Raw genomic sequence first — 67,472 nt, forward strand, 5'->3', positions numbered from 1 at the left:
TCAACATTGGATATACCACTGTTACAAACGAGATATTTGTTGGAAGGATCTGAAAATAGGGATAAGCTTCTCACTCTCCAGCTTCAGGAAGGAGAGTACAGTGCCTTAGTACAGAGGACACCAAGGATGGAGACAGTGGTCCAGGTGTTTTGGGGAGGAGACATGGTCAAGCATGGAGCAAGCTCTTATTTTCAAGAGAGTTCTCAAAGCAGATTATTTTGTGGGTATTTCTGAAGCCTACAGTCAGGACGCAAAGTGTGAATACTCTTTCTGTCAAGATTTATTTCCTTCTAGAGATTGGATCTTGTTGGGAAAAATTGTTAACTAAAGACTATTGTTTGTCTAGATGTGGTCAATGGATAAAGGACCTATTGAGGTTTGTCAGGAAGCATCAGTACGAGAGAGATACTATATCGAGTTACAGCTGCCTAGATCAGAATAAGGCTTAGTATTTTATTTCAGAAAATGGCTAGTTGAATTTCTGAATTGGTTTTTTGGTATGTGTTAGCCTTAAGGAAATGTGCAACAGTCCATACAGGTTTAATTGGACATACAAACTGAGCTCCAGTGAAAAGCTCACAGATGATTACATTTCTACACACAGGAATTAATCGTCTTGTGGTTCTAGTTGACATCGGGGGAAAATTGTATTATACTTTGTCTCCCTTCCTAGGTTTCTAAGTTGTGAAAATGTAGACTCTTATTTCATTCTTTTACTGGTGATCTAGTTGTCTGGAATACAAAATTGAGAATGCAGACATGGCTATTGAATGTATGCAAAATAAACGTATGTACATCACACACACACACACACACACACACACACACACGGATACATATCTGTGCCCGTTTTTATGTAAAAATCTCTGCAGCAATAATGTGATTAGGGAATTTCTTCTAATAGTATTTCAACAGGAGGAAGGAGATACAAATCTGAATGTAAAATTTTAATCACATATAACCCATAGGGTAAGACATACGAACCTAGAGATTATGTCTTTATTTTTTTGTGACCTGATCCCTGAACTTTAAGTATGCTTGTAAGTTTTTCATGGTACAATTTAATTTATCTGTGTGGCACAGTCTTGTGTGGAAACGTTCTGTGGCATCTTTACTTCCTGATAATATTTGTGTGTGTGTGATTTCAGTGGGCTTAAATTGAAGTAATAAATATCAACCCAAGCATCTCTGAGAAGTCATTCAAAATTCAGAGTTTTGTAATGGGTCGTGCAATTTCTAAAATGGTTTCTGATACTGGATTTTGGTCATACTAGAAGCCAGTTGTTGGGGTAAAGCTTCACGGTGTCATGCTTCTCTGATCTATATGTATGCACCTTGAAAATCCAAGGGAGTGTGTGTGTGATGTGTGTGTGTGTGTGTGTGAGAGAGAGAATGTGTGTATTCAGTCAAAGGATGGCTCAGAGGCCTCAGGAATGGAACAGTTGCTTACTCCCGCCCCAGCGCAAAGGGGTGGCCTGTGGTGTGAAACTGCCACTTGGCTGAAGAATATGAATACGGACAGGGTGGACGTTTCTAGGAGAGAGAGAAAAGATCAGAAGAGAAATTGCACGCAGTAAGCAAGTGCACAACCACACTACTCAGTGACAACATGCAGGAGGAGAACATAGGCTCAGATCGTGGTTCACTTTGAAGAGAGTTGTGCATTCTCTCTGCCTGAGCTCTTCTCCCCTTGCAGACCTTCCTGTCTGAAGTTCTTGCCTGGGTCTGTGCTCTCATGTTCTTTCCCCATGTCTGGCCCATTTCCATCTGTCAGCTCTCCCCAGGAAGCTATTCTCTGAAAGCTGAATCTACCTTGATCCCCTCTAACCTTCTTCCCAAACACACATCCAGTTACCCCATCAATTAGACCACTGGATCCCTTCTTGTCACTGTCATTCTTGTCTAGAGCCAAGGCAGCTTCTTAGCTACCAGTGACTCCTGAATCCATTCCTCCAGCCTAAACATCTCTGGTGAACTCCAGAATCAGGCATCCAAACTGCCCACTGGACATCTCTGCTTGGATGTATAGTAAGCATCTCAAATTCAACATGCTAAAATGAGCGATTCCTGCCACTCTGTTTTCCAACCTTTTCCTTACTTAGTCTTGTTGCCCAAAGTTTTTGAAACCAAAAAGTCTCAGGTCATCCTTGGCTTCCCTCCCCTTCTCTCCTCCCGTATCCTGTCCACTGGGTAGTTCTTTGTTGAAAACAAGGATGGCTGGTCTTAGCCCCCATTGAGATTCTAAGTATGATGTATAGATTTTAGATCTCTTTTTAATGGAAATTTGACAAGTCCTATCATTTGCAACTCAGTTCTCCAAAACTGTTTAATGTGATAAAATTTGAGGACCAGCCTGTTACTGGTTAGCACGTGAGTTAGACATTGTTTTTAGCGTTTAAAATATTCCACATGGCAGGCTTATGTTGAATTAGGTTTTAAACACTCAGAGGGAATTACGTACTTTAGATCTCTATATATTTTGACAATATGTATGATTTTAAAATGATATAGCCTTCAGAAATTGTGAGGGCAAACACTGTTACTATATGAATGAAATTACCCAGGATATGTAAAGTGAGTATGTAGTATGCGTTATAGATGCTATAATCTCTCCATTGCAATGACGTCTTGCTTTGACATTATTTCTGTTAGAGCCAAATTGAGAATTGGAATTTCTATCATGTATCTTTTTCAAAGTTTTGGGTTACTAAAATATTCCATGATTCTATTTTCCATCCCTAAAACAGTAATAAGACAAGTGGTCATTTGGGAAGATATTTGTCTAAAAAGATATAACTAACAGAACTGTGGAATTTGTCTGGATACTACATTCACTTGTTTAAGGTAAAATGTACATCCTTTTCCAATGGCAGTGTAAGTCTGTCTTTCTTTAATAAATCTATATGCAGACATTAACCACTTGTTAATATAATTTATACCTTTAAAGGGTAGCACTCACTTGCAGCTCTGTGAGTGTTCTTTGTTGGTAGTTTAAGGAATTACTATGGATGATGCTCATAAAACACCCCAAATGAGGCCAAGGCCTTAGTTTCCCTATAAAGTGTGAGTTTGTTTCACGTGGAAACGGATTAGCGATGTACGACAGTTGTCCTTGAACCCAGGATTTCAAAGTGTCCTCACCTTTTCCATGGTTCTACTGCGGGAGGGTAAGGAACAACCAACCCCAAGATTAAAGTGCCTTCACTGGGGCTCCTATCTGCTTACCCTCTTGGGTATTATAGATAGTTTAGGAACTGGTTCCTTATTTCAAGGGAAGACTGAATAGTAACACTAACACCAATAACAAATATGTACAGTGTAGTCTTCCAAAGGCTTATATACATGTACATATACATCTAAAGCCTTCTTCTAAAGGTTTTTGACCCATGAACCCATTTAATCTTTGCATCAACACTTTGAGGTAGGCAATATCATTTTTACCCACTCTACAGATGAAGAAACTGAGTCCAAAGAAGTTTGTGACACCTCACAGATCCACTCATTTACCAACAGACAGATCTGGGTTTCCAAGGCAAATTGACTGGTTTTTACCATTTTCCCAAGTTTCCGTTGGGCAAGGTAAGTTCTGGAGAAATATGACGTTAGTTCACAATGCTGTCTTGTATGCTTAAAATTTGCTAAGACAAGTGTGGTTTTCTGATTATTTAACTTGATAGAAGGATATAGTTAGAAATTCTAGAGAAATGCATATTCCTCAAGCAACTGTTTTGAAACCTAATCATTTTGTTGTCTAACGGATACGCAGTGACTCATTGTTGAGTTTAAGTCACAATTTGATAGCAGACAATTTGAGATTAAAGTTGCTACCAAGTTGCCCTTAGAAAAGTGACTCCCATGAGAAATTTATGGTTTAGATTTCAGTCCTGTAAAAAATTGGATTTCTACCTGTTTTTAGAATAACTGACATGGCCAGTATTCATCAGCTGCCTGTAGAACCATACACATCTGAGCTCAGGTCAACCTGGGCCTGGGGAAATCACTCCAGACTCTTGAGAAATATTTTTGTTTGTGGGTTCCTTTCATTCACATTTGATTCACAGAACATACATGTTTTCTTCTTCCTGAGGGAGGTAAACTATTTATCCCCTCTCAGGGAAAAATAGTGGCTGAGAAATCTTAATTCATCAAATATTTGCATCCTTAACAAATGCAAGCATGGAAAGGCTTGCAAATAGCAACTGGCCAGAAATAATACACAGTCTTCACACTTGAGAACTTAGTCTAGAGATTCTTTGTTGTAAAGGCATTTATAGATGCACAATGAGGATTTTATTTACCCTGTATGAACCTTGGAAATTATTTAGGCAATGTTATATGTTCACTTTTGTCAGAAAACATCTTCCCTCTACAGATCGATCAATCGATCTAATTATATATAAATATATATAATTATATGAGATCGATCGATCTAATTATATATAAATATATATAATTATATGTCATACTGTGTGTGATACATAGTATATTTTATATAATATCCAGAGTTCTCTTATAGAAATATTTCTACAATTCCTTTTTTCCCTTTCTTGGCTAAAAAAGATTTTAAATGCTTTTAAAAATAGACAACCTACCAATATTTTTAAAGAGATTTAAACATCACAGACTGGAATAATATGATATTGCCCACGGAGCAGTTTAAGGTGCTTGATTTATAAAGAAATAAGTATTGAAAAGGCACCAAGCCAGAGACTTTCCAGAGCAGACCGTCCCCCACTCCTGCTTCTTTTGTAAAGAGGGAGAAAATGAGGTCGATTGGTACCTTTTGATAAATTGCCTACAGTGAATCATGGTGAGGGATAAAGTGTTTCCGTTTTTGTTTTTCCTTGAAAGAGGTGGCATTTTAACTAATAGGCGTAACTTCAAAGCATTTAAATATAAATAAAAGTGAATTACACATAGAAAGAGAGAAGAAAGGAAGAAGACACAAGCACCAAGGGAGTTTTTACATTAAAAAGAAAAATTCGCCTGGGTAAAATGATGGAAGACTGAAGTGTGGCTACAGTTCCTTAATGGGAAAAGCAGGTTTGAAGGAAAGTGGAAACAGGAGTCCAGAAATGGTCTCATCAGTGAAGTGAGGTGATCGCTGCTGAGAAATGAATCGGCAGGTGGATTTTAGCACTAAGGGGAAAACTTCCCATAAGCAGAAAATAAAACAAATTTGCCAGAAGTAAGCTTTTTAGAAATGTTTACCAAATGTACATTTAATAATACAAGCTGCATTGATTTTATTTTGTTCATTTGTATGGAAGAAAGGCTTTCACAGTGTGTTTGCTAATACAGAGCAATAACATAAAAGCTGATACGCTTTTAAACATGATCAGACTTGGGGGACCTGGGGGGGGGTGAGCCAGTTGAACTTCAGACTCTTGATTTAGGCTCAGGTCATGATCCCAGGGTCATGAGATCCAGCCCCATGTTGGGCTCTGCGCTAAGCATGGATCCTTTGAGATTCTCTCTTTCTGTCTCTCTGTCTCTCTCTCCTTCTCCCTCCCTACATCCCTCCCTCTGCCCCTCTCCCCAGCTCATGCATGGTCTCTCTTTCTCTCTAAAAATAAATAAATAAAAATAAATATAATCAAACTTGCTCTCCTCAAAGACTATATGCTCAAATCTATGGCAGATCATGGACCTTCAGTATACAGATATTAAATTATTGTTTTTGGCAAAATAAGAGGAAAACAAGTTTCAGAAGATAATCATATGACAAAACATAATTTGGCCACTTGTAAATAAGCAGATCCTTATGTAATTTGAAGTATGAAATTAATTCCCATCCTAGACATGATAGCAATATCCTTTTCAGTGGCTATGTCTTATTTTATTTAAAAAAAAAACTATATATATATATATATATATATATATATATATATATATATTCTACCTTAGGAATCTTTGTCTCTCTTACCCTGGTCTGTTCTCAGTTGTGTTGGGGAAAATGAGTTAATTGGACCCCGTTACCCAAAAATCCACTGAAAAGGTTTTCTGAAGATGAAAGAGATACACTTTTTTTCTTCTGTAAATAAATATAAATATATAGAAATCCTCAACATTTCTGGAATGGTCCTTGAGAGTACAAAAGACTGAGCAAGACTTTGGTGAAAACATTCCTGAATGTTAAATACTGAGGAGCTGGTGTACCAGTAGTCAGTTACCAAGTCGAATACTTTGCATTGACCCATGTCATAGGCATTTCACTTCTGTCCCTTCAGAACCTCAGAGAGGCAGCAGGTACACAGTTTATCCTCTTCCAAGTATTATTCCCAGGACTCTGGCCCCAGGGAGAGTGAGTTAAATGAGGTCCTGCCCTGGTGAGGCCAGCATTCCCTCAGGATAAAGAGACCACAAGCAATACAATGAATCCAAGACACCTAAAATACATGTCAAAGTGATTTAATATTTAAATTAAAGATTAGGATAATTTTAAGGAATTTTGTTCCATTCCTATTTTAAATAATACAAACCATGTTGTTGTCAACTCCCTCCCCACAAAAAAACAAAACAAAACAAAAAAACCCAAAACAGGAGGTAACAAATCAAGGTGTTTGTAGTGTTTATAATGACTCCCTTGAATATCAATCAATCTTCTTTAAATTGATGAAAATCACATCACACTCCTACTTGGTTCAAACCATGAAGAATCGATAGGAGTGCCATGTTTTTGTAATTTATGTTCATATCTAATATTCTATCCTTAAGGAAAGAAATAACCTTTCCTAGCATTCTCTGCTTAAATCTTAAAATAAAACTTCCAATGGAATTAGCACAATTTGCACCCTGTAAGTTGGACACTTGCTAAGACTCAAGAAGCGGGACCAATTAGTTTAAATATCCCTGGTGCTAGTTTAACTTCCTCAAACTGAATGCAGGACCTGACAGGAGATTGAGACAATTGGTGAATAAAAACTGGCTAAAATAGTACTATTGGAAAAAAAAAAAATCTTGTAAGAAAAATTGAAGATAAATGATACCTTTGTTTTTATTTTTCTATTTTAGAAAGAGGGTTGAGAATGAGCAGGGGAAGGGCAGAGGGATAGAAAGAGAATCTTAAGCAGGGGCCACACTCTGCATGGAGCAGACGGGGCTCAAATTCACAAACCGTGAGATGGTGACCTGAGCTGAGGTCAAGAGTTGGACACTTAACCAACTGAGCCCCCCAGGCGCCCCATTTTCTTTTAATTTTTAAAAAGTGTTTATTTAAATTCCTGTTAGTTAACATACAGTATAATATTAGTTTCAGGCGTACAATACATGATTTGTTTTTAATGTTTATTTTTCAGAGAGAGAGAGTAAGCAGGGTACAGGCACAGAGAGAAGGGACAGAGGGTCCCAATCAGGCTCTGTGCTGACAATATGGAGCCTAATATGGGGCTCAAACTCACAAACCTTGAGCTCCTGACCTGAGCTGAAATCGAGAGCCCGATGCTTAACACACTGGGCCACCCAAGCGTCCCTGAATGGTACTTTTTTTAAATCGAGAGAAACGTAGGCTCCACTCAACTACAGACTTTTTCTATTGTTATTCCTTAAGATTAATTCCTCCTAATAGTAAGATTTCAAAAGCTGATGAAATTAACAAAGATTTAAAGTCCAAGTGTGTGGATTAAAAGCTCCAGGACCAATTTCCGTTCTAGCCCATGATTGAACTCCGTTCATTATGAACACCTATCTTCACTACTCTTAATAGGGAACATGAGTTCTCTTCCCTTTGATGGCTTTTTTTTTTTTTAAACTTTTATAGCAAGCCTGAAAGCTTGGATATAAAGCTCTGAAAAGGTTGGATATAATACTTGATGGATTTTTGGGACACTATGCTCTGTCTCAGTTTTTACTGAGAATTAAATCAGGCCAGAAATAGTTGTCTTTCATATTTTTCAGATGGCAAGAAAGCAGGATCTAAATAACGTGTGTGGGTGATTTTTCTCAGCATATTCAACGTCCGTGTATTGTGAAATATCTGTCCTATGCAATTTTAATTATCTTGCAACTAATTATATATATGAAATAATTTCTATTTAAAGCACAGTGCCTTACCAGGTCCTGTTAAACAGAGCGTAGGTCTCTTTCTTGCCTCCTTATGATACACATAATACTCAAGCCACAACTTCACCTCATGACACAATTTTGTAACCAGTTAATGCCTGTGGAGATCACTTATCTACCCCTTCATTTATGGTTTTCAGGAGTGAAACCTGGAGAACATAAATGTCTGTCTTTGTTACTCTTCTATTATTACCTGTCTTGTGAACCCTGCGAAGATCCTTCAAGTGTTCATCGTTACCAAGCTCTTGCCCAGGTCTTTGAAGGGCAGTATTTGGTGACAAGGGCCCGTCGGGGATCATGGATGGCAGGGGAGTAATGAAAATGTTCATGTTTTCATTCGGGTTCATAATGTATGTTTGGAAAGTGAGAAATGAAATTGTTTCCATACAAAATAACAATATTAACATCTTCTTGGTAGGTTGAGATACTGGCAAGATAGGCTTTAAGGGCTGCAAATCAATGATTTCCAGCTAGGGGTGCCGGGGTGGCTCAGTCAGTTGAGCATCTGACATCAGCTCAGGTCATGATCTCTTGATCCGTGGGTTTGAGCCCCACCTTGGGCTCCGTGCTGACAGCTCAGAGCCTGCAGCCTGCTTCCGATTCTGTGTCTCCCTCTCTCTCTGCCCCTCCCCTGCTCATGCTCTCTCTCTCTCCCAAAAACAAATAAACATAAATATTTTTAAAAATTATTTCCAGCTGGGAGGGGGAAAATATTTGATTTTTGTATTACCTGAAGGTGGTCTGGGTTACAAATAGCAGAGAAACGCTGATCTGGATGGTCTGTGCTTGGATATCATGATAAGGACTCTTCAATATTATGTTCAAATGAAGAAAAATGATTTACTCCAGAACTTTTTAATTTCTACTAGTGATACCATATATCATATTTTTTTTTGCTTTGTTTTTCCTTCCATGGTAAATTTTCCTGAATATCTCCTGGTCCATTTTAAAAGCATGAATGTTCTCATTCTGTTTGCTCATATTCTTCCCCTTCCTCCTCCTCCCCATCCTCCTCCTCCTTCTTTTTCTTCCTCTTCTTCTACTAATGGAAGGGGTGTGTTTGGGATTAAGTAATGAATTCTTCTCTAATTTACCAAATGTATTTAATGTTTTAAATTGCACGTCTGTGTTTAATTCTGAGATATGATACAGAGAACAATTATATGTTGTTTCTGCCCTATAAGGGCTTTAATAATGTGGTGGGGTGACAGACAAGTAGTCACAGTAAAGGATGTGTAGTTTCGAGCTGAGTTCCGGTTCTCCGAGAGCGTAACGCAAACCCCACCCAGCCCTTGACCATGAGGCGCTGGGTGGTGGGGCGCTGCCTGGGATATCCCCTCTGAAAAGCCTTTCCTCTACCTGTGACATTTGACCTGGAAGCGGAAAATAGCCAAACCTCTTAGCACAGAAACTTTGTTTGTAAATATAATGTGTAACTAAAGTATATATTCTTTCATTTCTAAACCAGAAATCATCACCAACTTACCATAGATACTCAGGTTTTGAAGTTTCAATTTAAATGAAGAGCCTGGAAATAATGCCCTAATTTCAGAACGGCAACAAGTGTAAACATTTGGAAATATCTAGACAGTAATATGAAAATACTTTTGATGTCAACGAGGAGTACCAAGTTATCGCTTCTTTGGTTTGCTGTCTACCTAACTGAAAGGAATACTGAATTTTAGGTAAAGCTTAGTGAAAATAAGTGCGTAATAATCCCCCCCCTTCAAGTTCACATGCCTCTTGAATTCTATCCACAGGCCTCTTCAGGTAAACAATCTGACACAGAAAACTTAATGATTCCTTTTAGCTGAGTTTACTTGCCTGTGGGACTTCCACAATTTCGATTCAGTATCTAGACGGTTACCTTGTATGCAGCACTGGGATATTCTGAATAGTTTTATTCATCTTTATGTTTGTACTTGGAAGACTGATATCCAATATAGAGGTCCAATACCCATGCCATTAAAATTCCTACACAAAATATTTTTGTCCTGGGTGCCTGGATGGCTCAGTCAGTTAAGCATCTGACTCTTGATTTCGGCTCAGGCCATGATCTCACAGTTCCTGGTTTCAAGCCCTGTGTCAGGCTCTACACTGACAGTGCGGAGCCTGCTTGGGATTGTCTCTCTCCCCCCCTCTCTCTGTACCACCCCGTTGTGCTCTCTCTCGCTCACTCACTCACTCTTTCTCAAAAGAAATACGTAGACTTAAAAAAAAACGTTTCCCCTAGACAGATTACAGAAACTTACTTGCCACGATGATCAAATTGTAGGGGAGACATCCAGACTATATTTTATTGTAAACTTGGTGTAGTCAATTGAAAAATAACCTCATTTCAAGAGTATTATAAGACATCAGGTCCTCTGATAAAGAGAAGTCCTGTTTTATTACTGAAGACAATTCTTAGGTTATTTTAACCGTGTGACATGTCAACATAACAAGTTAAAAGTATTCATTATTAGAACCGCATTTATTGAGATTCTGTAAAGCACCGAGTGCTACGTTAGATATTTTAAACCTCACAGAATGCCAGGCCAAGATGAAGGAGCTATTTTACAAAGGTGGACACTGAGGCTCGCAGTTTTCTGGCTCCCATGGTTATTCTGACTCTTGGTGTGAAGGCATTTAGTAGAAACCATGCACTGAAATTAATTCTGTTCAGGGGCACCTGGGTGGCTCAGTCAGTTAAGTGTCCGACTCTTGATTTCGGCTCAGGTCATGATCTCACAGTTTGTGGGATCAAGCCCCATGTCAAGCTGTGTGCTGCCTGCTTGGGATTCTCTGTCTCCTTCTGTCTCTCCTGCTTCCCTCTCTTGCTCATGCTCTTCCCACCCCCCTTCTCTCTCTCTCTCTCTCTCTCTCTCTCTCTCTCTCTCAACAAAAAAGAAAAGAACATAAGCTGTAAAACAGCACTTGACAAGGTACAAAGCTCCTTCTCCCCTTTCTCCCTGTACTTTGGACACAAAGGCCTCCGGGTGGAGAAGATCCTTATGATGGTAGAGTCTTTCTTCAAGCACCTGGGGGATGTGCTGGTTCCATTTCAAGTTCCCTATAGTTAATGTCAACATTTTGTGAGTACTTGAAAGAACAACTTTCAGAGAGAACTTTGTTGATTTACATTTATGTAAATTTAGTTGATGGACTTTGTGGTTGAGACCCTCCTCTGAATTGCCACTCTCTGTCTTCTCTCCTACATGAGAAGGCTGGATGTGGGGGACTAAGAATGGTGGCGGGAGGGTGGCTTCTCCCCCTCAGTCTGCCTTTCTCAGCCCCGCAGTACTCAAGCCCTCACGATAGACAGTTCTTTCTCTTTCCCTCTTTATTCATCCTGCCTGGTAGGATATCCCGTCAATTCTCTGGGATAAACATCAGTTAGAACCTTGCCTGTGGGCCCCAAGTTGACATATGTTACTCCATAATTAACTTTTGCTCTTTTGGATGATACTTTCTTTAACCAAACATATTAACCCCCACCTCCAACTGTTCTTTGTTTGAGTAAATGTACCTATCAGTCTAGTTACAAAAATCATATAGTAGGAATCCTTTAATTTTTTTTTTTTTTTATTGCTCTTTCCCCTCCAAATATCCATCCACAATCCTGGAAGTTCTGCCACCGAAAGATTTCTCAACACGTGAATTCTGTCCATCTCAGCTACCAGCAACGTACTCACTTCTCCTCAAATGCATGGATTTGAAGACATGTTAATACAACACCTACCCAATAGACCAGATATTGTTCTAGCCCCAAGAAATTCAACACTGAACAAAAGCGATGCCAACTCTCATGGGGTTTACAATAAACGTTTATCGATGACCTTCTATTTGTATCATGCATAACAATAATTCTATTGGAGGGAAAAACACTGCAGTGGTGTTTTGTTCTCAGTATCAAGTTCTGGTATTAATTATTCTCATTTCTTTGAATGTGAGAAGGTGGAACCAAAGTACTTTTCAGTTATCTCGCTGACTCTCACTGACTAGGTTTCAGGTAGGCTGTGATGAATTATTAGCACATGAAACAACCATGGTACAGACACTCACAGCTTTTGAACTATTCTTTAAGGAATTATAGCTCTTGACTTGATAATATTAGTGTTCTCTCTGCCCTGATTTCTTGCATTATGTGTCATTTATGATAACCATCTTTGTAATATTCCTTTCTCTGTCGATTACAACGTGATTATTTTAAAACAACTTGTATTGTTGCATATTCTCAAACTGTGATGTTAACAAAAAGGTTTTAGGTTTTCAAATGTCAGTCAACCTAGAAAATAGGCCAGATTTCACTGCTTGAGATCAGAAAAATGAGACAAAAAAGTAAGATAAAGTTTTCAAAAGTTGTCTAAGAAACTTAGACAAATATTTTACCAGAGTTTTTTGTTTTTTTTTCTTTTTTTCTGGCAACTAGGTAATTTAACAACCATTAGGATTTTGACGAACGTGTTTTGGGTTTTTTTTGGACAAATTTCTGAAGCTAGTAAATTGGTAAGGTAAAAACTGTTATCATTCAAGACTATATATGCTCTAATATTTTGTTTTTTACTGAGTTTCAAAATACTTTGGTTAGTTCTGGAAATGATGGAGCAAGCAACAGATTAATTCTTAATAGATGATCAAGGAGAGTTCCAAAGCTTAATGTAATTGATATTGTTGAAATGAGGAAAATACCAGAAATTCAATTTTTTAGCTGTATATCACTATGTGAAGTATAATTTTAATCATCAACCTTCTCTTTGCACAGTCCTGATGAAGATTGTATTTTCCAAAATGCACAGGACCTTGACATGTATAGGATCATTAAAAGTTCTTCATATAGCAAGCATTTTTCATTTTTATTTGAACACGTATTTTCATAATCTCTCGTGTTACTATTTTCATTGATCAACTTCTTCATCTCACAGGGTTATCTTTTGGGGGTGATTTGCTACTTTAACAAAAAGTGTATCTGTTCTAACTGCATCAATTTACATGAAAATACCACTTTTCTAATTTGTAAAAGAGAAAAACGTGGTAGAACTTCAGCAACCCGTGTCCTAGGATGTCAATATCAAAACGTGAAGCAGAACTCCTCTCCCTCCCTCAATTCCTAAGTATTATTTGTATTGTTATTCATCATCCATTGCTCTTAGATGCCTTCACCCAGTGCCTGGTGAGTATTGACAGCGTCATAATTATCTATCAAATGAGTGAAAACATCAGGCACTGACGTTATTTACACTTCCAAAGAACTTGCATTTACTTTGCCAAATGCACAGGACAAGATTGTAAGAGGGGGGTTGCGTATTATTTCATGACTTTTAAACCAAATCGCTAAAGCACAATGCTGTCAGCGATGTAAGTCACTTGATGGGACACGATATTTTCGCCTTTGTTTAGTCTTCTTGCTACAGTCCTCGCGTGGTGCTCAACAAATTCAGGAGGCCCAAATAGGAACAGTTTTCTTTCTGATCAGTATTCATTTCTGCTCACGTTCTGTTTTTTGTTTTTTGTTTTTTTTTTTATTCTCTTTACGAATTGTGTGTGTGTGTGTGTGTGTGTTGTTGTTGTAATTTTAACCAACAGGAATTATGGTGTTAAGTTCTTGAGAGCTTTCTCTCCAGCAGCTACTTTATGGCCCTCCCTAATTTGGAGGACGCCACCCTGCTAGAAATGGTGAAAAGAAAGCTCTTTGGTGCTTCCTCCCCCTGCTGGCTGAGTTCCATATTACAGTCTGAGGTCTTTGTATTGTAAATTCATCTGACACAGAAAGCTTCTAGGACCCAAGGGTACTCCCAATTTTCTCTTGGTATTTGTTTACTTTCAAGTTCTTCCTTCGTAAAAACAAAACAAAACAAAACAAAACGGGTTTAGTGCTATGGTCGCCTTGTTTGCCTCTCGATTCAAACAAACCTATGGTAAAATAGCATAATAATAGAAGTCTTAAAAAATGTGACGATGGAACGAGCAACAAGGGATTGTTAATTTTATTAACTTAATAATTACATTCTGATCATGTCAGAAAATGTCCACATTTTAGACATGTATGTTTCTGTGTGCAGGAGTGGAACAGGATGCCTGGTGGCTGGTATTTGCTTCAAAATACCTTATCAAAGAACAGAGAAAAGAAAAAATTGATACTTGGATCAAAGGTACTATCACCAAATTTTGAAAAAAAAATTGATTCAGAGTAATCGGTATATGGGATTTCTTATACCAGTCACTCTAACTTTTTGCCTACCTGAGTTTATCTTTCAAATTAGAGTATAAAACATGTACTTCAGTGTGATTATTAGGAAACATCAACAGCTCTTCCCAAGTAGACATAAAATTCGTGTGCGTCTGGGACTAGAGAAGTAATTTAATTCTTCCCAAAGCTGGGAATATAAAACATACAAATAGCAGAGATATGGTCTTGGGTTTGAGGGTAATTTGGACATTTTGCTAGATTTAAAATGCCCCAGGCACCAGCCATTCCCTCAAAGTCGGTTCGCAGCTACATTGTGAAGCCAGATCAGAGTGAAAGGAGCCTCTCTTAGGAGCGAAACAGGAAAGTGGGAACAGAACGCAGGGCACCAGGCCTGCAGAGGACAGGGAAGGGGGTGCAGAGTGGCTACAACACCCGGGGAGCTCACATCAGACCCCAGGTCACAGCCAGGGGGCCCTGCTTCCTATTCACCTCACTCGTGTACAAATTTATAATTTGTTTCCATGTTACACATTATGGGGTTTAAATATACATTTCATCCCAAGACGTTCATTTAAACAAATCCAGAGCAATGCAGTCCCTCTTAGAGTGACTTGCAAAGGCTCCTTGCAAAGGATTAGAAGTAGCATTTGCTTTCAAAGACGTGGAGGCTGGGATGCCTGGGTGGCTCAGTCAGTTAAGCATCAGACTGTGGCTCATGGCTCAGGTCATGATCTCATGGTTTCTGAGTTCGAGCCCCACATCTGGCTTTGTGCTGATAGTGTGGAGCCTGCTTGGGATTCTCTCTCTCTCTCTCTCTCTCTCTCTCTCTCTGTCTTCCCCTGCTCTGCTCATGCTCTCTCCCTTTCTCTCTCACAATAAATAAAAAAAAGAGAGAGTTTGAGAGAGAGAGGGGAGGGGCAGAGAGAGTGGGAGAGAAAGAATCCCAAGCAGGCTCCGCACTATCTAGCAGGGAGCCCGGCTCAGGGCTCCATCCCACGAACTGTGAGATCATGACCTGAGCAAAATCAAGAGTCAGACACTTAACTGACTGAGCCACCCAGGAGCCCCTCCATCATATTTTTGTCCGCATTACATATATGTCTTAAGCATTGCCCTCAACTATTCTGCCTTGAATGGAGTCAAGCTCACAAAACACCTTTCTCAAGCCGCAGAGGCCTCTCTGTTAGATTTACTTAGACAAAGCCAGGTGTAAGCAGCCTCTTGTCGTCAGTAATAAGTACACTGATATAGAAACTGCTTTTCAGAGTAAATGCTGCACTTTTGTGAAGTGTCTTGTATATCTAAAAGCCTTGGATGTCTATAACTTGCAGAAGCTTAATTAGAGTTCTATTTGGAAGAACTGGAGGACATATTTTAATTAGATAGCTTTAAAAATATTTCTTATTCCAATCTTGCACTCACACAGGATTCCTCAGGTGCTGTGTTTCTAACTTGCATCTAAGTCAGAAAACAGGAGTGAATTCGAGAGCACTGACGTGACGGGTAATATGAAATGATAAATTCTGCTTCTTTGGGTGGTTACCATCAGCAGCAGCTGAAGAAAGAGAACGCAGGTACCTTCCTGTGAGTTAATAATGATTTCAAAATAAAGGAGTTTCAAAATCTTCTTTTTCAAAAAAAAATGTAATGTTTTATCTAATTTTGAGAGAGAGAGTGAGAGAAATAGAGTACGAGTGGGGGAGGGGCAGAGAGAGAGGGAGACACAGAATCGGAAGCAGGCTCCAGGCTCCGAGCTGTCAGTACAGAGCCTGACACGGGGCTTGAACTCATGGACTGTGAGATCATGACCTGAGCTGAAGTCACATGTTTAACCTACTGAGCCACCCAGGTGCCCCTCTGCTTCTTTTTTAAAAACATATAAATGTAAAGGTCAAGAGATTCAGGTCAGGAAAATTGAGTTAATCCTTCAATTTTGCATAACTGAAAAGTTGCTGGGAAAATAAAACAGTAAATAACAGAAAATAAAATAAATAACTGAAAATAAGAACACTTTTTAAAAACTGAGGGAAAAAGTGACATTGCTAAACAAGCTTAAGTTAGAAGTCAGCATTATTCATTTTTTAATTAACAGAAGAAATGACTCAAAGAAATTTCTGAGCTGACAAATACACACGTGAAAATTTTGTGGTAAATTATTTTCATATGATGTCGGTAAGTCTTTCATGATGAAAGCAAGAGGGATTATTTCTAGGTGTTTGAAAATACAGTGTTCAAAACCTGTTCTGTGCATGTGGGTTGTGTGTATACATTTGGGTCAGAGCAGCGACTGATAACATCACTGGGGCTGAATGCCAGAGCAAAATATTCAGTATTTTGAATTTGAGGCAATTACTCCAGAAAGGAGATAAAACCAGAACTCCCTCATGATGGCAACTTTATTTCTGAGGCACAGATTAGTTTAATCCTCTTCTCTATTTTAAAAATATTCGAGGGGCAACTGGCTGGCTCAGTCGGTTAATGCTCAGGTCATGATCTCACAGTTCGTGAGTTCGAGCCCCGCGTCGGGCTCTGTGCTGACAGCTGGAAGCCTGGAGCCTGCTTCAGATTTTGTGTCTCCCTCTCTCTGTGTCCCTCCCCATCTTGCACTCTGTCTGTCTCTCTCTCTCAAATATAAATAAACATTTTTAAATTTTTTTTTAAATTTAAAAAATTTTAAAAATTAGAAAAAACTAATGAAGAAAACTCTTTGTTTATTGCAAGAGGTATTTTTTTCTTTAAAAAAGAATAAAACAGACTTGCTAACTACAATCAGCCTGGTGTTAAGAGGATGATAGTCTTGAGAAACTTTTTCCTTTGGTGTTCTCCAATTAAACGCTGATACCTGCTTAATCATTTAATGTCGAGGAGGTCAAGATTTGTCTGACCAACACAGGAAGGCGACTTTGAGGGTAGAGAGCTTCTAATGTTAAATCACAAAATCACAATCCTTTGAGGACGGAAATGGCTCCTAAGTAAGTAATGGGAATCTTTTTGTGAAAACTACAACATTGAAGGAGTAGCCTACGTTTTTATTTAAAGGTCTCCTTGTTAATGGATCCACTAAGAAAAGCTTTTCAATTATAAGCAAGTCATGGAGGGGCGCTTGGGTAGCTCAGTCGGTTAAGCAACAGACTTTGGCTCAGGTCATGATCTCATGGTTCCTGAGTTCGAGCCCCGCATCCGGCTCTGTGCTGACCGCTCGGAGGCTGGAGCTGCTTCAGATTCTGTGTCTCCCTTGCTCTCTGCCCCTCCCCCACTCATGCTTTGTCTCTCTCTCTCTCTCTCTCAAAAATAAATCTCTCAAAAATAAATAAACATTAAAAAAATTAAAAAAAAATAAGCAAGTCATGAAATATGCACATAAAAACACTACCAGGAAAAAATACCCATCGAATTATGTGTTAGAGTTTGGGAGTCTGGGGTCTGGAGGGGATTCTTGGTTAAATTTCTATCCGTCCACCTCAGTGGCTGTTTCCGCTGGCAGATCATTTCACTTCTCCGTGCCTGGGTGCCCTGCGCTGTAATATGAGGATACGGGTGGTGGGATACTCCCCGGGGTGTTGTGAGTATTAACTAAGTTAATATATGTGAAGTACTTAAAGATCTGGCACATAGTAAGTCCTCAGTAGCTGTGAAACCCACTTTTTAATGATGCGTTCCTGTACCAAGGGATATTTGTACCAAGGGTACCAAGTTACTTGTAATTTGTACCAGGTACCAAGTTATTTGATGTTGAGTTATGCCTGCGTTGAGAGATGTTGGCCCTTTTATACTGTAAATACAACTCTTCAGTTGCCTGTTGCCCTGACTGTCCACTTAGGGCAAGATTCTTCTCCCTTTTTGGCATTAGGCTTTTGTGGAAAGTGAGGAGTAGACCAGCCCCACCCCATCTGCAGGTGAAACCCTTGTTACACCATTTCTTGCCTTTTAGTTTTTCTCTGTATGATTCATCTAATGCTCGGTAGATTTTATTTAACTCTCAGGCACTTCACCTCAGAAATTGGTGTCCATTCGGTTTCTGTATCTCCAGGACCTCAGCCAACACTTGGGGAATGCATGTTTTTGTATGAATCACACAGGTTTTGTGAATGAGTAGAAGGCAATAAGAGATCTAAGGTATTAAAAGTCCCCAAAAGTTGGGGCCCCTGGGTGGCTCCGTATGTTAAGCATCTGACTATTGGTTTGAGCTCAGGCATGATATCTGTTGGTGAGTTCAAGCCCCGTGTCTGACCCTACGCTGATAGCTTTGGAGCCTGTTTGGAATTCTCTGTCTCCCTCTTTCTCTGCCCCTCTCCCCCCCACTCACCAAAATAAATAAATAAACATTTAAAACTGTTTGCCAGGGGTGCCTGGGTGGCACCGACTAGTCAGTTAAGCGTCTGACTTCAGCTCAGGTCATGATCTCACAGTTCATGTGTTCAAGCCCTGCATCCGGCTCTGTGCTGACAGCTCAGAGCCTGGAGCCTGCTTCGGATTCTGTGTCTCCCTCGCTCTCTGCCCCTCCCGTACTCACACTCTGTGTCTCTCTCCTTCAAAAATAAATAAACATTCAAAATTGTTTTAAAAATTTAAAAAAAAATTGAAGTGCCCAAAAGTCAAGAAATCTCAAGAACTGAAGACTGTGCTGTCATTTTCCTCTATTAATTCAAGTTCTAGTAAATGTTTACTTATTTGTATGCTGATCACTGGACGAAGGGGTTGCAGACGTTTCGTTATCTGACCAGTGTTTATGACCACATGTGATGCTATGGAATCTATTACTAGTTTAATCTTTTCCTGAGCTGAGTATGAATTGATTTCTGTGAAAGTTTTCTTTCTTTTTAATATGTTCTGCACGTTGCGGGCAATAGTGTCGCAAAGCCAAAATCCTACCTCTTTGCCTCCTCAACTGGAGCGGGGAGTCGTGGCACCTCAGTGAGAACAGGGGAACAGAGGAGGGACCCCACCCAGCTCTGCAGGGAGAATGTCATCTTCAACAGGGAGCTGGGATACAGCCCATAGAGTCGCGTTGGGAAAAGCATAGGGATCAGAATGCTAGTGCTCGGGGTTGCATGGTCAGTGTGTCTAAACCACTTAATCTGTTTCTCCATTTCCCCATCCATGGTGCCCCTGGAAATGGTGTAAGGAACAGAGAGTTAATAGATTTCATAAAAATCTATGAACTCAGTGGCCATACAAAGATAATTATTACCTTTATAAACATATTCTCATTCTCCATTTCTGCTGAGTCTCCTTTATTGCTTTTTTAAGGTCTATAGATTTATTTTGAGAGAGAGGGAGTGAGGGCCAGAGAGAGAGAGGGAAAGAGAGAATCCCAAGCAGGCTCTGCACTGTCAGCACAGAGCCTGATATGGGGCTCAATGTCACAAACCGTGAGATCTTGACCTGAGCTGAATTCAGGAGTCAGTTGCTTAACTGACTGAGCCCCGCAGGTGCCCCTGCTGAGTCTCCTTTACCATATGAGCTTAGATCACGAATCTTGGTCTGCTGTTAAATTTGGCAAGCCTGGCCTTGTCTATATATGGACTCACCTGTGTGAAAATATGAAAGGGTCAGCTGAATTGAATTTCAGGAGAAAAAGAAACTTTCCCTGGATGGCAAGATCATCCCATCTGCTTGTGATGCCTTTTATTTGTTAACATGAGGCCAAAGGTGCCTCTTGTTGTTTTTGTTTTTTTTTCTCTTTCCATAATGGAAGCTACAGCTAAAACCACAGATGTTTCTGGGGAAAGGTAACCCCGTATCTCAAGTTCTCCAAAAAGATACAGAAGTCTCAGCTCTTCTGAAGACAGCCAGCTGGGGAAGACCAAAACTGAAGACATCATGAGGATACGTATGGGAAGGAAAGAGTAATGAGCAACAGGAAATGGGGGGAGGGGGTAAAGGTGGGCCATCTAAAGGTGTTGCCTTATCAGGAAAAGTACCATGTGAGCCAACTCTTGGGGAGGCCACTGTCACGATTTTTGACCTCCTACAAAGGAGTTAATTCCCCCTCCTTCCCTGTGTTCTGCCCCTTTCCTGTGCGGCGCCCCACACACCGCCTGCCCCAACGTTCAGTAGAGGACACCCTTATATCAAAACCCTCATGTGCGTTCATGCGTTCCTTCAGACGGGATTTGAATGTCTGTGAAGTATCGGGTGCTGGGCTAGGTGCTAGGGACCCCGAGACAAATTACACGGACAGGATTCCTGACCTCTTGGAGTTTCAAATCTGGCAGCAGAAACAGATGTTAGCATTCTTGGCCAACACCTCACGTGCTCGGACGCGGGTCCAAGCACTTGGTCTGCATGGACTCATTCTGTCTTCACAGGAGCCTTACGGAGCAAGTCACGTTCTTCTTATCATCACCCCCGCTTTACAGATGAGGAAAATGGGCCACAAAGGGTTTGTACAGCTCGTTCAGATTTATATTGCCAGTAAGCAGAGGGACCCAGGCAGGTTGTGCTCTTAAGCTGTTCTGTGGGGCCTCAGATTTCAAGAAATAATCAATATAGCAGCCTCACAAATAGATATAATGTGGCATGTTTTCTGTTGTGGAAACAGGTGTCAGTAGCTCACTGTGGGTGAACAGTTACATTTTGATTTGAATATTTTATTTATTTTTAAATGTTTATATTTGAGAGAAAGAGAGAAAGTGCATGAGCAGGGTGGGGCAGAGAGAGAGGGAGACACAGAATCCAAAGCAGGCTCCAGGCTCTGAGGTGTCAGCACAGAGCCAGATGTGGGGCTCGAACTCACAAACCGTGAGATCATGACCTAAGCCAAAGTCCAAGGATTAAGTGACTGAGCCACCCAGGCTCCCTGATTGGAGTATTTTAAGACGCAGAGTAATTTTATGTTCTATATCATCAGATCTTTGCAAGCACCTTGTGGTATAGAAAAGGCAGATTTGTGAATTACAACACAGCTGGTAAAGCTAGAAATGCTGTTTCCTGACTCTAAATCTACTATCCTTCCTCTGGTGATTTTATTTTGTCTTGCCTTTAATTTCCAAACAGTACGCGCATTATGCCAGTACCAAATGAATTAAGTACAAAAGAAGTCTTGGGGATACCTAAGGATTAATCTTTATGAGAAACGCGACCGCAAGGCAGAGAAAGAATATGCATCAAACCTCAAAAAAGACTAGCTAAATATGTTAGCACTTAATACATTTGCGGATCTTGTCACGAGTGTCCTTTCTGAATATAAAAATAACAACCTATAAGATACCTTTAATGACTACTTTATAAAGGTAGATCATTGATACTCATGAAAAGAGAAAAAAAAAATGAAAAGAAAAGAAAATCATCCTGCCCAGACTCCGATTGTTGACCTTACAACCAAAGCATACTAAACACTTCATTTCAAAAGCATATAAATCAGGTGGAGTGACAAGAAATTCTATAAAACTACCTGCTTTGCATAAACACCCAGGAACCACTCTGGTAGCTGTCCTGCTTTGTCAAATACAGAAAGCCCTTTCATTTCCCTCCCCCCGCCATGTATTTATTAAAGTAGACATTGAATTTTAGTTTTTCAAGTCTTTCAGAATTCTCCTGTTAGATACAGGTTGATAGCCCTCCGGAATTACTTCTTTTTTTTTTTTTTTCCACTGATTAAACGAATGCCAAAAAGTACTCCCGAGTAATATAGATCAGCAAAAACAATGAGCAAATTCTTTATGCCAGACCCTAAGGGTAAGAAGAAAAATACCACCCTTACCCACCAGGAGTTCACACCTAGGAAGAGACATAAATAAGCAAACATAATTTTGCTGCACTATGATGAGCGCTGGAGGCGGAAAGAACCAGGGTTTTAGGGGCACCTTGTTTGTCAGAGTCGAGTGGTCACGGGAGATAAAGGTGGCAGGAGAAAATGGCACGGACGACCTACAAGGGAGGTCGGGCTGACATGGGAGGATGAGTTCATATGATCAGCCAGGGGAGGACAAGGGTGGCTGAGGGTGTTGGGGGTTGAGATGGTCCAGGGTTTTACGCGATGGCAAGTTCAACGCCAGGGCAAATAGCATGGTTTTCACGGGGAGATCTGTAGGTGTGCACGTCCGGAACAGACGACACGCGTCACACTAAAAATTCTTAGTCGTCTTCTCACAGGAAGTCGGGTGGAGGATAATTTGAAACATGAAAGTGAAATAGCAAGATGTTTATTTTTAAAGGATCACTCTGAAAGCATGGAAGATAAAGGCTGAGAGGAAGGACGACGAACTTGGAAAAGAAACACGCATCCATGAGGAGGCCTCTAGGTGCGCTCTCCTGAAACCTTGGCTCACATCAGAGTCAACAAAAAGGAAATACTTCTATCAGCCGGCAGTGCGCCGGGCACCCGTGCCCCAGAGTTAGTTCTCTCGGCTCTACCTCCTCACTGCACCGGTTTGTCTTTAGACCAGCTTCCCGTCTTGTTGCAACCAGGTTGAGGGGCGTTGCCTTGACACTGAGAACCATGTGGAGTCGGATGCTCTGGGCTGACATCTTGTGCTTGTGCCCAAGCCAACTGTGGTAGAAGGAATGGCATTGCCACCCCTGGCTGCGACCAACTGGGATGTGCCTCTGCACCCAAGGATGAGGACAATTCTGTAGCGACGTGGCTTCAACGGACACTAGAAGCAAATTAAGATTGGGGCCAAGGGGTGGCTCAGTCGGTTAAGCGTCTGACCCTTGGTTTCAGCTCCGGTTGTGATCTCACGGTTGGTGAGTTCCAGCCCCGCATCAGGTTCTGACTGTGTGGAGCCTGCTTGGGGTTCTCTCTCCCTCTCCCTTTCCCTCTGCCCCAACCCTGCTTGCTCTGTCTTTCTCTCTCAAAATATATAAATTAACTTAAAATTTTTAAAAATTGCACAAAAGCAAAGTAGGATTCTGTCAAAAAAGAGGGAAACGGGTGATGAATAGGAAATGGAGAATACCCCATGAAGTCTCTAAATTCGTTTGTGTATATATGTATGCATATATGTAAATACATATGTACATAAATGCAGTCTGAAATTCTTAATTAACTAATACATATACATATATGTATATGTATATACGTATATGCACAGATCTTCCTCTACTTACGAAGGGGTTATGTCCTAATAAATTCGTCATAAGTTGAAAATACCGTAAGTCAAGACACATTTTAATAAACCTGACCTTCTAGGCATCATAGCTTAGCCTCGCCCACCCTCAACCTGAATGTGCTCAGAACACTTAAACATTAGCCTACAGGTGTGCCAAACCATCTAACGCAAAGCCTAATTTATGATAATTTTCTATAATACATGCAATGTATTGGATACTGTACTGAAAATGAAAAACAGAATGGTTGTTTGGGTGCAGAACGGTTGTCAGTGTGTTGGTTGTTGACCTTTAGCGACTGTGTCCTTGCCGGGGATCCACGGCCATCCCCGCCCAGCTTCACAGGAGAAGATCTACCTACCCATATTGCAAACCACCTGCCCAGGAACAGATCCGAATTCAGAATTCCAAGTACGCTTTCTACTGAAGGCATAACTTTCATACCATCACAAAGTCAAAAAACTGTAAGTTGAACCATTGTCAATTAGGAACTGTCTGTATCTGCAGGCATGTGTGTATGTGTGTGTATGCTACACACATATGTATATATGCAGTTCACAGTTATTAGGACGACGCGTATAGTCCTGTCCTTATATACACTCTATAGAGTCATACATATGCTACATATAGTCATATTGTATATGTGTGTGCACATATACACATACTGAGTTTACACAGTTAGTTATGGTTTATATATAGTAACCAATCACTACAGTGATAGAGGGGAAGACCAGAGCCATTCAAACAATTTTCTTTTCTTGTCTTCTCTTCTCTTTTCTTTTCTTTTCTCTTTTTCTTTCTTTCTTCTTTCTTTCTTTCTTTCTTTCTTTCTTTCTTTCTTTCTTTCGCAGCAAAACTCATCTGGTACAAAAGCAAACTCACTCCCCTCCGTCAAATCTGTCACGTTCACTCCACCTTGGTTACCCTTCAGTAGTTACCCCTCGAGGTTACAGTAACATTAATTCAAGTGCATCTCCCCGTCAGTACTGATTGTCATGAGCTCTAAGTAAGTACGTAAATAAGTAAATAACAAATAAATAAGTAAATAAATAAAACCTACGACGAGAGAAGGAGAATATATGAGATTTCTTTAGGCAAGTTTACCAGCTGGTCTTCCTAATTCTTACTGTGGGATTTCAGCCAAGCTATGAGACTTTAGACTGTTCATTTTTATTATTGAAATGAAGACGTTTGATAATGTTGTGCTGGGTTTTCTCACTCAGGAGATCTTAGGAGTCTGGTCCACGTAGGGCTAACATTAGAAAAAGTTTCCATTATAACAAGCGAGTTTGGGAAGGAGTGGGAGAGGATGGAAAGTCAGGGTGGGAGAATGACTGGGGTTTGGGGAAGGGACAGAAGCCAGAGGCTCAGCAGGCTTACAAGTGACGTGGGGACCCAGGGGGAGAACGCTTCACTGTGGTCCTGGCTAAGGGTGTGAGCACAGCTAATTCCTGGTGCCCGGATGCCTGGAATGTTTGCTGTACCTTTTTCTCTTCCTGGAAGTGATGTGTTTCCCGATCCCTTGGCTAAAATAAATCTACTTTGCTCTTTGCCAGTGTATTCACAAAAGGCCACAGAGGGTCGTTTCTACAGATTTCAATATCTACATAATGAGATGAGCACAAAGAGATGAGGCCGAATCTGACCATAAATTGCGAAATGAACCACTGGGGTTAAGCAGCGAAATTAGCCGATGCAAAGGAAAAGCCGATGCCAAGCCAGTGTTATCTCCCCAGGGCCACAAGATGGCTTGTCAGTGTTACATTTGTACCCTGTAAACACAATGAACATATTTCCTGATTTATTTTAGTGGAGAATGGGTTCATGGGGAGAAAAGAAAAAAAAAGCCAAATATCTTTCTTGTGATATCCACAGAATCAGTGAACACGCTTTTTGAGTCTGATGAGGAAGATAGCATTGTCATTCACCTCAAGATAAATCTATTATATTTAAGACTGGAAAAAAAGAAAAAAAAAGCTGCCAACTTGAACGTGTTAAGATTTGGAATTTTATAAATTCTTTAAGAAATATGAAATTTATCTTGGCTGTGGATATGTATATTCGGAAACCTTGAAGTAGTGTGTCTAGAAAATTCATTTAGACATAAAGATTTCTCTTACTGAGCAGAGGCACCCCCGTGGAGAATAATGGAGTGGATCCACTCACATGTAACACTTTGAACCCTACTGAGAAGGAAAAGTACTTACTGACAATTTTATCTTGTAAATTAGCAGTTAACCATATGTATAGATTATAATTAAAAAATAATAGAATTTAAGACTCTGGAAACGTTGGGTTCATTTAATCTATGCCTCTGCCTTTAGGTCAGAGCATGTATGGTTTGGCCAAAGCAAAGATCTCCAAGGACATTCCTTGAGGATAATTAGTTATAACCTGAAGTAATTTACTTCTATGCTAAATCTAAATCACAGCATGTCTATACGAAACAAAAAATCCCTGATGTAGGAGCATAAGACCCTTGTCCCTTTACTATTAGGATCTGTCTCTACTCACAGAACACTTCATCCATCTGTTTTTGTTTATTTGCTTGTTTTGGTTTGTTTTTGCTCAACATAACTCCCAACATCAAATGTGTGGTTTTTTCCCTACTTCAGGGAACAATTCTCCAAATCTCCAGACAGCAGCAGGATGTCCTATCATTTAATTCAAGTCAGACACTTAACTACCTGGAGTTAGCATCAGATCCCACAAGGGCTCAATCCCACAAGGTTGCCCCCACATGAGATGCCAATTGAACATCTGGGCCACCTACTGACTGACCAGCTAGAAGTCTGGGATTCCTGTGACCTCCTTGGGTCTGATAATTTGCAAGAATGGGTCACAGAACTCAGGGAAACGCTTTATTCATATTTACTGGTTTATTATAAAAGATCTAAATAAAAGCCAGATGAAGAGCCACATAGGCGAGGTCCAGAAGGGTTTCAAGTTCTTCTTGTCCCGGTGGAATTGGGGTGTGCCACACCACACCTTGTGGGCCCTTGACATGTCCACCAACCAGAAAGCTCTCTGACCTCATCGTTTAGAGTTTTTATGGAGGTCCCATTACATGGACATGATTGATCAAACCATTGGCCTTTGGTGATTGACTCAGCCTCCAGGCCCTCTCCTCCCTCTAGAGATTGGATGTTCTAGCTGAAGGTTCCAACCTTCTAATCACATGGGTGACTCCTCTGGCCACCAACTCCTGTTTCGAAGGTCTATAGGGGTCTGTCCATGGAAGGTCACCTCTTCAGCATAAACTCAGGTATGGTTGACCGGCCACATGAATAACAAAAGACACTCCTCTCCCTGTAATTACTCAGGAAATTCCACAGGTTTTAGAAGCTTTGTTCCAGGAATCACATGCTCTGTATGTAGATTTCAATTTCTCCACATCTTCACCACCGATTTTTATTTATTTTTATTATTACAGTCATCCTACTGAGACAGTATCTCTTCGGGGTTTTATTTGCATTTTACTAATGACATGATGTTGGGCATCTTTTCTTTTTTTCTTTTTTTAAACTTTTTAAAAGTTTATTTATTTTTGGGGCACCTGGGTGGCTCAGTCGGTTAAGCGCCCGACTTCGGCTCAGGTCACGATCTCGTGGTCAGTGAGTTCAAGCCCCGCATTGGGCTCTGTGCTGACAGCTCAGAGCCTGGAGCCTGTTTCAGATTCTGTGTCTCCCTCTCTCTGACCCTCCCCCGTTCATGCTCTGTCTCTCTCTGTCTCAAAAATAAATAAACGTTAAAAAAAATTTTTTTTTAAAAGTTTATTTATTTTTGAGAAGGGGAAGGAGGGGCAAAGAGAGAGAGGGAGACACACAATCTGAAGCAGGCTCTAGGCTCTCAGCTATCAGCACAGAGCCCAAGATTGGGCTTGAACTCCAGGACGGGGAAATCATAACCTAACCCAAAATGGGATGCTTAACTGACTGAGCCACCCAGATGCCCCAGGCATCTTTTCATGTTTATTGGCCATTCTGTATATCTTATCTAGAGAAATATAGAGTCACATTGCTCATTTTTCAGTTTAGTTCTTTGTCTTTTTATTCCAAGGTATATTAATATGTTCTGGATACAAGTACCTTATCAGATATATGATTACAAATATATTCTCCAAATTTGTTATTGTGTGTTCACATCTTGATAGTGCCTTTTAAAACAACATTTATTGATAATGATGAAGTCTTTTTTTCTTTTTTACTCTTCCTATGTTTTCATAAATATTACCTAACACAATGTTAAGAAAATTGCCTCCTATGTTCTCTTCCCTAAGATTAAAAAAAAATTCATCTCTTGCATTTAGATTTTTATTTATTCATTTTTATTTTTTTTAATGTTTATTTAGTTTTGAGAGAGAGAGAGAAAGAGAGAGAGAGAGCAAGTGTGAGTGGGGGAGGGACAGAGAGAGAAGGAGACACAGAATCTGAAGCAGGCGCCAGGCTCTGAGCTGTCAGCACAGAGCCTGACGTGGGGCTCAATCACGAACTGCGAGATCAGGACCTGAGCCAAAGTCGGATGCTTAAAAGACTGAGCCACCCAGGCGTCCCTAGATATTTTCTTTATTTTGAGTTATTTTTGTGTGCAGTAGAAGGTAGAGGTCCAACATCTTTTTTTTTTTTTTTTTTTTTCTGTAGCCAACTAGCCCAGCATCATATGTGGAAAAAAATCTATTCTTTTTCTACTGAAATATCATGGTAACCCTAATGAAAATAAATGACTGTGAATATCTTATTTCTGATTTCTTTTTTCTATTCCTTTGACCTCATGTCTGTCTTCTGCCAGTACTAAGCCATTTTGATTACTACGATTTTGTAGTCATTTTTATAATAAGGAAGTAGTTTTCTTCCAACTTTGTTCTTTATTTACAAGCCTGGCTCTTCTAGGTTTCTTGCATTTCCAACTGTAGGATTAAGCTTGTCAACTTCTGCAAAAATTGAAACTGGGATTTTATAGACATTGAATTAAATCTTCACATAACTGTGGGGTATATTGCCATTTTAACAATATTAAGTATTTTGTGTCATGAACATTGGATTTTTCCATTTATTTAGGTGTCTAATTTACTTCCACAATGTGTTATAGGTTTAAATGCACAAGTTTTGACCTTTCTTTTAAGTTTATTTCTAAGCATTTTAATCTTTTTGATGCTATTATAAATGGGATTGTTCCTTAATTTCATTTTCAGGTTGATAATTGCTAGTGTATAGAAATATAAGTAATAACATTAGGACATATTAGGACAGATCCTCTGTCCTACAACTTTCTTAAACATGTTTGTTGTATCTAATAGGACTTTGTAATTTTAAGGACATTCTATATCCAAGATTTTCAGTTCCCAATAGAGATAGTATAATTCCTTCTTTTCCAGTCTAGATGCCTTTTATTTCTTTTTCATGCCTAATTGCCCTGACTAGAAACCCGGGTAAAATGTTGAACAGAAGTGACAAGAACAGAGATCTTTGTCTTTTTTTCTGATCTTAGGGGAAAAGCCTTCAGTCTTTCTCCATTTAGAATGAAGTTACCTATGAGTGTTTTATAAATGCCCTTTATCAAGTAGAGAAACTTTCCTTCTAATCCTATTCTGTTAAGTGATTTTATCATGGAAGGGTGTTGGATTTTGTCAATTTTTTTTGGAGCTTTGTAAGATTGCATTAATTTTCATGTTAACCAACATTGCACCCTTGCATAAAACTCACTAGTTGTGGTATATAATCCTTGATAGATACTGTTGGATTCAGTTTGCTAGTATTTGTTGAATATATATTTATAGGAAATATTAGTCTGTAAGTTTTCTTGTCATCCTTGGCCTGTTTTTTTTTTTTTTTAAGTTTATCTATTTGTTTGAGAGAGAGAGTGAGCAGGGAAGGGGCAGAGAGAGAGGGAGAGAGGGACAGAATGCCAAGCAGGCTTCAGCCGTCCGCACAGAGTTCTATAGGGGCTCCAACTCATGGAACCATGAGATCATGACCTGAGCTGAAATCAACAGTCATATGCTCAACCTACTGAACCATCCAGGCACCCCATGTTCCACCAATTGTCTAAAGAGGAATCCACGCAAATTCTTCACAAACTTCTTCATAAAATAGGATGAAAAACTTCCCAATTTGTTCTATGAGGACAGAATTACCCCAGTTAAAAAACAAACAAACAAACAAACAAACAAAACAGGAGTGCCTAGGGAGCTCAGTTGATTGAGCATCTGACTTCGGCTCGGGGCATGATCTCACTGTTTGTGAGTTTGAGCCCTGCAACACGTTTGCTGCTATCAGCATGGAGCCCACTTCAGATCTTGGATCCCCCTCTCTCTCTGCCCCTCCCCTGCTTTCACTCTCTCTCTCAAAAATAAATAAAACCTTAAAGAAACTGGAGGAATTTACTAGCAAAGCTATCTGGGCCTGAGGTTTTTCTTTGTGCTAAGTTTTTTGGTGAAAAATTGAATCATATTATTTGTTGAAGGTCTATTCAGATTTATGTCTGTCTGCCTTCCTTCCTTCCTTCTTTCCTTCCTTCCTTCCTTCCTTCCTTTCTTTTTTAGTTTCAAAAGCATCTTACTCTGCTCAGGAGGCAATAACAAATTACCATAGACTGGAGAGAGTTGACAAGAAACATTTACTTCTCATATTTTTGGAGGCTGGGCAGTCCAAGATCAAGTCACCAGCAGATCCAGTGTCTGGTGTGGACCTGCTTTCTGGCCTGTTGACGACTGTCTTCTTCTTTTTTTTTTTTTTAACGTTTATTTCTTTTTGAGACAGAGAGAGACAGAGCATGAAGAGGGGAGGGTCAGAGAGTGAGGGAGACACAGAATCTGAAACAGGCTCCAGGCTTTGAGCTGTCAGCACAGAGCCTGACGCGGGGCTCGAACTCACAGACCGCGTGATCATGACCTGAGCTGAAGTCAGATGCTTAACCGGCTGAGCCACCCAGGCGTCCCACGACTGTCTTCTTATTGTATCTGCACTTGGCAGAGAGTAGAGAGAGAGGTGGCCAGCTCTCTTTTATCCTTTATAAGGACACTAATCCCATTCATGACGATTCCATCTTCATGACTTAATTATCTTCAAAAGACCCAGCTCTCAATATATCACACTGGGGGTTGAGAATTCCAACATACGAATTTTGGGAGGACATAAACATTCAGTCAAGTAGTGTGTGTCTTTTTAGAAATCTGATCATTTAAGGACGCCTGTGTGGCTTAGTCAATTAAGCATTGGGCTTCGGCTCAGGTCATGATTTCGAGGTCCATGGGTTCAAGTATCCTGTTGGGCTCTGTGCTCACAGCTCAGAGGCTGGAGCCCGCTTTGTATTCTGTGTCTCCCTCTTTCTCTGCACCTCTGCTGTTTTAACTCAGTCTTTCTATCTCTCAAAAATAAATAAACATTAAAAAACAAAAATTTAAACAATAAGAAATCTTATAATTTAATCTGGAGTATCATATATGTTGGCATAGAGTTATTTATTTATTTATTTATTTATTTTCTGAAAGTCTGGTAATCATATCTCCTCTTTCACTCCTGGATTTTGTAATATGAGTCTTTATTCTTTATTTTCTTGGTCAGGATAGGTAAAGATTTGTTGGTTTTGTTAATCCTTTGAGAAATCCAATTCTTGGTGTTTTTTATTTTCTCTATTCTTACTCTATGCCCTAGTTCATCCATTTATACTCTAATCTTTATTATTTCCTTTTTTCTTTTTTCTTTTGGTTTAATGTCCTTTCCTTCTAGTTTCTTAAAGTGTAATGTGTTGTTGATTTATTTTAGATCTTTCTTTTAATACAGGAATTTGCAGCTATAAATTTCCTTCTAAGCATGTTTATCTTTATTCACTGATTTTTTTTTTTTTTTTGAGTGAGCAAGACCAAGTGTGGGAGAGGGGCAGAGGGGGAGAGAGAGAGAAACTTAAGCAGACTTCATGCCCAGCCCAGAGTCCAATGCAGTGTTCCATCTCACAACTGACTGTGAGATCATGACCTGAGCCGAAATCACGAGTCAGATGCTTAACATCCTGAGCCACCCAGGTGCTCCCTAGAATGTTGTTCAAGTTTTCTATTTCCTAGTGGATTTTCCCCCTGGATTTTTTATCTATTATTGAAATTGTGAAATTGAAGCCTAAAAATTTTTGCAAAATTATCCATTTCTCATTTAAGTTCTGTTTTGGCTGTATGTATTTTTCACCTCTGTTGTCAGGTATATATATGTTTACCATTGTTATGTCTCCCTGGTGTAATGAAAAATTTATGATTATTAAATATATTTCTTTTATTATTTTTATTTTACAAACAATTTTTTAATAATGTTACTACACCTACTCCTCTGGTTACTATTTGCAAGGCACATTTTTTTCCATAGTTTTACTTTTAACCTATTTGTGCCCTTGAATGTAAAATGTATCTCTTTTAGATAGTTTAGAGTTGTTTTTTGTCCATTGTATCAATTTTTATCTTTTGATTAGTCCATTTAATTTATTTATGCTTAATGTATTTCCTGATAAAGTAGGATTTATATTTTCTGTTTTCTTTGCCTTCAATGTGTCTTATGTATTTTGTTCCTCTATTCCTCCATAATAGATATATTCTTGTGTGCTGTTTTAATTTTCTAGTTGTTAATTTTAGGACACATTTTTAATTAACTTTCTTGTCCTCATCCAGAGGATTACAATTTGCATTTTTAAATAATCTTATTTATAATAATAGCAACTGTATTTAAGCAATATGCAAAAAATGTATCACCTGTGAAGAGCTAACCTTCCTATTTGACATTCCTGTGTCATATTTTTTGTTGTTGAAAAACAGACATTTTAAATAATGTAATGTGGCAACACTGTGCACTAAATCTGCCTATATTTAAATTATCGTCGCTGCTCTTTGATTATTTGGTGACTTTCCTGGTCTCGTTCTGTAAAGTCTAATTTTTTCATATGATGTCTCTTAAGTCTCTGTTTTGTTAGCTTAATGGGAAGTGGATGATTGGACAGCTACATCAAAATTATGAATTGAAAATATTGAAGGGCACCTGGGTGGCTCAGTCGGTTAAGTGTCCGTCTTCAGCTCAGGTCACGATCTCATGGTTTGTAGGTTCGAGCCCCATGTCGGGTTCTGTGCTGACAGCTCGGAGCCTGGAGCCTGCTTCCGATTATGTGTCTCCCTCTCACTCTGCCCCTCCCCCACTTGTGCTCTGTCTCTGTCTCTCTCTCAAAAATAAATAAACATTAAAATTTTTTTTTTTAAAAAAGAAAACAATGAAAATAAATCTGGGCTTTGGTATCTTTAAAATTATAAATATATTTGAAACCTTACTTAAAGATTAAAGTTTTGTTATTTCTTTTTTATTCATCTAATGGAAGTGTTTACAACTCTGCTTTAGCTTTCATTTTCAGCTTGTACAGAGACTCTTGGTCAGCCAGATATGAGACAATATGTTCTTAGGTCCTTCCTGGGCATACACAAGCCCTCTACATGCACGTTATCTCTTTGATTCCCAGGAATACACCATAACTTTTCAAACCCCTCAACGATCATCTGATTTCCAAAATAAAAATTTTTATTTTATTGCAAGCATTTTGTTCGCCATTTCGTGCAACTTTACTGTTAAGCAATCACCCCTGATTCCTTGTTCAACAGTTACCCTGGGCAGACGGTTTCTCAGTGAGCAAACACTCAGTCAAATCAAATAAATACAAGCTCTATGAATGAGAATTTTCCTGGAAACTGCAAGGAAGGTCAAATAGTGAAAAAAATCTGGGATTGGGGCCTTTAAGGGAGATCCAAGCTCATTTTACCCCCTTTAGTGACTTACTCACTACTGGGTTTCTCAATTACTTTGGAACTAGAGAGAGGGATATAGAAATAGAGAAAATTAAAATGACACAAAGCCCATTGCTTTTACCAATATCTAGACATTTTTATTTAATAAATAATCTTCTAGTTTTTGCTGCCTTTGGTTGACTTCCAGAATTCTGAATAGTTGAATGTGACCATTTAGCCTGTGTTGTCATCGCTTTTATGAAGGAGTGGGATTTCAGAGGCTCTTACTCTGCCATTTCAGAAGGGCTCCCTATTATATTTTATTTATAGCTTTTATGTTGTTCAGCTGGGAACAGGTGTGAATGAGGTCAGACCCTGGGAAACAGTAGTCATCTATTGACTGTATCCTGACTATAAATTGGAATCCCCTGTAAGTCCTAAAAAAAGTACTGATTCTCTGGTCACATGTATTTGCCTTAGAGGGAGGCTCAGACTGTAAGGAAAACTTTTCAGGTAAATCTAATGTGCAACTAGGACTGAGAAAAATAGTTTCAGGTAAAGAGAACGAGGTTTGTAACATCTTAGACAATGGTTCCCCCCCCCCCCCCCCCCCCGCTGCCCCCGGAAGGAGTAGAAGCCACTCTAGGGAAGTTCCTTCCATGGAGGGACCAAAAAGAGGAACTTACAATAAAAAGATATGTGGTTTAAAAGACTTAACTAGTCAAAGGGATATGATTTAGGTCCTGGGCCTAAATAGTTATAAACATAGGTTTTAAAACAGGAGATGATTTTAATTCTCTAGTTCTCTGAGTACTGTTTGGGATCCACATAGCTCTAAGGGAGGAAAGGAGAAAAAAAATTAATAAAACCAACTGTAATGATCACCCCCAAGGGAGCCCAGATCCCTTTTAAACCTTAACATACCTAAGTAAAACTAGAGCAGTACTCCACAATGAGGACAAAGGGCTCTAGCCCCCGATGGCCGGGAGCTTCTCAAAATGGTCATGAAAGTGTGAAGATATTTGGGACAAGACCAGGAAGATAAACACAGAATGTTCAAAACATCAGTAAGCTACATGATACCATTGCCGCTGTAGGAGATGGGGTATGGTGTGTGTTGAGGGATTTGAGGCATGTAATTCTAAAGGCATATACAGTAAGATGACATTTATATGATTTGGTGACTGACTGAAGGAAGGAGGTGACAAAAGTAAGGACTAGAGGGAAAAGTAAAACAAAAAGTTTAAGACTAGCTCAGAACCATGTAAAGATGTCTCTTCTGAAAAAGGAAATTCTTCCAGGCATTTGGGCAGGAGGAACAATTCAAAAAATTTTGAAAGGAAATTCAGGTTAGATTCAGACTTCAGGTAACAATTAATAGGAGAAGACAATGGAACAGTATATAGAAAGAAAAAATAAAGGAACAGAAAAAGAAAGTGTGAACAAAGAGTCCTCTCAAAATGCTCGGGTAGGCAGAAAAGATCAGCAAAAATGTGATTGTATTAACTCTTAATATTTCTTGGAATGAAATGATATTGTGCTAGTTTGAATATCAAGGGAAGAAAGTCTACACATAGCATTTTATTTATTTTTTTTTAATTTTTTTTTAACGTTTTATTTATTTTTGAGACAGGGAGAGATGGAGCATGAACAGGGGAGGGTCAGAGAGAGGGAGACACAGAATCTGAAACAGGCTCCAGGCTCTGAGCTGTCAGCACAGAGCCGGACGCGGGGCTCGAACTCACGGACCTCGAGATCATGACCTGAGCCGAAGTCAGCCGCTTAACCGACTGAGCCACCCAGGTGCCCCTACACATAGCATTTTAAATAATGAAAGCAACCGGGGCTCCTGGGTGGCTCAGTCGGTTAAGTGTCCGACTTCGGTTCACGTCATGATCTCGCAGTGCGTGAGTTTGAGCCCCGCGTCGGGCTCTGTGCTGACAGCTCAGAGCCTGGAGCCTGTTTCAGATTCTGTGTCTCCCTCTCTCTGAACCTCCCCCGTTCATGCTCTGTCTCTCTCTGTCTCAAAAATAAATGTTAAAAAAAAATTAATAATGAAAGCAACCTGTGGGATAACTAAAAATAAGTGTAATTTCTAAACAAATCAGAGATGGGAAGGAAGAGGCCCTTCTAGGAAGTGTTAGTAACAAAATGCTCTCCTCTTTGACCATGTGAAATCATACCCGTTTTCTAAAGTGCTAAGATGTTGGGTGAAATACACGCACTGCGGCTCATTCTTGTTAAAATTAGACTATAAACTTTCCAAATTGCCAGTAGGAAAATGTGTGCCCCTCAACACATGCATGGAAACAAAGAACAGAAATTACAATCTTTATAGGAGAAGTGACAAAATCAGGGAACATTAAAATCATATAAAGTGGCAAAATTAAATCAAGCACATCACCTTTGTAAAGAAATATAAATGGGGGCACCTTGGATGGCTCAGTCAGTTAAGTGTCAGACTTCCGCTCAGGTCGTGATCTCACGGATTGTGAGTTCAAACCCCATGTCGGGCTCGGTGCTGACACCTCGGAGCCTGGAGCCTGCTTCAGATTCTGAGTCTCCCTCTCTTTCTGCCCCTTCCCAGCTTGGACTCTGTCTCTCTCTCATTCACAAATATCAATAAAAATGTCCCCCCAAAAAAAGAAATATAAATGGAAATATATACATGAATATAGATATTTGGATATTAGAAGGAAAAAGGGGGCGCTTGCATGGCTCAATCAGTTGAGCCTCTGACTCTTGGTTTCAGCCAAGTCATGATCCCAGGTTCACGGATCGAGCCCTGCGGCAGGGCCTGGAGCCTACTTGGGATTCTCTCTCTCCCGCTGCTCCTTTCCCCCACTCATGCTCTCTCTCTCTCTCCCTAAAATAAGTTTGTTTTAAAAAAGGAAAAATGGACCTGAAGTCATGTAAAATGTAAAGTCCAAAGATAAACAGCTTAGACAAAGTAACTTAAATGATTAAAAGGACAGGCAAAATAGTAGTGAATGAGAAACCCGTGATGCTGTTATCAGTCAGGACTAAGCTTAATTTAAAGGATACTTAGAAGACAAAGGGTATCGCCCTAAGTGTCAGGTCCTGACAAGAATAGGTGGCCTGTTCAAACTGAAGTAAGTCGAAAGGTGCTTGATGAGGGAAATAGGTGTTAAAATGTGGGCAGAGGGGCATCCAAGGACCAGTGTGTGTGTTACCTCAGTGCTAGCCGCAGCAGAGCCCAATGCCCTCAGGTGTAAAATTTGAGAAGGGGGGCAGTTAGATCTATGGGGAGAGACCAGACGTGCAGCAGGCCCACCCACAGATACCTTGAACTTCCAGACTCACCACCATCCGGAGCGACAGAGCCACGGAGGATGTACGAAGAGCAGAGCCAAGCAGTGGTTGTTCAGCACCACAGTAAAATAGAGTGCACCGCGCAGGGAGGTTACAGCCGTCGTCAACGTTTATGCCCACGTCATGCTGACATTTGAGAAGGCAAAAGTAAGAAAGCTCAAGGATGGCAAAATCACGGTTGTATGAGAGAGACTTCCGATTCATCTGTAACACATCAAATAGATGAAGAACTAAGATAGGATATAGACAACTGAAATTGAATTATATTCATTATTATACCCTGTTGACAGCATATTCCTTATTTCAAGCATCTGTAACATGTTTTACAACACAGAGAGGAAAATCATCTCTGTTGAATAGAGGCCAACCCTGCTTGGCTGCTGGTGGCATGGCTGTAAGCAACGGGTCACATGAAAATGGGCTTCCCAGAAGAAAAAGATGGGGGAAAATCCGTACGACCCACCACCTGGAACATGGGGGATTCTCACAAACGAACAGCTGTAGGTGAGTCAGTGAAAATCCGCAAGCATCTAGAGAGAAATACAGTCCTCTATGTTTGGAAATCCAATATCAAAATTGTGCCAAGCCCATGATGGCTCTACCAATTTACACAATTACTGAGGAGAAGCACCGAGGCAGATGTCGATACTTGGGGAAATCGTTCACACCTGAGAAATGAACATCTCTAATGTTTTTCTACATTAATTCAGATTACTTTATATATTAGCTCACCAGCTTGTGGGATGAAAGCTCAATGAGACGCACATCGAAAGAGTGATGATAAATGATACCAAATTAAAGCAAGACTTCGAAACGTTGGCTCTGTGGCTGATTTGCATGTGATGATATACACAAGCGTGTTAATTTGTTTTGATCCTGCAGCACCCGAGCATGTTTTCCGCCCGCAATATTCACATAAAACGCATGAAATGGAAGAAAAGCACTTCAGGTTCTTTTTTTTTTTTAGTTCAGTAAATTCTGACAGCTACGAGTCCACTGTAATTACTTAAAAGATCTTTAATGAGTTTACAAAAGCATATTGAACAGGACTCCAGAATACTGTGGTTATTTTATAAACCTTTCAGCAGGTCTAACTTTATGAAAGGTTAGCACAGTGATTACCTTTAGCACTTTGCAATTTGCCATCCAATTTCACTGATATTATGTTGTCTCTGATGATCCCCACACAACCCAAGTTATTGTGATGTTACTGTCCTTATTGTACCTGAGGAAGCCGGGCTTGGCCAAATTAGGGACCTAGCCGGAGGGAAACAGCAGATAGGCAACTGGACATCAAGGCCCTCTTTTTTTTATTTTTAAGGCTCCTTTTTTAATTTCAAATACCCACCCTCTCCTACTAGGCGTAATTAACCAAACACGAGGACACCAGCTGTGGACAAAACATTGACATACAACAATAACAATGAAAAAACAACAACAACAACAAAAAAACACCTTACATCCCTAGAACACTATATAGTTTACTAAATGCACAGGCATACGTGCAGCATTTTATATTCATATCAATAACGTGGGAAAGAAGAAGCTGGTGTTCTTGTGTAGACAGTTTTACAGGCTGGCGGGGGAGATAGCACCTTAACCTGACCTGGATGTAATCCACTCTGATTCTTCTTGTACCCTCAGTCTCACTCCTGCTGTCTCTTCATCCGTGTCTTTCCTCTTGATTGAGCATGATGAGGGACCATAAGGTGAGCTGAGGGGACAAGCACAAGCTCACACCCCACACCTCGCCCAGGGTGGGACATGTGTGCTACTCCTCAGGTGCTCCTGGCCGCCCAAGAACAAAGGAGAGGAAAGGATAGAAATGGCTAACTGACAGAGACCACAGCCCTGCAGGACACGAGTCTCCATCAGTTTACAAATGTCTTAGTAAATTACAAGAGAAAGACCATCTTATCAGTAGCCTCACCTCCATGAAACCTACAGACTCCGTTTCCTGGAGCCCCAACATCACCCCTCCGTAGCGATATGGGGGGCAAAGGCAAGAAGGAAATGGCAGGTAAAATTAAATCTCCTCCTAACCTGCATCCCAACGACAAATACTTCTGGCAAATACAGAAAGAATATAACATTTTTCTGGGAACGCCCTACTGTCTTAATGTTAATGATTTGCCAGAGGGAAAAGCAACATTAGCTTGACAATAGCTAGGCTTCCAGTAATCTGTGATCTTTAGCATATGAAAGTCTCTTTGGAAACTTCCCTTTTGACTTTACTGCCCCCAAGTCCACAGTGTGTAACCAGCCATTCTGCACAACCCCAGTGCAGCCCTTTCTGCCCAAGGTCCCATCCCGTGCTTTAATAAAATCACCTTTTTGTACCAAAGACGTCTTCAAGAATTCATTCTTGGCCGTCAGCTCCGGACCCCACGAACACCCCATCACCCCAAAACCTCATGAGAGCTGACACTTTCTTTTGCACTGACTTCCTCTGCCACATTTTTGAGACTCAGATGAGGAGAGGGGACACGGATGCGTCATTGAACATTGACACCGTCCCCAGGCCTGGTAAACCATAATTTCATTTATTTCATGAAATTTCCATATGTCACACATCTTGAGCGACTTGTGGTGGTGGTGGAGCGTTTAACTGAAGGAGTCAATTGCCCAGCATTTCCTGTATATTCTGGATTGTGCTTGGTGCCATGGGTGTGGCCGAAAAGTCATTGCTATCCTTCAGGGCAATACTACCATATTAGTCTCCCCCGTGCTTCGCTGGTTATTTCCTGCAGATAAAATTTGCTTTATTAACAGGACCAAATTTAGTAAATTATTGACATGTTAAGAAAGATTAGGTGACACTGAAGTCTTTCCTAATTTTGGTTATGTAAAGAGTTAAGTATCAAAAAAGAGGTACCCACCCCAAACACAATGTCTATGCTAATAAGAATCATTCTTGATGGCTTTTAACGACTGCTAGCTCAATCCTTTGCTAATAGTCCATTGATAACTCTTTTGCAACTTGAGATGCTTTTTGTAAAATAAATTCCACTGGGCTAAATTGCTGTTTCATTTTTGAGCCCAATCTCAAAATATCTCCTTAGATCTGATAGGCTTTATGGGAGAGCACGGCATTTTTTATGCATTTACAATGAAAAATAGTTTGGATTAAATTTACATTAACTTTGCCCTTTTCAGCATTGCATAAATGTGCAAAATGCATTTAAAAGATAGTACCTAAAACTTGGGAGTTTGGAACCTTATTTTTAAATGTAAATATTTTGGCTCATTTTAGTCCCAATTGTTCTGACTTAGCTCGAGGTTTTTTTGTTTTTGTTTTTGTTTTTGTTTTGTTTTGTTTTGTTTTCTTCAGGTCCCTGAAGTGAGGTCCGCAGTTCCCTAGTTCACTTGATTTGCAGACATTTAAACAGAGAAAGCTATCTGACTAAGCACGTAAAGTGTATTTTCCTCTCTGGCTCACATAGTGTAAGAAATGAAAATGATTTGCCTCTAGTTCTCTCTCCTGGCCCATTTCCCATTTCCTCCCCTGCCCCTTCCCCATCAGAAATAATTTGGAGAGGTTAGAAAGTAGGTTTAAAAAGTGGGAATTCAAAACAGGTTACTTCAGGAGGTACACACACTTGCGATTGTAGCCTAAAGCTCTCTTTGCTGGTACATCTCAGAACATAGCCTTTCTGTCCCCCTCATCGCTTGGAGTGCTGGGGGAGGCAGGCTAATGCTGCACATTTACGCATGGGGGGCTATTGCACAGGTAAGAAACACCCTTCCCTGGACACCCCCTTTCCAACGCTGAGCTATGAACCCCAATCCCTCCTGGTGGCTTTCCAGGCTCTTTTTCAGTCTTGCAGTGTCAGGACCCTTGGGTCAGCCCTGTCCGTTTCCACTGACACTCCATGCCCCTGAACCCTTCCTCCCCCTCTTCCCTTATCCAGCTGCAATTCCTATCCCCTCCCATGAACCCTCGCTGACCCTTCCTGTGTAGCCACGGTCCTGGTTCCCACACTGTCATCTCTCTGCACCTAATCAGCAGGGCCCATATCCAGTTTTGCCCCCAACCATAGCCCCAGGCTCCCGCCCTCACACCCCATTCTAAAGTTGACCTTGGCTCACCTGCCCACATGTGTCCACCTGTCTCCACCAGCACCTGCAGGACAGACTCGAAGCCTTGGAGACGACACCTGTGCTGTGGGTCATGACCCCTCCCGAGAGTCCAGCCTCATTCTTACCATGTCCCATGCCCTTCCATGCTTTCTCTCTAAAATGCGTTTCCCAATGAAGATGCTGCTTCCCCAGGGAGGTGTCTGATTTTTCTCCCTTCCCACACTTCTTATGCCCCTGATCTCAGAGACCCCGTAAGTTTTGCCCCTAATCCTCACTCCTGCTTGCAGATGGACCACCATCCCCACTCTTGCCAGCAAACACTTTCCCTCTGAAGTGCAACTACTCCTGTATTCCATGGTCACCCCCTGCTTCGCCTATTGAGAATCTGGCTTCTGGCTCTGAGTATGGCCGGGATGTTGTCACTCTTGATGAATTCAGCAGCCACACACTGTCTCACACGGGCTTTCCATTCGCTGATGGATGGTCTCCCCAGACACGCTGGTGGTCCTTTCCCACCGGTCCTCTGAACAATACTGTCAGAGCTCCGCAACTGTCCTTCCCCCGACTGAGAGGATGACCTTCTCTGACCACAACCTCCTACCTCTGATATCCCTTCTTCAAAGATGCCACTTTGAGCAAATATTTACTGTCACCAAGGCTTCTGATCCATTGGGCGATCAAGCTCTCTCTACCCCCTACCCAGCTCAACACTCACTCCCCCCAGATCCAGCTTTGATACCCTGGTCTCTCATTCATATGGTTCCTCCCTGTTTACACACTTCCAACTTCTTTGTCTTCAGTCCATAATCCCTAAACTAAATCTGTTTTTGCCAATTCTGGTGCCATCAAAATACCTGGAAACTGTTGGAGAAAAAATACACAACGGTATTGGTTGCTTTCGTTTTATATTCATGACTACACAGTTCACATGGTCCCTTGTTGTCTGTCAGTCCTGCCATGTGTTTCTAGTCAAATTCTTTGCCATAAATGTTTCATGCATCGCCTGTCTTCTAACTACCACACCTCCCTTTCTCCCCTGTCTGATGGCCTTACTTCTTATTTAACTGACAAAACAGAAGAACATTGTTAAGAGTCCCTGTCATACTTTTCCCTACCTTCTCCTCCAAAGTCAGCTTTTTCAAGGTCACTGGTGAATTACATGTTGCCAAGTTCAATGGAATTTGTGTCTCTATTTTACTCTGCCTTTCACCATTTGACACAGGTAACGACATGCTTTTTCTTTGAAACACATTTTTAAGTTGGCTCCTGGGACCATACACACTTGTGGTTTTCCTCCCACCTCACTGCCCACTCCTTAACATCCTTGATTACACCCCACATCTCTTCTTGTTCCCTAAACCCTGAATTGCCCTAGGGCTCATTTCTTGGTGCTCTTTTCTCTTCTCCTTCTGTCCTCCTGCACCTTTGAGCCCATAGTGGTTCTTAGGCTTTACATAACATCTTCATATGGAACACTCCTGAATGTTACATCTCAAATCCCCATCCCTTTGCCCACCAGACATCTCCACTTGTACAGCTCATGGGCATCTGACTTGTCGAAAGCCAAGACATATGGGTTGGGTAGAGTGAACCACCTCCCCACCAGTGATGTGGGTGGGATTCAAGGCCTCTCCCGGACCTCTTTAACTGAACCAGAGCCCACGAAGCAACCAAATCTGGGCTTTGGCAACTCTTCAGCTCATCTGTCCAGTCTCTGTCTCTGTACTCCCCATCTTAACATAACACTTCCCTCCATAATTGCCTTTTTTATACCATTTGACACCCCTCTGAGAGAGCGAGGTCATTTCCATTGTGTAGATGAGGAAACTGAGATCCAAAGGACTTCACTTATTTGCCTGATGCCATGCAGCTCATTAGTGAGAGGGAAGAAGGAGGATGTGGCCCAGATCTGACTGCCTGCAGGCCCGGGGTTCATCCCACCCCATTGCCCTAGGGTGCTTTGGGGAGGAAGAATAGCGTCCGTGGTGTAGACTTTGTCTCAGGGACACACAGTGCTAGATGAGAAGGTGGACACACCGACCCCAGGGATACCTTCCCTGGCTCTTTCCACACAACAGCCAAATGCTCTCATCCTCACCCTTAGTAATGAAGACTCCTGCCCCAGGCAGAGGACCCCCTCAGGTAGACCTGTGGATCTTGTGGAATGGCAGCTTGACCTTGGGAAAGAGATCGTCTCTTTGGGCTTCAGTGCACCCAATGGCAAAAGGATTGGGTGGATGTGTGAGGGTTCTCTCTGCACTTCTCAGCCCTTTTGCTAACCTCAGAGTCCTGAGGCTGTTCTTGCGCGCATGCTGATGAATGTATGCACTGTCTGTCCTTAGGAAGCCCCAGAAGGTCCTGCAGAATCCTGCCCCCGACACTCTCTCTGACCTCATCTCCTGCCACTCTGGCCCTTGCCTCAGCTTTCCAGCCAAGAGAGCTTCCTTGCTATTCCTCACATCTTTCACGGTGCTCCCAGCTAGGCCTGCCTGTTGGACTATCTCCACTCTCTGCCTGAAATGCTCTCCTTGGATATTAATATCCCTCAGCTCTTCAATATATTTTTGTTCCTGTTCAAATACCATCTTTCTTGATAAATCTGTGAAAATGCTCTCTGAAAAAGCACTCCTATCATTTTGTTTAAAAATTTGTCTTCCTAGCATTTATTGCTACTGTAACTTATATATCTATTTGTTTACTTTTTATTGTCTGTCTCTATTTCTCTATTGCTCCATAAACATAAAGAGTTTTTATTTTTATTCTTAGCTATTTTGGGAAGTAATTTCAATAGCTTCTCAATAAATATTTGTTGAATGGATGAATAAATGTTATAGCCCCCACTGACCTTTACACTATGTGATATTAATGAAAATTAAATTGGCAGTTTGTATAGTCCAAACCAGAAGGGAGTAAAGAATTTTAGCACGGGGTCCAGTTAGAGAGCCATTGCAGTAACTCACCTGTAGGTCGATTGCGACCAAAATAATGACGGTAGAAGTAATGTCATAGGGCCTTTTTTAAAAATGGAAGACACACATTTTTATTTTGTTTTATTTGTGTTTTTATTCATTCTCCATTTTCCACATTGAGAAGAACCAAATAAGAAAAGAGAAAAAAAAGACATTATCTCCAGTGATGAAATGGAATAGTTCTGACTTCCAATCAACTACGATATATATATATCTCCTAATATTGTAAATGTGAGTCAAAATAAAAGAGAGAACTTGAGACTTCGTAGCTAAATCGTCAAACCTCAGGTGGAATAAAATATATTTACTTAAAAATAAGGACCAGTGTCCTAAAGGTGATCTTTAGTCAAGAGTTATCTTTAGGATATGGATGGACCATGAAAGAAATTTGTGCTGATCATCTCGAATTTCCTCGTAACACTTCTGGAGAGTGAGAATTGCCTGACATACAGTTTTTACACCATGGCCTTCAAGCTTAGGGAAGTTTCTATGGGCCCAGGAATGTGAAGGGAAGATATGTAAAAATTGAAGACATCAGTCTCTTACTCAGGGGTTTTGCTATAAACCTTACCAATTTCTTGAATACCAAATACTGAGGGAGATACTCTTTTGTGTCAATGACTAGTAGATAATTCGTGAAGAATTGTTTGTAAAAATCCTCAGTTGCCGTTATGAACTGTGTACCAATTGTTTGCCCTCCGTCAAACTGAAGCACAATCTTACAGTTACGGAAATGAAAACTGCATTAGAAAAACAGAAAAAATGGAGTGGATATACAACAGAAAACTACACTAATTCCATGGAACATAGGTGACTGTTCGTGGGTAATAATGGGTTTTAAAGCAGTGATATCTTTGGAGGACAAAAGAGGTCTAATTCTTAATGTTCTCAAAAACAGGATAGAACAATGAAACAGGGGGACAAAAAGGTTGGAGATAAAAAAAAAAAAAGCATTCCTGAAATAGTTTGTATCTGTAAATGGAAAGAACACTAAACATCCAATTTCCTATGGAGGTGGGGTACAGAATCATGGTAAGGAGTGAGGGAAGAGAGGAGAGCCTAAGTACTAATTTCCTCACTGTTCGTAGCAAGGAGAAAATCATATGGTCTAATGGTGAAATGTTCACTTCAAAAACCGTAGTGATTACAACCTTAATATTTTTTCATAATTTTTGAAATCAGAGGTACCATATCATAGTTTCTCTTATTTTTAACAAATTTTGTCTGACACTTACAATTCATTCTTTTTACTACATCCCTATCCCTAATATAAATTCAATAAAAATTTTAAATTTTTAAATATTTAATTTTTTTTTCATTAAAGATAAAACTTTTATTATTTTATTTACATATGCTACATTTTTATATGAAATTTATTGTCAAATTGGTTTTCATACAACACCCAGTGCTCATCCCAACAGGTGCCCTCCTCAATGCCCATCACCCACCCCCATCAACCCTTAGTTTATTCTCAGTTTTTGTTTTTTAATTTTTTTTTAACGTTTATTTACTTTTGAGACAGAGAGAGACAGAGCATGAATGGGGGAGGGTCAGAGATAGAGGGAGACACAGAATCTGAAACAGGCCTCAGGTTCTGAGCTGTCAGCACAGAGCCTGACGCGGGGCTCGAACTCACGGACCGCGAGATCATGACCTGAGCCGAAGTCGACCGCTTAACCGACTGAGCCACCCAGGCGCCCCTATTCTCAGTTTTTAAGAGTCTCTTATGGTTTGGCTCCCTCCCTCTCTAACTTTTTTTTTTTTTGTCCTTCCCCTCCCCCATGGTCTTCTTTTAAGTTTCTCAGGATCCACATAAGAGTGAAAACATATGGTATCTGAACTGGAGGGTGTTATGCTAAGTGAAATAAGTCATACAGAGAAAGACAGATACAATATTTGATATTTTAAAATCTTATTTTTTGTCTATTCATTAGTCTATCAAGATATATGGATCAATATGTAAAATGATGTTTAACACATTTTAATGACAAGTGCTTCTGCACAGTGAGTTTTATGGTGATTTTTTTTCTCTTTCCCTTTTTTTCCATCTGATTTTACAAAATAAAACAAAAAAGTTGTTGAATAGGATGGAACTAGAGAACTATCAGGAAGTCCTAGGAATGATTTAAGATCAGTCAGCAAAGCAAGATCGGTCTTGATTATTAACCCAGGGAATCTGGAGAGGCTCTATCCTGTTCCCTTGATCAATTTTCCTACTTAGTGCACCAACACCACACTTTCTTACTTATTCTGACTGTAGAGTAACTCTTGAAACATTGCCAGTCCCCTGACTTTGTTCTTCTTCCTCCCTATTGTGTTGACTATTAAGCCTTTGCCCTTCCATAAATAAATAAATAAATAAGAATTAGTTTATTGATATCCACAAAACAACTATTGGGATTTTGTTTCGGACTGCATTCTATCTATGGATGAACGTGGGAAAAACTGACATCTTGACCATATTGACTCTTCCTACACATTATTATGTACTATCTCTCCATTTATTAATATGTTTATTGCATGAGAGTTTTACAATTTTCATTGCCTTAATTTGGGGCAATTTTTTAAAGATTTTTTTTTTTTAGATTTTGTACTAAATTATTTCATTTATTTTGTGCTATATAAGTGGTATTGTGTTTTTAATTTCAAATTGCAATTGCTCCTTACTGGTATATAAACATTAATTGACTAATCCAGTATCCTGTAACCTTGCATTAACCATTTATTTGTTCCAAGAAGGTTTTATTTACTTTTTTTTTGAGATTTTCTACATAGACCACCATATCTACATAGACCACCATATATATATAGTCTAAAATAATAAAAGAAAAGAAAATTTACTTCTTTTTCTTGTGTAATTAAATTCTACGGGAATTACAGTATGATGTTTCCAATCTTAGGGGGAAAGCCTCTAGCTTCTTACCATTAAGGAAAATATTATCTGTAGGTGTTTCATAGCTGTTTTCTGTCAACTGGAGAAGATACTCCTCTACTGCTAATTTTCTGGGATTTCTTTTTTTTTTATCGTGAGTATTGAATTTTGCAAAATGCTTTTTCTGCATTGGCTAAAATGGTCATATGATTTTTCTATTTCAGCCTGTTGATGGCATGGGACAGGCCATCATTTCGGAATGTTGGTCTAGCCCTGCACACCTGGTGTCAGTCTCACTCAGTTGTGATTTATAATTCTTTTTACACATAGATTTTGATTTGCTAATATTTCACTGAGAGTCTGCATCTCTCTTCAGGACAGATTTTGGTCTCTCATTTTTCTTTCTTATAATATCTTGTCCAGTTTTAGTATTATGGTAATGCTGACTTTACAGAATGAGTTAGGACTTATTTCTTCTGCTTCTGTTTTCTGGAAGAGATTGTAGAGAATTGGTATCATTTCTTCCCTAAATGCTTGATGGAATTCACACTGAAAGCTTCTGGCCTGTGCTTTCTGTTTTGGAAGGTCATTCACTCTCTCTTCCCTTTCTGTAACAGAAATATGCCTTTTCAAATTGTCTATTTTTTAAAAAAATTTTTTTAACCTTTATTTATTTTTGAGACAGAGAGAGACAGAGCATGAACAGGGGAGGGGCAGAGAGAGGGAGCCACAGAATCTGAAGCAGGCTCCAGGCTCCGAGCTGTCAGCATAGAGCCCAAAGTGGGGCTCGAACTCATGAACCATGAGATCATGATCTGAGCTGAAGTCAGATGCTCAACCAACTGAGCCACCCAGGTGCCCCTCTAATGCTTCTTATGTAAATTTCAGTTTCTTTCGAGGAACGGGTCCACTGTTTCTAAGTTCTCAAATTTCTGGACATAGAGTTATTCATATTTTCCTTTATTATCCTTTTAACATTCATGGGATCGGTAGTGGTGGGCCCTCTTTCGTGTCTGATATTATTAATTTACATCTTTGCTGTTTTGTTTCTTCATTAGCTTGACTAGATGTCTATCAATATCATTGATCTTTTTAAGGAAAAATCTTTTGGGTCTGTTGATCTTTACTGATAGCCTGTCTTCAATTTTATTGATTTCTGTTATACTGTATCCTTTCTTTTCTCGTGTTTATTTTGGGTTTAGCATGCTCTTTATTTTCTAGTTTCCTAATGTGGAAACTTAGATTATTGATTTTTGATCTTTATTCTTTTCTACTATGCACATTCAATGCTATACATTTCCCTCTTGGCATGGGTTTGCAATATACATTTATAAGTATTTCACATCTACTGTCAGATAAAACTATACCACCTCAGAGGTGCTGTGGGTGTATCAGGTGTTCCTAATTCCTGCCTCTGTCCCTTATAACATGGCTGTCATCCTTTTCAGCAATCCGTAAGCTAGAATTACTAAATACATCGTCGCTTTTGTTATGGCAAATTATCTGTTGTATCAATTAAGAATCAAATCAATAAAAGATTACTTTCCCTTCATTTATGCTTTCTCTCATACTCTTTCTTTCTTTATGTACTTCTATATAGCTAAGATTTGAGTTTCTGACCTATGTCATTATCCTTCTTTCCAAAGAAATTCTTTTAAAATAATTTGCAAGTCGGTCCTACTGGCAACAAATTATCTCATTTTGGGTTTGCCTGAGGAAGTCTTTATTTCTGTTTGACTTTTGAAAGACAATTTCCCTGGATACAGTCTTAATTCTAGGCTAGTGGTTTTGTTTTTTGTTTTTCTTTTTACACTTTCTTCCTGCTTATTGGTTTCTGAAGAAAAGTCCCTGATAATTCATATGCTTGTTACTCTACCGGTAAGGGGTTTCTTTGTCTTCCTTCAAGATTTTCAACCTAAATTTCATTTTCTGCAGAATTGTTAGGCCTCAATGTGGCATTTTGGCATTTATCCTGGTAGTTTTCTTAGATTTCTGGATCTGGGATTCGGTGTCTGTCATTAATCACTTGAAATATTTCTTCTGTTCCTTTCTCCATTTCTTTTCCTTTTTGTCTTCCCACATGCATTTGTTAGCTCTTGGGTGATTTCACGGTTCTTAAATATCCTGTTCCGTTCATAACTATTCTTTTCATTTCCTCCATTCTTTTTTCTCTCCGCTTTTCAGCTTGAGAAGCATCATATTCATACGTTGAAGCCCTAACTCCCAGGACCTCAGAATGGGACCGGATTTGGGATGGGGCCTCTAAAGAGACAATTAAAGGTGAATGAGGTCATTGGGGTCAAGCATAGGGGTTGGTCTAACATAGAGGTTTGTTAGAGCTGTAGCTGGCTAAGGCTAGATGTCCTCTGGGGTGATGTCATTCTGTAGTCCTGCCTCGAGTTCCCCCCCCCCCCCCCTTCTCTGGGCCCCCGTCTCCAGACGGAGACCTTCACAGGCGCTTCTCAGCTTTCCACCCAGTCAGGGAGGGCAGGCCACAGGGAGATGCCCAGCTGCAGGGGAGGGGCTGCTTCCCTGCCCCCCGGCCCCGAAGGCTCCCTCAAACAGGTGTGCCCAATAGCCTCCTTTGAGGGCAAGGGCTTTGTTGAAACAGCTCTCTGGGCTTATTTCAGAAAGATTACTTTCCCCTCCCCCTGCTGGAGGCGCGAGGGGTGATTCTCTGATCTGAGCACTTGATGGGGCTCCTGGCAGAAAATCCAGGCAAGGCTTGGGGTGGGGAGCGGCTTCAGGGGGCCGGGGCAGAGTCCTGATCCCCCAATCCAGCCCAGGTTCAGGCTCCAGCAAGCACCCCCCACCCCTTCAGTGTTCCCAACGAGCCCCAGCAGCAGCTTCCTCTCCAGCTAGGCCTGCATCTACCAGCTCGCCTGTGCCTCCTGTTTGCCTGGTGGTGGTTTGTCCCGTGACCTTGTGTCTTTGGGCGAGTCCAGGAAGGACTGTAGATGCTCAGTGCGTGCGGCTGTTTTCTTCTTGCGAGGGTGACCCTGGGGATTTGCAAGCCCCTCATCTTTCAGACCAGAGGCCGGAAGTCCACGGCGCTGCCTTTCCAGGTAAGTCTGACCAATACTTGGTTTTGATTTCCTGCTGTTACCAAACCGGAAAAGGTGGCTGAGTGTCTGAGTGTAAAAGGTAAAAGGCTGATTCACACTGCAAGGTGTTTACGACATGAGGGAGAATCGGTAGCATGGAGGTTTGCCTGCTCAAAGGGGGGACAGGCTCCCCACCTCCAGCCCCTGGAATCGGCAGCGGGACACAGTGAGTCAGAGGCACTAAGGGTCCCTGTGCTTGAGCTGTGGTGGCAAAGCTCTGAGTAGCCCCCAGATTCGCGAGATTCTAATGCAGGACTTCTCAACTTTGACCACAACTTAGAATTTCCTGGAGATATTATGCAAATTCAGGTGCCCATAGGACACTCGAATTCAATTGACAATTATATCAGATTGTCTGAGGGATCATGATGAGGTTTATCAGTATATTTTAAAGCTCCATAGATAATGTTTACTCTCCAGGGGAGAATGGCAATTACTGTTCTAAAATATTCCAGGAACAAATTGAAATTGTGGTGAGCATTAACCAAGTTTTAAGTTAGGGTTTTTTTTTTAATGTTTATTTATTTTTGAGAGAGAGAGAAATAGAGTGGGGAAGGACAGAGAGAGAGGTAGAGAGAGAGAGAGGATTCCAAGCAGGCTCTCTGCTGACACCAGAGAGCCCAATGCACGGCTTGAACTCACAAACCATGAGATCATGACCTGAGCCAAAGTTGAATGGTTCACCGACTGAGCCACCCAGGTGCCCCCTAGGTTTGATTTTCTTTTTTTAATTAAAAAAAATTGTAATGTTTACTTTTGAGAGAGAGAGAGATAGAGCATGAGCGGAGGAGGGGCAAAGAGACAGGGAGACAGAGTCCGATGAAGGCTCTAGGCTCTGAGCTGTCAGCACAGAGCCCAACACGGGGCTCGAATTCACGAATCGTGAGATCATGACCTGAGCCAAAGTTGGATGCTCAACCGACTGAGCCACCCAGGCACCCCTCCTAGGTTTGATCTTTTTTTATGTTCGAGGCAAAAATGTTTGTTTACCCCATCCCCAGTGACATGCACGTGTTCTTGAGTGGAAACACAACCACACACAAGCCCTTCTCCTTGATAGCAACTTACTGGTTTTTTGGTTTGTGGTGATTCACTTGGAGAGGTTACATCCCTCAACTCCAGAGTAAAGTGTCAATGGTGGGGCCAGCCTGTGAGTGGTGACCTGAAATGAGCAAATGCCATCAACATGATTCTTTTTTTTTTTCTTTTAATTTAATTTAATTTTTTTTTTTAATTTACATCCAAATTAGTTACCATATAGTGAAACAATGATTTCAGGAGTAGATTCCTTAATGCCCCTGACTCATTTAGCCCATCCCCCTTCCCACCACCCCTCCAGCAACCCTCAGTTTGTTCTCCATATTTATGAGTCTCTTCTGTTTTGTCCTCCTCTCTGTTTTTATATTTTTTTTTTGTTTCCCTTCCCTTATGTTCATCTGTTTTGTCTCTTCAAGTCCTCATATGAGGGAAGTCATATGATTTTTGTCTTCCTCTGACTGACTCCTTTCACTTAGCATAATACCCTCTAGTTCCATCCACGTAGTTGCAAATGGCAAGATTTCATTCTTTCCTATTGCCGAGTAATACTCCATTGTATATACAGACCATATCTTCTTTATCCATTCATCCATCAATGGACGTTTGGGCTGTTTCCATATTTTGGCTATTGTTTGACACATGACATGGTGGGATAGGTTAGGAACAGGCACTTATTCCCAAGACATCAATAAATGTGGCAGAAGGACTCCAGAGACCCTGGTGGCTGACAATAAAATTGGAGGTACATGATTTTATGAAGGGGACCTCATAGTCTCACACACACACACAAGCTGAACTGGTACCTAAAGAATGGGAATATGAAAAGGCACCAAATCGTCAGCTGTCCAGGGAACTCTGTGCCAACGTTAGCACAGGAAGAATGGCGTCTGCGGGATGTACTCGTGTGCAGAGGGCGTGAACATGAGCAAAATAAAGGGAATGGTGGCTGCTGTGGGTAACATTCTGATGCCAGGCTTTGTTAAACCTCTTGTACTTTGTGGGAACCATAGTGGCAGTATGGAAACATCACATGGGCAGGTTACAGAAAGAGCCGAGCGGGTGGCTTATCCTTAGTGTAAACCGTATGCGAACCCTCAATCTGACAATGCCTGGGGCAGTGGGAAGCTTGGGACTGGTTTTCTCTGGTTGCGACTGGACCTTAGTGGCAAGTCAGGGTGGAGGCTGGAGCCAGGAAGGAGCCGAGAGCACAGAACACATGTCTTCCAGCAGTCCTGTCCCCAAACATCCCTCCATCTGTGAACAAGATAGCAACTGTGGGCTTGACTTTGCTTTTTTTTCTTTTTAGTATCTTATCAACTAGCATTTCAATCTTGTCTTCTGGTTCTTCTTCTGAATCATAACCGTGATAGAAAATAGAATCCCCAGATTCTCGTGATGCCGGGTCAGACCGAAATACTCTCAGGGTTCTGCCCATATTATTTTAAAGGCAATTGTAAATGAGATATTTCCAAAATGCTTTCTTAAAATATTACAGTTTTTGTCGACTTTATACCCAGGGTCGTCTTTGTCAAAACGCATCATCCTCCCTAAGCGACGAATGCCATTTGTATTTTATTCTCTGCTCCATACGTAACATAGAAATCATGCCTCCATCCCGTCTGAAAATATTGCCCTGAACGTAATAATAAATACTAAGAAAAGAGGCATCTGGTTAGTGAATTTGGTGAATGCTGGCTTAAAGAAAGTTAAACAGGTTTTTCTTTTTTTTAGTATCAATTAATTTTATTTTTCTCAATATATGAAATTTATTGTCCAATTGGTTTCCATACAACACCCAGTGCTCATCCCAAAAGGTGCCCTCCTCAGTACCCATCACCCACCCCCATCAACCCTCAGTTCAACAGGTTTTTCCACCGAAAGCATGGAACACCCCAGCATGTGTTGTGAATCATGGAAAGAACACCTATTAACTAGAGCTAATCATGTTAACTATATAGTTGTATACATAACTATAATATATTGTAGAATATAAATTATATGTATTTCAATTATATTTTAATATATTATAAATACACTGATGAATATAAATTAAAATATATATAAATATATTTCACATATACAGAATATATCCCTGAAGTCGTTGGAATCAGAAACCTGTTTCGTAAATTTGACAAACAGGTGATTACGTTTGAGAAATCCATCCTTCACTTGTTTCTAGGCATGAATATTTCCTTTACAATATATTCAAGCTCTCCTAGCTATCGTACCTTTACAACGGGAACTTGCTTAAACACATGTGATCATCTCTTTTCTCTATGAAGATTTGCAGCCACTTAGAGGCCACAGATCCTGATCGTCACCACTGGGGTTCAAGCCACATGCTCGTCAGGGTTCTAGTCAGATGACCTCATGCTAGGGACTTCTGACTGTCAACACCCTTAATTCTCCGTGGAAGCAGCTGATAATCATGCTGCTTTAAGTGAGTTAGTAGCACCAGGGAAATGAGAAGAGTTGCGGAGGGAAAGAGTTTGAAGTTGTTCAGCGTTTCACCTTAAGCTGCTGCACAATGACGTTTTTAGGAAGTGCTTTAACCATAACTCTCTATTTCCTCCTAATTCCCAACCGCATTGATAGAGTGCATTGAAACAGCAGAGAATCAAAATCAAGGCTGAAGGAGAGGGGGTAGACATTTCATATGGTCTCAATCAATACTGAAGATACAGAGGGAAAGAAAAGCAGAGGCTGGTTACCCACGGACGGGGACGGTGGGGCACCGCACCCAGGGGAGGGTGCATGCCTCCAGAAGTCCCGGATCCCCTCACATACTCACCCCTCGCCAACTCACGATTCCTCAGTTCAAACTTCACGCCGGTGATATGCCTTCAGGGGCCAGTTTATTTGGGCAAACTGATCAATGGGCTGTAGAAATCTTACATGTGCCAAAGTTGTATTAGGAAACGAGTTAAGATACTCCCATATCAATGTAAAGTCCATCATTAATGACATAGGTACTGATTGCTCGTTATGTGCTCACAGTCGAAATTGATCTGTTTTAATGCACAATCTTACTAAAATATTAGTGCAATACGTGTGCATGTGTGTGTGTTTGATTTCCTAGAATTTATAGACTATATTCAAACCAAATTCCTCGTTAGGCATTTAGGAAGTTTATAACAGGCCTAAGGAGTTAGGGCAGTAATAAGTTCATTTAAATCCATTAGAGATCCTCTGTGTAAATACCTCCAACAAAATAGAGTAATACATCTTCTTCGTATATAAAAATGTAAATGATAAACAGTGCATTTTATAGTCTGTGGATTAAACTATTAGGTGTCATTAGACTCAGTAATTTAGTAAACGAAAATGAGCTCAGAGTAGGTATCGTTTCTGATAGCAGTATCTGGAGTGTCTGAAAATATTGTTGATTCAATGGGAAAGGAACTTATCCTTTGTGATTTCAATTGTATGTGTGCAAATTTAAGGAGACAGAGACGGACTGGAATATGAGGTGGGTTACATAGTTTCCTTTTCCCTTGGTGCAGACTTTCTCCTCTTCTCTCGGGGCCAGTAGGGGCTTGCCTGCATTCTACTGTCCGTCACTACGAACTAGCCTGGTCTCCAGATTTCACGTACATGGAATCATACAGGACTTGTCTTTTTGTACCCGTCTTCTTTCACTTAGCATAATGTTCTTAAAGTTCATCCGTGTGGTCGCAACTATCAGAACTTCATCCTTTCTTACGGCAGAAGAATAACCCATTCTCTGTATAGACCACACTCTGCTTATCTGTCCACCCATCAATGGACACTTGGCTTGCTTGGACCCTTTTGCTCTCATGAATGATGCTGCTAGGAATGTCGGTGTGCAAATATCTGCTAAAGTCCCTGCTTTCAGTCCGTTTGCCTCTGTATCTTTTAGTGAAATCTGAGTCCTATGGTAAGTCTGTTTCACTCTTTGAAACACGGTTTCCACGGCAATCTACATTTTACATTCCCACCCGCGAGCTATAAGGATTTTATTTTTTCTCCTCCCTCTTTCTCTTTTCTTTTCTATTATAGCCATCTTAATAGGTATGAAGAGGTATCTCATTGTGGCTTTGATTTACAAAGTCACTTCCCTAGTGATTAATCATGCTGAGCATCTTTACTGGGCGTATCTGACTGTTTACATATCTGACCGCTGCTTTTGCTGATGCGCAAAGTTTGTATTTCTGTTTTTACTCATCTTGAGGTATTTTCCCATTTCCCTTATGATTTATTGTTTGGCCCGTTGGTGGATTCTGTATCCCTTTAGTTTCCATATATTTATGGATCCCCCAGTTTTCCGTCTGTTGCTATTTTCCAGTTGTATTCCACAGTGGTTGGAAAGGGTACTTTGTATGATTTCAATTCATTTTTTTAAGTGGTTATGTAGTTGAGAGAGAGCGCGCGCACGTGCACATGCGTGGGGAAGGGCAGAGAGAGAGGGGAACAGAGGATCTGAAGCAGGATCCGTGCTGACAGCAGAGAGCCGGATGTGGGGTTTGAACTATGAGGTCATGACCTGAGGTGGTGGAAGTTGGATGCTTCAACGACAGAGCCACCCAGGAGCCCCTGTATGATTTCAAATAAAAAAAAGTATATTGACACTTGTTTTGCAGCCTAAGTGACATGTGGTCTGTTGTGGTGAGTGCTCTGTGTGCACTTAGAACATGGCGTGTTTTGCTGCTGCCTGTTGGATGTTTCCAGAAACCTGTACATCTAATTTGCATACAGTGTTGTTTACATTCTGTTTCCTCACTGACCTGCTTGTTCTGTATTGAAAGTGGGGTTCTGATGAGTCCAACTGTTGTAGAACTAACTCTCCCCCTCTCTCCCCCTCTCCCTCTCCCTCTCCCTCTCCCTCTCCCTCTCTCTCCCCCTCTCTCCCCCTCTCTCTTCCTCTCTCCCTGTCCCTCCTCTCTCTCTCTTGAATTTGGTCAGATTTTTTCCTTTGCCTATTTTGGGACTTTGTTGTTAGCCACATGCAATTGTTACATATTCTTAATGGATTGCAACTTGTAACAATAGATAATATACTTCTTTGTCTCTTGTGGCTTGTAAACTTATACTATTTATGTCTTTCCCTATGTCTGTATTCATCTTTTTTACTTAAAATCTGTTTTGTCTGCTAATATAATTCTTTGCTTTTGTGACCGTGTCCATAGAATATCTTTCTCCCTCCTTTTATTTTCAAATGTTTTGTCTTTGCATCCAAATACTCTCACACAGTCTATAGATAAGTGAGATTTTTTACTTACTCTGTCAATCTCTGCCTTATTTGGAGAGTTGAATCTATTTCATTTTAAAGTAATGTTGATAACAAATATTCACTTATACCATGTGGCTATTTCCTTATGTGTGTCTTAATTTTTTCCTTTTTTTTTTGTTCTATCTTCTATTATTCCCTTTCCTCATACGTAGTCGGTGTGTGTGTGTGTGTGTGTGTGTGTGCGCGTGCATGTATGTGAGATCGGTGGTTATCTTGGGGAAGCAGTCCACTTGGTCACCTTATATCAACCTAGTTCCAATGATACCAACTTAGTGTCAAAATTATGCATCACTCTGCTTCTGTACATATCTATCCCTCCCCCTTATATTGTTATTTTCACTGCTTACATCCTTCTGCATTGCATGCCCATTAATATCGATAGAAACAATACATTGGTTTGTGTGTTTGCCTTTTAAATCAGAGGACAGATGCTGGTGAGGATGTGGAGAAACAGGAACCCTCTTGCACTGTTGGTGGGAATGCACACTGGTGCAGCCACCCTGGAAAACAGTGTGGAGGTTCCTCAAAAACTTAAAAATAGATCTACCCTATGAGCCAGCAACAGCACTGCTAGGAATTTCCCCAAGGGATACAGGAGTGCTGATGCATAGGGGCACTTGTACCCCAATGTTTATAGCAGCAGTTTCAGCAACAGCGAAACTATGGAAAGAGCCTAAATGTCCATCAACTGATGAATGGATAAAGAAGATGTGGTTTATATACACAATGGAATACTACATGGCAATAAGAAAGAATGAAATATGGCCTTTTGTGGCAACGTGGATGGAACTGGAGAGTGTTAACGCTAAGTGAAATAAGTCAGTCAGAGAAGAGGACAGACACCATATGTTTTCACTCCTATGTGGATCCTGAGAAATTTAACAGAAGACCATGGGAGAGGGGAAGGAGAAAAAATAGTTTCAAACAGAGAGGCAGACCATAGGAGACACTTAAAAACAGAGTACAAACTGAGGGTTGATGGGGGTTGATGAGAGGGAAATGGGTGATGGACACTGAGGAGGGCACTTGTTGGGATCAGTACTGAGCGTTGTATGTAAGCGATGAATCACGGGAATCTACTCCCGAAGCCAAGAGCACGCTGTATACACTGTATGTCAGCTAACTTGACAATAAATTGTATTTTAAAAATATAAATAATATAAATAAAAAAAAACAAAAATAAATCAGAGGACAAATGAGGAGTTATAAACCCCAAATGCATAATATTAGTTTTTGTATTTACTTAGGTGGTTACCTTTGCCAGTGTTCTTTATTCATCCATTCTTCTTGTATTTAATTACTGTCTAGCATTCTTTCATTCCAACTTAAGGGGCTATATTAACATTTCTTGTATGGTTGGTCTAAAGGCAATAGAATCCCTTGGTTTTGCTTATTTGGGAATGTTATGATTTCTCCCTAATTTCTGAAGAGCAATTTTTATTTCAAATTCTTTGTTGAGGGGTTTCTTTTTCCCCTTTCCACACTTTAATTATGTCATCCCACTGTCTTTTGGCCTCATGGTATGTTAAGAGAAATAAGCTAGTAATAACACTGAGGATCCTTGTGATGAGTCACTTTTGTGGCATTCAAGATCCTCTCTCCTTGTTTTTAAGTTTTTATTTAAATTCTAGTTAACATACAGTGTGATATGAGTTCCAGGTGTATAATCAAGATCCTGTCTTTGTCATTGTCTATAACGTGTCTTGGTGGCTTTTGATTTAGCCTGTGTGGAGTTCATTTGAGCTCCTTGGATGTTTCATTCATTTCCTTCATCAAGTTCGGGAATTTTCATTCATTATTTTTTCAAATGGTTCCTCGACCTCTTTGTCTGACTCTTCTCACAGGTTGGTCTACTTAACGGTGACCCACAGAACCCTTGGGTTTCATTCCATTTCCTCCACTCTTTTGTCATTGTGCTCTTCAGACTCGATTATTTATCTTTGAGTTCACTGATCCTTTCTTCTATAGAATCAAATCAGTTGAAATTTGCTTATAAATTTGTCCAGTTGTTGTACTTTGTAATGCGAGAATTCCTTTTAGTTTCCTCTTTGTGATTTTTACCTCCTTATTGATATTCCCATTTTGTTCATCCATCATTTTTCTGGTTTACTTTATTTCTTGCCTATGGTTTTATTTAAATTTTTGAAAATATTTAAAACAGTTGATTTAAAGTCTTGGTCTAGTAACTCCAAGGTCTAGGGTTCTCCAAGGATGGTTTCTGTTCATTTCTTTTTCTTCTGCATGGGCTGTCTTTTCTTACTTCATCGTATGCTTTGTAATTTTGTGTTGTTATTGGTGTTGAAAACTGGACATTAGAATATTATTCTCTGGTAACTCTGTAAATCAAATTCTCTCCCCTCCTAGATGTTTCTCTTCTTGATGGCTAAAAGCTGACCCCTTTGTTCAACTAGTGTAATGTTAAGATAAAGACTTCCTTCAATCCAAGAGCAAAAAGCTAAGCAAAGCAAAACAAAACAAAAAAAACCCAGAAGACGAAAGTATTCTTCTATTCTTTGTGGCTTGACTTTGTCACTTGTGCGGAGGCTAGAGATCAGCTTAGGGTCTTCTCTGGTCTTTTGTGAGCATGCATCCTGCCCTGGGTATATCTGTGGTTTTCTAAACTCCCGCAGTACCCATGGGTGCTTTTGGATGTCCCAGTATCCCCAGAGAAATTTCCTCCAGGCCTCTGAGTCAACCGTATGTCTCGACCATTACCTTCTGCCCCACATAGCTGTGGGTCTTTCTTTGCCATCCAAGTGTTTTTGAGCAATGTCTGTCATTTTCTGCCCCCAGTGGGTTCTGTGTTCGGTGAAACAGAAATGGAAGGCTTGCATCAATCGTTCCGGTAGTTTCCAGACTGATTAGGATAGACAAGCAGAATGAGTTATGGCTCCCTCTGAAGCCAGAGACCAGGTTCCCACACAGGAGCCAGGGAGGGAGGTGGAGCAAGGGCAGCTAAGATGGCACAAAGCTTTCAACCATTTTCAAGTCATCTTATCCTTGATTCAGCATTTGTCTGATTGCTCTGAAGGTTTGGCTGTTTTCCAGAGTCCTGACCCTGTGGGTTCAGTTTCTGTGCACTTCTCCTCTTCTCTCTTGGGGGAGGGGAATTTGGAGCCATCCAGTCCTCCATTTTTCCAAAGTCACTCCCGTTGACTTCACTTTTTTTTTTTTTTATGTCACTTCACTTTCAAACCCCAAATATCACAGTTTCCATGAATTCCCTGGATTCCTTCCACTTTCCCATGTTTTTGTGTGTATACAGTCAGATTGATCTAATACTCTTAGTGACAGAAATTAACATGATGAACATTACTTCACAATAACAGAATATTTATTAAATTTTCGTGGGCTAAGCAACATCTATCTTCCTGGAAGATTGCAGGTAGTTTTGAAAAAACATCAGATATTTGGCAGTAAAATACATATTTGGGCTTGTCTTTATAAATCTGATACGATCTCCAGCATAGAAATAATCTGAATCATTTTTGTTTGCTTTTTTTTTTTTGAGATATAATTGATATATGCCATTATATTAGTTTTGGGTGTACAAATTCATATTTGTATATATTGTGAAATAACCATCACACTAAGTCTAGGTAACGTCTGTGTTAATATGCTTTTTTTAGCATTCAGGAAAAAGAAAATGGTCTCACTGTGTCTTTCTATTTCTTCCTGTCCCAGCTCTCTACTGGTTGAGTGTATGTACATACATCCATGAATAGATGTACACACACAGAGATACATGCTCCCCTACACATACATCCAAATATTTTATTGAATTGTTTTGTTTCATGAAGCATGCTTGTCTTTGTAACTTTTCTTGTACACAGTGTTTTAATTTTGCTTCTACTCCATATAGTACAATTTAAAGGCAACATGAAGGGTAAGAAAGAATATATGTTGACAAATCACTAAGCTGTGACATAATAATCTGATATCTAGGCTTCTGTCTGTCAGATGCAATCATAAATAAAAGATAGAAAGAAGCAAGGAATTGCTTTTTAAGGAAATTAAATTGTCTTGAGAATATTTCAAAAATGTGACTTGAAAGGGCATATACATGACATAAGTATTCTTCAGATTTCTATTCATTCCCGAATGATACCGGGTGAGATCAATTGTGATGTTCTTGTCTTGTGTCTAAACGCTCATCCAGGGAATAAACTCCTATAGAGCAAAGGGCCTTGCTCAAATCCCCAGAGCACCTGCTTGGCAGACTGTGACTCAAAGCTTTCTAAGGTGATTCAGCCCTTCACCGCACCCCCCCCCCCCCCCGGGCTCTCACACGCTAGATGTAAGGTTCCCTTTTGTGTTATAAGACTTTTCTGTGTGATAATTAAGACAGCGACTAGTACAACATTTTTAGGCATCTGCCCATACACATAGCTCCTGAAGTGATGACTGTGGATGTCTTGAGGTTTTGTACATTCTCTCAGTGGGCCAAATGTCAAGACGCGAAATATCAAAGTTCTGGATTCATTGGAACAAAGGGAGGAAAAGCCTGCCACATTTGGAACTGAGAAATGGAAATCCGGTACCGACAGATAAAAGATGCAGAGCTGTCGTGTTTGTGTAGGTGGCTTTAAAGGCATTTTGCCACAACTAGTTAATAAATTTGCATATGCTTCTTCCAAAGTCTCTGGATTTAAGTAATTAGACATTAAGATTCTTATCAAGTAGCATTTTGCATTTTGTTCTGTTTCATGCTGTTTATGCAGAAGCCAATGGATATTTAACCTCTGAGAAACCTGCATTAAATCAATATTACATTAGTGTTTTAATGGCATTAGCTCAATAGCCATATGCCCAGATATTGTCTCCATTCAGAAAGTTAGGAATCAGTAAATAAAAATGAGATAATTAACCATGAATACCTGCTACTCACATTTTATGTGTACAACATTATCTCTTTCCATTCAAAGCTTGACATTATTACCTATCATTCAAGAAATGTAAACCCACATTCCATATATTGCATAGCAATGGAGCTCTTGTGGTGACCTCACATATGTTTCCATGGTAGCATATTCATCTGAAAATAGCACAGCACTTTGATTTATAGATGGTCAAAGATGGACTCCTGAATGATGCTCATTGAAAAGCCTAATTTCAAAACAAATTCTTAGGTTGGAGATTTTGCAAGGCAATATTAGAAACTAACACGGTGTTTATATTTTTAATGATTATGCATTTCTACTTCTGAATTTGAAGTAATATTTTCACCATCCAAATGCCTTGCAATTCGAATATTTACCGGCAAGGTAGATATTAACACCAGAGTAAAGGAATAGAGTTTTGGCAACTTGCCATTCCCATTGGCTGCCTTGCCAACTGACCCCAAGGGTGTTAGTGTATTTGGGCTGTAGACTGGGCAGCTTAAATGATATAAAAAAGTTATTTTCTCATAGTTCTGGAAGCTGGAAGTCCCCAGATCATGGCCTGGTTTCCCCTGTTGGTGAGGACTCTTAGCTTGCGGACCTAGCCTTTCCTGTGAGCACCTGCAGGGAGAGAGAGAGAAAGCGTGAGCTAACAAGCAGGCTCTGGTTCCTTTTTAAAAGGACACTAATCCGGGGCGCCTGGGTGGCGCAGTCGGTTAAGCGTCCGACTTCAGCCAGGTCACGATCTCGCGGTCTGTGAGTTCGAGCCCCGCGTCGGGCTCTGGGCTGATGGCTCGGAGCCTGTTTCCGATTCTGTGTCTCCCTCTCTCTCTGCCCCTCCCCCGTTCATGCTCTGTCTCTCTCTGTCCCAAAAATAAATAAAAAAAAAAAACGTTGAAAAAAAATAAAAGGACACTAATCCTATGAGATCAGGGCCCACCCTTAGAACCTCATTTAACCTGAAGTAGCCCTAAGTACTTTCTTAGGGGCCGATCTCCAAACGTAGCTGTACTGGGTTTTGGGGCTTTAGCATATGAACTGGGGAGAGGGCCACAAACATTCAGTGCCCAACAGCAGGCCTCGTTACCCCCATCTTCTCAGGGTGCTGGTATCTGCATTGTCCATTCTAACAGTGGGATAGATTTGTACCACCTGAGATCAAGCGGCATGTCGGGATCACTGGGTGATTGGTGTCACCGTAGATCCTTCAGTTGCTCCAAAGTTAACTTTTAACTTCAGCAAAGCAGTAATAAACTAGAGATGAATATTGATAATATTCTGCGGTAATATACGAGTAAAGCAAAAAGCAAAACTCTTCTGCGGTAACAAACTCTTCTGCGGTAACATACGAGTAAAGGTAAGAGAGTAGATATTTTCCTGTGTTTTGTGGGAAGGCTTTCACGCGCCCAGGACTATGAAATTGGCTGGAAACTCCAAAACCTCAGCATTCGCTTTGACCCTTCCTGGCTCCTTCTCACCTGCTTTGCTCAGTGAATCGGGGCGATCACATTCACTGACCCCAGGCCTGACCTGTTTCTACAGGCAAAAGACGTGAGGAAAGGGATGCCCATTACATAACCTCACAATATCTCCGAAGGATCCATACTTTTAACTCAGAGTCTGGATTGTTGAAACGATTTAAAGTTATTGTTGTCAGCAGAGACCCTTGGAAATCGGAATAATGCTTACCTGCAGCAGCATAAAATAATGTAAAGTACTCCACATGTGTTCGAAAAACTCTGTATTCTGCAAAATCATGGGCTAGAACACAGGGTTTATGAGGAAAAAAAGGTCAGCAACAACTCTTTTAAGCCCTTGGGGACTCCACATCCAGAGCCCTAATTAAAGCAATAATGATACTCGGGTGAGTTCTAGCCCTTTCCATGGCCATCACCCCTCGGAGCCATCACCTGTGCATCTTTACAGGCCCTCAGAATTACGGGGCTTTGAAGACATTGACTTCTAGTAGAGACCATGTGATCAAAGTGAAAACTCCAGCTCAGGGGTGACCTTCTTCATCAGTTAGTATTTGAATACAGGGAGAAATTTCCTTGCACCTTCTCTGTCTATCCTTACAGCTTCCCAGGTAGTTTATGCTGGAGAACGAAGACTAAGTCACCGATTTCTTGTACTGGAGTAGGATGCTTCTAGCAGATTTTGCATGTTTTTTCCTTCAGGTCTTTATATATTGCTGATGTTTTTATCTTTAATCCTGATCTGACCTTGAACCATAATCCCTTCAAATTATTAACGTGCCAGGAGAAATTGTAGATGAACCGGCAGGATGTATACAAACTCACCTTATTTTCCTGTGTGTATAAGTTAATTTGAATCAAATAACAGGGGCACGTGGGTGGCCTAGTCGGTAAAGCGCCCGACTTCAGCTCACATCATGATCTCACGATTTGCGAGTTGGGCTTACAGTGTGGAGCCTGTTGGGATTCTCTCTCTCTCTCTGTGCCCCTAACCCGCTTGTGCCCTCTCTCTCTCTGAAATAATTAATAAATATCAAAGAAACAACATAGGCAGCAGAATAGACTGTATTTGGGTGTATGATCAAAAATTAAAAAAAAAAAAAAGAACAGAGACACCATGTAATGGATAGACCACCCATTACCTTATGAAGATGGTCTATGCTTCATACAGCCCACTGTCCCAGAAATTAACACACACACACACGCCTGCAATCCCTGTTTCTCTATTCAGTGACTCACTCTCAGCTTCTTCATATGTGAACACTCTTGCCTTCTATCCCCCTTCTTTAGATTTCATAACCCTCCAGGCTCTGCCCTTGTGCATGAACCATTTCTGTCCCACCAATTTGACCTCCTTCTACACCTTGAAAGAGGTCGTACCCCAGCTCTGCACAAGCTCCCCGCTAGAACAGAGCCTCTGACCACATGGCTGAGCTTCTGCTCTTTGGCAGGAGAAGAGGGTTGGTTTGCGATCAGAGCAGGGAGTTTAGGAAGCAAAAGGTGGGCACTCACATTTGAAGAAAGACATTGAATTCTGAGTTAAGGAGGTCTTGTATTCGAGTGACGAGACATACTTAAACCTTTTGAATTGCTGAGAAAAAAATTTCTGGAAAAAGCATTCATTCCTTTTAATTCCAGCCAAGCGAATATGTGAAGGAGCCAATGAGGGTGTCTGAGAATAGAGGGAGAGTAGGAAAGACCTAAAGTACAGGGTGCCCCAGGGATGTAATGAGAAGAGTGGAGCCTGCTTCTCACTTGGAATGCTACCTGAGCATCATGTACCACAGGCTGAAGGAGAGGGTGCTGTGGTCTGAATGTGGGTGCCCCCTCCAATTCATATCTTGAAATTCTAACCCCAGTGTGAATACTGGGAGGAGGGGCTTCAGGGAGGTTCTACCTCATGAGGGTGGGGTTCTCACGAATGGGATTAGTGCCCTCAGGGAAGAGACCCCAGATGGACCCCTTCCCTCTCCCACCATGAGAGGACATGTAAGTCTGCCATCTGGACCCAACCACGCTGGTGCCTTGATCCTGGACCTCTAGGCTCCAGAACAGTGAGACTCAGCTCTGTGTGCTTGAAAGGCCCCCCAGTTGGTGGCACTCGGCTGTGGCAGCCCCAGCAGACGGGGGCAGAGAGTGGCGTCACCTGCCCTGGCTTCTCTCTGTACAGGTCACAGAAGACAGTGCTCTGCTGATACTCCCAGCCCTTTCCTTCCAGCCAGCTTCTCAAAAGTGGTCCCGTGTGAAATTCCACACAGAAATGCCTCCCTAGTCCTCCTGACTCCTTACCTTCCATTCTGATTCCTGAAAAGTCAGCTAAGGTATCTGATCTTCCCATTCTTTTACTTCTTCTGCCATCACTTACAGGACTTTACTGTTTTCTTTTGTAAATAGGAATCTTAAATTGCGTGGGGTCCTGATTTTAGAATATAGGCCTGTGTTCAAGGTAGGGTTCAAGATCCCTTATCATTTCTTGTGATTCCATTCCAACTTGTAAATTCCATTGCTGGTTATTTTTTCCAAAACAAATTCTGTTTGTGGTGGAGAAGGGGGACACGTCTTCTGTAGGTTGTACCTGAACACACCTTATCTGTTCTCCTCTTTTTTCTCCACTGGAACTGCCATCCCTCCCAAAACCACTTCCGTCCATGGCAGGACCGTTAACATAATCTTCCTTTCTGAGTTCCACACCACATATGTTCTATCTACCCCTCCCACAATGCCCCCCTCCAAAATGCATGCCCATGCGAATTCTAATGGGGTCATGTACGGTGACCCAGTCTTCTTCCTTCCATATATATATTTCACAAAATATTTATTCCAGTGGATATATGCAGCAAACAACCTAGACATGAACGTTCAACAAAGTAATAGGTGAAGGACGTAATATAAATAATTTTATGTGGAATTATTGGTGTTCAATATTGACTCATTACTGAAAAAACCTAGAAACTAAATACTTTTGTAGAGGTAACCACATTGTTGTATAACCAACTCTGTGCACAAGGGTACCTGAAAGTATAAAATGATTTCATGTAGGTAGAAGGATAAGAAGGGAAAAGAGAGTTAGGGCCATTTAGAACAATCTAGCAAAGCGTGAGCTTTAAACACGGTATCGTGGTAGTAAGGTCTGAAAATAACCCTTAAACTACTGAGGACTTGAAGAAAAGTGAAACTTGAATTTACACAGTGGATATTGAACATTGGGATTTTCTTGCCCAAAGATATGGGAAGAATAATGGGACTGGCGGGGGGAGGGGTAAGTTTCCTCAGTGGATATTGTAAATCCTGTAACCTTCATGAAAGAGTTAAACCCATGAGATAACAAATAATGACTATTTCTCCATTGACACAAAGCCTCAATTTCACTTCTAAATGGATGGGCATATTGTAAAGAATAAAATGGTTCCATCTTTTACATTTGTTTTTGTCCAGCTGTGAAAGTTTTCATTTATAGTTTCAGATCTCTAGAAACCTCTAGAAGGTAGTTTCCTCTTAAGTATTTCTCCCCATTTATACTTCATCTGAATTAAGACAGACACTGACTCTGTTTCCATCACCAGGAGAGCCGAGCTGAGAGAGTTTAAGCTCTGGAATTAGAACAATGGCATTCAAAGCTTGGCTTCACCACTGGCTGGTCGTTAGGTCCTACATATGCTTCATCTTTCTTTTCCTCAGATTTACATACCAGGTCAAGAGCAAGACACATGTATTTCCATATAAGAAAAATAAAAGTATTTACCTCAAAGGATTTTTGTGAGGATTAGAAGAGGTCCCAGATATAGAGAGTTCTTGGCACTCAGTAAACACTCATGAAATGATGGGTGTTACTATTACCTAAAATAAAGCACTTAAATAGCATCAAGAAAGCAATTACTCTTGTGCCAAACCTGAGGAGCAATGTGATTCAGACAGTTGTAACTAAGTTGTGGGTCAAAAGGAAGAAATTAAGTTTCTGTTTGGCCAAATAATTGTTGACTGGGTCAGGTAGCATCAGGAGACAGAAACCAGGAACCCGTGCTGATGTCCCTAGAGAAAGGTAAAGTCTCTGTGGAAGCCCCAGGCCCTTAGCACAGACTGAAAGGTGAAAAGCAAATGTTCGAGGTGAACGATCTCAGCCAAGACTCACATGCACCAAGAAGCATTAAAATATAGATACTTTAATACAACTTGTTACACTTATCATATCTTTCAATTTTCATAAAATCCTATGGACCAGGAATTATTCAGTTGGACTGGGGGAAGAAGTCAGGTTCCTGAAGGATAGGTGGGCAAATTAATGCTGGGAGGGCACTCCAATATGCTGGGTGACCAGTAGTCTACCTTCACTGCTAGCTCCGGGTGGAAAACAACACAACACACAGAGGCTCAGGATGGGTGGACATTCAACAGTGTTGTTTTCATGATTTGTTACATACTAACTCAATGGAAAAACAATTTATATACTAACTCTATAAAAAAAAAAGGCATTCTAGGCATTTCCATCAAGGCTGTTGTGGGCTGTTACTATTTTCCTTGGCATCTGTCTCCTCTTCTCTGCCAGGATGTTTTTCTCTGGCATTTTCCCTTCATTCACGTGTCTCTTTCTCACTGTGATTTTTTTTTTTTTTTTTTTGCTGTTGCTTTTTGAGTCTCTGCGAGCTCTGTATTAATTTCTGCTCCTGCCCATTTGCCCTCAGTTTTCAAATTTTGAAATAAATGGCAAAAAAAAATCTCAACAAATATCTGCAAGTTATAAAACAAAACAAAACAGGGGCGCCCGGGTAGCTCAATTAATTGAGCATCCACCTCTTGCTTTCGGCTCAGGTCATGATTTCACAGTTCATGGGTTCGAGCCCCGCATTGGGCTCTGTGCTGACAGCGCAGAGCCTGCTTGGGATTCTCTCTCTCCCTCTCCCTTTGCCCCTCTCCTGCTTGCTTGCTGTCTCTATCTCAAAATAAATCCATAAACTTTAAAACAAACAAAACAAATGGACATATAAATATGGAAAACACATCAGCGGAAGTTAAAAAACTCAAGAGATGACTCCAACAGTAGAGAAATGATGGAGGATGAAGCCAGTGAACTGAGATTAGAGTAATTCACCCAATCTGAACCACAAGGAAGAATTAGTCTGAAAAATAATGAACAAATCCTCAGGCCTGTGGGACAGTAAGGAAATATCCAGCATTTGTCTCTTTGAAGTCCTAGTAGGACAGAAGAGCGTGCAGTTGAAAGGTTTTGGGAGAGGGCACCTGGGTGGCTCAGTCGGTTGAGCATCAGACTCTTGATTTTAATGCAGGCCACGATCCCAGGGTTGTGACATCGAGCGACATGTCAGGCTCTACACTGAGCATGGCACCTGCTTAAGATTCTCTCTCTTTCTCTCTCTCTCTCTCTCCCTCCCTCCCTCCCTCCCTCTCTCTCCCTCTCTCTCCCTCTCTCTCCCTCTCTCTCCCTC

General features: G+C 40.6%; 1 long non-coding RNA gene across 2 annotated transcripts; it reads right to left on the reverse strand.

Annotated features, from left to right (window-relative positions):
* Window positions 1–36,449: 36,449 nt before the first annotated feature.
* On the reverse strand, window positions 36,450–60,612 carry LOC125924031 (uncharacterized). Of its 2 annotated transcripts, none has more exons than XR_007458224.1 (3): window positions 60,565–60,612; window positions 50,456–50,549; window positions 36,450–36,566 (listed from the first exon to the last, which is right to left on the reverse strand). It is a non-coding gene; the product is annotated as an uncharacterized LOC125924031 (long non-coding RNA). The 2 variants fall into 2 exon arrangements; XR_007458225.1 differs by lacking the exon at window positions 36,450–36,566 and adding an exon at window positions 38,924–39,106.
* Window positions 60,613–67,472: the final 6,860 nt, after the last annotated feature.

The sequence above is a fragment of the Panthera uncia genome, chromosome B1 (assembly GCF_023721935.1).
Source record: "Panthera uncia isolate 11264 chromosome B1, Puncia_PCG_1.0, whole genome shotgun sequence".
NCBI classification, from domain to species: domain Eukaryota; kingdom Metazoa; phylum Chordata; class Mammalia; order Carnivora; family Felidae; genus Panthera; species Panthera uncia.